This window comes from Spinacia oleracea, chromosome 6 (genome assembly GCF_020520425.1).
Source record: "Spinacia oleracea cultivar Varoflay chromosome 6, BTI_SOV_V1, whole genome shotgun sequence".
NCBI lineage: Eukaryota > Viridiplantae > Streptophyta > Magnoliopsida > Caryophyllales > Amaranthaceae > Spinacia > Spinacia oleracea.
In genome coordinates this window covers 19,631,220-19,690,823 of record NC_079492.1, presented here as the reverse complement: position 1 = coordinate 19,690,823, position 59,604 = coordinate 19,631,220, and the positions used below count along the sequence as shown (strand labels likewise).

Genomic DNA, 59,604 nt, shown 5'->3' with positions numbered 1-59,604 from the left:
TATTATTATTATTATTGATTTTGATTAATTAAACGGCTGGGAACGGTTGTGAACACCGTTGTAGACACCTAATTTGTGTCTCCCCATTGGGATGATGACGATACCATTATCCTAGCTTGTTAGGTAGTTGGAGCAACTCCGTGCGGAAATTCCAATTGCTAAAAGCATGTCCAAAATCCAAGAGCCAAAATCCAATCCCCGAGGCCGTTCCCATTCCGGAACTCGGTACAAAATACAAATTCCAAAGATCAACTTCAAAATCCAAATACAATCTCACCCAATGGGCTATCCCATTGGTTTTACAAGGCCTTTTCCACTCAAAATCATATAAGGTAAGTCAAATTCGGGCGCCGACCCATAAAACCGAGCAAGCCGGGCCTCGTCCCGTAAAACCGAAATTTAAAAACCCGAAACGGCTTGTTTTTAGACGCAAAATCAAGTCTTAATCCCCAAGCAAACACTACGTGCCAAACTTCGTACAAATAGTACGAAGGTACATCAATACAAGACAAAGCAAAGACGGAGTCCGCGTCCTTGTTTTGGCAGCATCCACGCCACGTCACCAGCGCCCAGCGCTGCCAGCTGCGTGCTACGCTGGCTATGGCTGGCGTTTAGCAGCAAATCCCTCTATAAATACCCCTAATTCTGAGCAGTTTAAGGGAGGCAAGATCGACACATAACGTCGTAATACAAAAATTGCACCTCAAAATTCAATACAAAAATCAATACAAAATCCTCCAAAAACACCATACAATCTTCAAGCTTTAAGCAATTGGAAGTTCTAATCGTAAAGCTTGCCTAAACCTAACTAGGTGAAGGAAATAATGCCCTTGGTCCAAGTATGCATTTAATGTTAAGTCTAATCAATGCGGTTCAGTATTAATTAACAAGTTAATAATTTAGTGAGATCAAGTGAGCTGAATGTCTAGGTAGAGTCCGCTTCAGTTCAAGTGGTATTAATGATATTAATCCACAGCTTACTCTTGACTGAACCCGTAGGGTCACACAAATAGTACGTAAACGGATCAAGTATTTAATGGCATTAAATACTCCATCTATGGATATTCGGAATCGACGGATCTTGGTTTCAGTGGGAGCTGAGATCGTCAAAAGCAAAAAATGAATACTCCGGAAACGATGATATTGCCGGAAACGGAAATATGGATCGTATCGGAAATATAAATATTATCCAAGTCGTATATTTTGCCGGAAACGGAAACATGGTACGTGTCGGAAAATATTATCGGAAATGGAAATATTACCGGAATCGGAAATATTATCGGAAACGGAAATATTGTCAGAATCGGAAATATTATCGGAATCGGAAAATAATTCCGAAAACGGAAATATTAAATATTTGTTCGAAACAGAAATTAATTCCGGAATCGGAAATGTTAAATATTGTTCGTATCGGAAATGAATTCCGGAATCGGGAATTTAATCGGATAGCGTATCGTACGAATTAGCATCGGACTGAAGGAAATAATGCCCTTGGTCCAAGTATGCATTTTATGTTAAGTCTAATAAATGCGGTTCAGTATTAATTAACAAGTTAATAATTCAGTGAGATCAAGTGAGCTGAATGCCTAGCTAGAGGCCGCTTCAGTTCAAGTGGAATTAATGATATTAATCCACAGCTTACTCTTGACTGAACCCGTAGGGTCACACAAATAGTACGTAAACGGATCAAGTATTTAATGGCATTAAATACTCCATCTATGGATATTCAGAATCGACGGATCTTGGTTTCAGTGGGAGCTGAGATCGTCACAGGCAAGAAATGAATACTCCGGAAACGATGATATTGCCGGAAACGGAAATATGGATCGTATCGGAAATATAAATATTATCCAAGTCGTAGATGTTGCCGGAAACGGAAACATGGTACGTATCGGGAAATATTATCGGAAATGGAAATATTGCCGGAATCGGAAATATTGCCGGAAACGGAAATATTGTCCAGAATCGGAAATATTATCGGAATCGGAAAATAATTCCGGAAACGGAAATATTAAATATTTGTTCGAAACGGAAATTAATTCCGGAATCGAAAATATTAAATATTGTTCGTATCGGAAATATATTCCGGAAACGGGAATTTAATCGGAAGCGTATCGTACGAATAAGCATCGGACGAGGCCTGCCGGACGAGGGCCCAGCACGAAGCCAGGCCATCGCCCAGCAAGCCAAGCGCGCCACACGAACAGCCAAGGCCACGCCAGGCCCAGCGCAAGGCCAGGCCCAGCAGGCCGTGGCAGCGCGCACAGCGCGCGCAGCGCGCGCAGCTGCGAGCAGTGGGCTGCGAGCATTGCTGCAGCTCGCGTGGGCTTGTAGCTCGCGTGGGCCGTGCGGCCGTGTGGGCTGTGCGCGGGCACGGCCTGCACGCTTGCGGGTCATGCTCGCGTAAGTGTTTGTGTTCGCATATGAAACCTAAAACGTGTAGAATTCGTTTAATGATTAAATTCCTAATTCTATTTGATAAATTAATTAAATAAGAGTTTTATTATAATTCTAATTTAATTAATTCGTATCCTAATAGGATTCCAATTCTCTTTCCATACCCCTATAAATATGTGGCCTGGGTTCACAATTTATAACGAGTTATTCAAGTATTCAAAGTGAGTTTTTTGAGAGAAAAAAATTCAGTCACACATCTTGCTCAAAAGTGCCGAAAATTTATAGTACCTTAGGGGCGATTCTAGTTGGTCAATCTTAAGGCGGATCCGGACTTGCTGTGGACTATCTACGGAGGGACGACACTTGGAGTCCTAAAGACTTGTTCTTGTTCGGTTTGGGCGCAGCTAGGGAAGGCACGCAACAAAGAGTATGCATCTAAACTATGCTAAATGATTATGTGTAAATAATATGTATTCCTGGCTTAATGGTTGTTTCCGCATGATTTATGAATTGTCATATGTATCATAACCTAACAGTGGTATCACGAGCCTCTTATTATTTTCATAATCTAAATTGCATGAACATGGTTAAATATTACAAATTTGCAAGAATTAAAAGGGGTGATTAATTTTCGTAATTGTTAATTAATTGCAAATTGCGTTTATTTAATTATACGTACGCAGTTTTTCGGCAGTTTCTTCGTTACTCATCCAAATCGAGTGATTTTTGTGTCAATTCCGCACGTAAAAGGCATTCTAAAATTTTGACAAAAATAGTAATTTTCTGCCGAACCCAGAATTCTCAAATTCGAAGCCTAACTATGACTTTTCGAAGGTTTTAGTTTTTCGAATGCAAAATTTCGTAAATTTAAGATGTTAAATTAAATATTTGCGATTCTTGTTGATAAATCTTGAATTTTTGATTGACCTACTGTATATGTTTAACAAGTTTGAATGCCTAGCCTTGTTAATTATGCAATCTAATTTGTAATTATGATTAATTAGTTGAAAATTAGAATAATTTAGAATTAATTTGATTTTCATAATTGATTATAATTTAATTAGAAACCTATGATTAAAAACCACCATAAAAATTGTAAATTTATGATAAATTTTAAATTTTTATGACCTAGGCTTGAATCCATGATAATCGGAAATCAATTGAATAATAAATTTTCGATTTTTCGCCCTAAAATTATGAAATTAATATTAATTTATTAATTTGTCATTAATTTTAAATATAAATTTTAAATTTTTATGCGATTCGTTCATATAACTTGCACGCACAAAGCAATGGACGCTTCGTGTTACCCTTAAGGGGTGTTGTATAGTGCGGGCATGCGACGACGAGCAAAGGAGCTCGTCGCCCGTGCGGCACGAATGCAATGAGCAAGGGCATGGTGCACGAGCACAAGGCAGCAGCCCTGCCTTGTGTCGTGGGCCACGAGCTATGGACGAATGAGGCATGGGCGAAGGCAAGGCACGACAGTCGCGTGTGGGCAGCAAGCGAGCTGCGCCACAACGCGCACTGCCTCGCGCAAGCGCGCGCAGCCTCGCGCGCAGCGAGCGCAAGCTCGCGTGCCACGAGCGCTGCGCCCAGCGTCGATCGCGCGCAGCGAGCAATTGCTCGCGCACAGCGAGCGATGGCTCACGTGCATCGAGCGCTGGAGCGCGCGCAGCAAGCGCTGGCGAGCGCGCACAGCGAGCGATGGCTCGCGTGCATCGAGCGCTGGCCCGCGCGCAGCGAGCGCCAACTTGTGCGATGGCTTGCGATGGGTAGATGCAGCAGCTATGCGACGAGCGCATGGGCTGCGCGCACATGGCCAGCGATGGCTGTGTGCGTGTGGCCCATGGGTGTGCGATGCGTAGGGTGTTTGCATTACGATCGTTTTGAATGTTTAATTTGAAATTTTCAGTTTACGTAATTTTAATTAATTTTAAAATTAATAACTTAAATTATTTTCTTGGATTTTAATTTTGAATATTGTAATTATAATAAATTTTATTTATTCTAATTATTTTACTAAAATTAAAATCATGAATTAATTTAAATACGACTGAAATCAAATTAAAATTTTTGGATTCAATTATAAATTTATATGGGCTTTAAATTTTAATTAAATTTGTATGTTTCCGGTTAGACTTGAAATACATTTTTATGTTTAAAATTAGTAAAGCATATGAATTTATTGGTTTAAGTGGGAGCGCTTTTTAGTCATAAACTCTTGATTAGGTCTACGAATCCTTAAGGTTAAAACAACTTGATTAGAATTAATAAGGACTGAATAATTGGTAGATTATTGGTGCCCTTGATTAATTGTTGCAAATGTTTACGTGATTCATAATGTGTTTTACTAACCAGCTATGTGGGCCATTCATAATAATGAATGGGTGAATGGTATATATTGTATATGTACTGTTTTGCAGGTTATGAAGTGACTAGTATGGCCCAAATAGGATAGAAAATATGGTCTGCGTACCATTAATTTGAATGTAATTGGTCTAAAGTACCAAAGTTGTTTTTCAATTCAAATATGGTCTGCGTACCATCAAATAGTTGTAATTAGTTTTAATTATAGCTTATCCTATTTGAAGAAAATGGTGCCTCCCACGGAGATTTTCGAGACGGACTTTGAAGTTAAAGTTTCAAGATGAAGTCGGGCCATACTAGATCACATTTATCTTATGCATGCTTTAAGTTATTTATTGCTTTAAATATGTCTTAATTATGCATAAGATTGTGGCTTGATTATGTTGCATGATTAAGGATTTTAGTTCACTTAAAATCTAACCAACATAGTAAGAGCCTTAAGTTCCAAACTTAAAAATTGAGTTAAAAGGTGCCATGCCAAAATATACACTTGCTTGGATATCCTTTACATCAATCTAGTAATAGTTTTCGCTCAGCGAGGTGTTACTTATTGGTCCTAAAGGGGTAAGGTACACAAATAATTGTGAGTACATGTTAGTTTTGGTGAAACTCAACGATATAAGTAAGGAGTCCTTTTATGTCGTGGCAAAATCGATAGGTTTACCTAATAAGTTCTTAGATGTACCTATCAACCAAGAATAGTTTCTAGACTATTAGCAAAAGGCTTTTGCTTACCTAAGATGTTTTAGGATTAAGTCGACAAACTGTGCTTAGTTCTTCAATGATTTTAGGATCTTGGAATCATTTTATTCACACCTGCCGGAACACATAACTTGAATAAAATGCTTAATAAACATTGAATTATGCATGTATGCTAGAATTTAAGTTTATTAAGAGAAACTGTGAATGGTTATTTATTTGTTTATTCTTTTCAATTGTAGTTTTTAATATGGCAAACAACAATTCATTCAACATTCGATCAATTCTCGAAAAGGAGAAGTTGAACGGGAAAAACTTCCTTGACTGGCAAAGGAACTTGCAAATAGTTCTTATGCAGGAAGAAAAGGAGTATGTCCTAGATGAGGCGATGCCCGAAGCCGCAGGCGACGGGGTCACTCAGGCAGCCCTCAATCGTTGGATTGATGCCAACAAGGATGTGAAATGTCTAATGCTCGCCACCATGAGTGCGGATCTGCAGAAAACGTTCATCAACTCAGATGCTTTCACAATCATCAGTGAGTTGAAGAACATGTTCCAAGATCTGGCTCGAGTCGAAAGATTCGAGACTCATAGGCAAATTCTTGAGACCAAGCTTAAGAAAGGCGAGCCCGTAAGTCCACATGTTCTCAAAATGATTGGACTCATTGAGAATATGAGTCGGCTGGATCAGCAATTTTCTCAGGAAATGGCTATAGACACCATCCTCCATTCTCTTCATAGCGGGTATGATCAGTTCAAACTGAACTACAGTATGAATAGTCTGGACAAAACGCTCACTGAGCTTCACGGTATGCTGAAGACCGCTGAAAAGACGCTCAAAAGTGATAAGCAGGATGTGCTTATGGTGCGTGGGGGCAAGTTCAAGAAATCTGGAAAGAAGAGGAATGCTAAGAAAGGTGGCAACAAGGCCAGCCCAACTAAGCAAACTGGCGCCAAATCTGTAAAGAGGAAGGTCAGTCAACCCACTTCTGAATCCGAATGCTTCTACTGCAAGAAGAAGGGGCATTGGAAGAGAGATTGCTTGAAGCTAAAGGAAGATCAGAAGAACGGAACAGTCGTTCCATCTTCAGGTATTTTCGTTATAGACTGTATACTTGCTAATTCAACTTCTTGGGTATTAGATACAGGTTGTGGCTCACACTTATGTTCCAATCCACAGGAACTAAGAAGAAGTAGAAAGTTAAGCAAGGGTGAAGTCGACCTACGAGTGGGAAATGGAGCACGGATTGCTGCATTAGCTGTAGGAACTTACTTTTTGTCGTTGCCCTCCGGGCTAGTTTTGGAACTGGAAGAATGTTTCCATGTTCCAAGTCTTACTAAAAACATCATTTCAGTTTCTTGCTTAGATGCTAAGGGATTTTCCTTTTTAATAAAAGACAATAGTTGTTCGTTTTATTTTAAAGAGATGTTTTATGGATCTGCTAGATTAGTCAATGGACTTTATTTATTAGATCACGACAAACAAGTATATAACATAAATACCAAAAAGGCCAAAAAGGATGATTCAGATCTCACCTATCTGTGGCATTGTCGATTAGGCCATATAAACTTGAAACGCTTAGAAAGACTTCAAAAGGAAGGAATTCTAGAACCATTTGACTTAGAGGATTATGGTAAATGCGAATCATGTTTACTTGGCAAAATGACAAAGCAACCTTTCTCTAAAGTTGGAGAAAGAGCAAATGAACTATTGGGTTTAATCCATACAGATGTATGTGGACCAATGAGTACAAATGCTAGAGGTGGTTTCAGCTACTTTATCACTTTCACTGATGACTTCAGTAGATATGGTTATGTCTACCTAATGAAGCATAAGTCTGAATCCTTTGACAAATTCAAGGAATTTCAGAGTGAAGTAGAGAATCAATTAGGCAAGAAGATTAAGGCACTGCGGTCTGATAGAGGCGGTGAATATCTGAGCTATGAATTTGATGACCATCTGAAAGAATGTGGAATTCTATCAGAATTGACTCCTCCTGGAACACCACAATGGAACGGTGTGTCGGAACGGAGGAACAGAACCTTGCTAGACATGGTCAGGTCAATGATGGGTCAGGCCGAACTTCCATTAGAATTTTGGGGACATGCACTAAATACAGCTGCACTCACTATAAATAGAGCTCCGTCTAAAGCTGTCGAAAAGACTCCATACGAATTATGGTTTGGAAAGCCTCCAAATGTGTCTTTTCTTAAGATTTGGGGATGTGAAGTATACGTCAAACGATTAATTTCAGACAAACTTCATCCAAAATCTGACAAATGTATCCTTGTGGGCTATCCAAAGGAAACAAAGGGGTATTACTTCTACAATACATCTGAGAACAAGGTGTTTGTTGCTCGAGATGGTGTCTTTTTGGAGAAAGATCACATTTCCAAAATGACAAGTGGGAGAAAAGTAGACCTCGAAGAAATTCGAGTCGAACAACAAACTCTAGAGAATGCTCAAGATGACATTCAGGATGAAACTCAGAGATCTTTAGAAGAATCTGGTGAGAATCATGGTCAATCTAGAAATGTTACCCCGCGTAGATCGCAAAGATATAGATCTCAACCGAAAAGGTACTTAGGTATTTTGACGAACGAGAGCTATGACGTTCTATTACTTGAAAGTGATGAACCTGCGACTTACAAACAAGCTATGACGAGCCCTAGCTCCAAGCAGTGGCAAGAAGCCATGCAATCTGAATTAGACTCCATGTCTGAAAACCAAGTATGGGATTTGGTCGATTTGCCAGATGGCTACCAAGCCATTGGAAGCAAATGGGTTTTCAAACTGAAAAAGGACAAGGATGGGAAACTTGAAGTTTTCAAAGCTAGATTGGTTGCAAAAGGTTACAGGCAAGTCCACGGTGTGGATTACGATGAAACCTTTTCACCAGTTGCAATGCTAAAGTCTATTCGGATAATGTTAGCAATCGCTGCATATTACGATTACGAAATATGGCAGATGGATGTCAAAACTGCTTTCTTAAACGGCGTTTTAACAGAAACTGTGTTTATGACACAGCCTGAAGGTTTTGAGGATCCAAAGAATGCTAAAAAGGTATGAAAGCTAAAGAAGTCAATCTACGGATTGAAGCAGGCATCCAGGAGCTGGAATATACGTTTTGATGAAGCAGTCAGTGACTTTGGTTTCATCAAGAACGCGGACGAATCTTGTGTATACAAGAAGGTCAGTGGGAGCAAAATTGCTTTCCTAGTATTATATGTCGACGACATATTACTTATCGGAAATGACATTCCTATGTTGAACTCTGTCAAGATTTGGCTTGGGAAATGTTTTTCGATGAAAGATCTAGGAGAAGCACAGTACATATGGGCATCAAGATTTACAGAGATAGATCTAAAAAGATGATTGGACTTAGTCAAAGCACTTATATCAATAAGGTGCTTGATAGGTTCAAGATGGCGGACTCCAAGCGAGGCTACCTACCCATGTCTCATGGAATGACTCTAAGCAAGACTCAGTGCCCAAAAACACTTGATGAGCGTAGACGAATGAATGGGATTCCATATGCATCATTGATTGGTTCAATAATGTATGCTATGATATGTACACGCCCGGATGTTGCGTATGCACTCAGTGCTACGAGCAGATACCAGTCAGACCCAGGAGAGGCGCATTGGACTGCTGCCAAGAACATTCTGAAGTACCTGAAAAGGCACAAAGATGACTTCCTGGTCTATGGTGGAGATGATGAATTAATTGTTAAAGGCTATACGGACGCAAGTTTCCAAACCGACAAAGATGATTTCAGATCACAGTCTGGGTTTGTCTTCTGCCTCAACGGAGGAGCAGTAAGCTGGAAAAGTGCTAAGCAAAGCACCATTGCGGATTCTACAACTGAAGCGGAGTACATTGCTGCACATGAAGCAGCAAAGGAAGCTATATGGCTAAGGAAGTTCATAGGTGAACTCGGTGTAGTCCCCTCCATTAAAGGACCAATAGCCCTGTATTGTGATAATAACGGAGCTATTGCACAGGCAAAGGAGCCTAGACACCACCAGAGAGTCAAGCATGTACTTCGTAGATTTCACCTTCTACGAGAGTTCGTTGAAAGAAAAGAAGTCGAGATAAGCAAAATTGGTACTGATGACAACATATCAGATCCATTAACTAAACCTCTGCCGCAGGCGAAGCACAACTCGCACACTGCAGCTATGGGAATCAAGCATATTGGAGAATGGCTTTGATGTCTCTGTTTAATGTTTTAAAGTTTTAGAGTTTAAATCTTTGTAAAACATTATTGGTTAATCATTCACAATAAATGAAAAGAATTCATTTTTCCATTTAATTTGTGGTTTATTAAATGATGAGTCCCTTCAATTTGACGATATATTCAAGATAGACTGTCAGGACCAGTCCTGTGACTAAGAAATGTCTATCAAGTGAACTTGAATGTCAAAAGTTGAAAATGGTCCCTGGTGGGAGTTTTCTATAAAGATGGACGCATAGAAAACATTAGACGACTAGAATGCAAGATGACTAGTAGTTCTGTTTCTTGAACTATGTGGACATGGCAATGTCGTAATCAATTGCATAGATACTTACTTTGGGAAGACTAGTATCGGACAGACCTATGAAACTTTACTGTAAGAGATGAAAATTTGTCATAAGTAAATTTCATTAAATTATTAGACACTAATCCTCAATACCTGAGTGATTTGAGATTACTTGTTTGAGAACTGCTTACTTTGACGTTGTCAACCGTCACACCGTAAAAGGAGGCTATAAAGGCAACGCTCAGGTAATCACCTATCAAACGAAGTCTAATCTCAAGATCACAAGATTGGGATTGTCCTCCCATAAATCGGGATGAGATGCTTAAAAGTTGTACAAGGCCACTCGGAGAGCTAGAAACTGTGAAATGCATGGCCGTGCTCGGATGAATCATAGGCTATGATTATCTGTTTATTTGATCAGTTGAACTCTGAAACCGAGGAACACCTCTGGACATAATAAGGATGACAACTCTTACCTTATGTTCAAGGGCAAGCATCGAGCGACAAAGGAATTAGGAAATGCACACTTGTCCCTAAGGACAAGTGGGAGACTGAAGGAAATAATGCCCTTGGTCCAAGTATGCATTCTATGTTAAGTCTAATAAATGCGGTTCAGTATTAATTAACAAGTTAATAATTCAGTGAGATCAAGTGAGCTGAATGCCTAGCTAGAGGCCGCTTCAGTTCAAGTGGAATTAATGATATTAATCCACAACTTACTCTTGACTGAACCCGTAGGGTCACACAAATAGTACGTAAACGGATCAAGTATTTAATGGCATTAAATACTCCATCTATGGATATTCGGAATCGACGGATCTTGGTTTCAGTGGGAGCTGAGATCGTCACAGGCAAGAAATGAATACTCCGGAAACGATGATATTGCCGGAAACGGAAATATGGATCGTATCGGAAATATAAATATTATCCAAGTCGTAGATGTTGCCGGAAACGGAAACATGGTACGTATCGGGAAATATTATCGGAAATGGAAATATTGCCGGAATCGGAAATATTGCCGGAAACGGAAATATTGTCAGAATCGGAAATATTATCGGAATCGGAAAATAATTCCGGAAACGGAAATATTAAATATTTGTTCGAAACGGAAATTAATTCCGGAATCGAAAATATTAAATATTGTTCGTATCGGAAATATATTCCGGAAACGGGAATTTAATCGGAAGCGTATCGTACGAATAAGCATCGGACGAGGCCTGCCGGACGAGGGCCCAGCACGAAGCCAGGCCATCGCCCAGCAAGCCAAGCGCGCCACACGAACAGCCAAGGCCACGCCAGGCCCAGCAGGCCGTGGCAGCGCGCACAGCGCGCGCAGCTGCGAGCAGTGGGCTGCGAGCATTGCTGCAGCTCGCGTGGGCTTGTAGCTCGCGTGGGCCGTGCGGCCGTGTGGGCTGTGCGCGGGCATGGCCTGCACGCTTGCGGGTCATGCTCGCGTAAGTGTTTGTGTTCGCATATGAAACCTAAAACGTGCAGAATTCGTTTAATGATTAAATTCCTAATTCTATTTGATAAATTAATTAAATAAGAGTTTTATTATAATTCTAATTTAATTAATTCGTATCCTAATAGGATTCCAATTCTCTTTCCATACCCCTATAAATATGTGGCCTGGGTTCACAATTTATAACGAGTTATTCAAGTATTCAAAGTGAGTTTTTTGAGAGAAAAAAATTCAGTCACGAATCTTGCTCAAAAGTGCCGAAAATTTATAGTACCTTAGGGGCGATTCTAGTTGGTCAATCTTAAGGCGGATCCGGACTTGCTGTGGACTATCTACGGAGGGACGACACTTGGAGTCCTAAAGACTTGTTCTTGTTCGGTTCGGGCGCAGCTAGGGAAGGCACGCAACAAAGAGTATGCATCTAAACTATGCTAAATGATTATGTGTAAATAATATGTATTCCTGGCTTAATGGTTGTTTCCGCATGATTTATGAATTGTCATATGTATCATAACCTAACACGGACGAGGCTTGCTAGACGAAGGCCCAGCACGAAGCCAGGCCGACGCCCAACAAGCACGCATCCAACACGTCAAGTGCTCGACCAGGCCCAGCGCAAGGCCAGGCCCAGCCAAGCCTTGGCGCGCGCGAGCTCAGCGATGGGCTGCGAGCAAAGTGGGCCTCGGCGTTGTGCGCTGTGCGTGGGCCGCAAGGCTTGCGCATGGGCGTGCGGTGCTTGGGCGCTGCGTGCATGCGTGCTACACGAATCCTAAAGCTATCGGGATTCGTCATATGATTAAATCCTAATCCTAATAGATAAAGTTTATTTAATAGAGTCCTAGCAGGATTCTAATTAAACTAAATTAGTGTTCTAATAGGATTATAAGTCCTTTTCCATAACTCTATAAATAGGTGCCTACTGCCTAGGGTCACAAATTTATACACAACATTGAAGTATTCAAAGGTAAGATTTTGAAGCAAAAATCAGCCAAACACTTGCAACCATTTAGCCGAAATTCCTAGGAATCTTAAGGGCGATTCTAGTTGGTCAAGCTTAAGGCGGATCTGGACGTGCTGTGGACTATCTACGGAGGGACGACACTTGGAGTCCTAAAGACTTGTTCTTGTTCGGTTCGGGCGCAGCTAGGGAAGGCACGCTACAAAGTGTATGCATCTAAATTATGCTAAATGATTATGTGTAAATAATATGTTTCATGGCATTAAGGTGTTCCGCATTATTTATGTTTTGTCATATGTATCATATCTTAACAGTGGTATCACGAGCCTCTTATTATTTACATAATCTAAATTGCATGACATGGTTAAATTTTACAAATTTGCAAAGAATTAAAAGGGGTGATTAATTTTCGTAATTGTTAATTAATTGCAAATTGCGTTTATTTAATTATATGTACGCAGTTTTTCGGCAGTTTATTCGTTACTCATCCAAATTGAGTGATTTTTGTGTCAATTCGGCCGAACCCAGAATTCCCAAATTCGAAGCCTAACTATGACTTTTCGGAGGTTTTAGTTTTTCGAACGCAAAAGTTTGTAAATTTAAGATGTTAAATTGAATATTTGCGATTCCTGTTGATAAATCTTGAGTTTTTGATTGACCTACAGTATATGTTTAACAAATTTGAATGCCTAGACTTGTTAATTATACAACCTAATTTGTAATTATGATTAATTTGTTGAAATTCGAATAATTTAGAATTGATTTGATTTTCATAATTAATTAATAATTTAATTAGGTATCCATGATTAAAAACCACCATAAAAATTGTTAATATGTTAAATTTTAAATTTTTATGACCTAGATTTGAGTCCATGTTAATCGGAAATTAATTGATTAATAAATTTTCGATTTTTCGCCCTAAAATTATGAAATTAATATGTTTTATTAATTTGTCATTAATTTTGAATTAAAAATTAAAATTTTTATAAAATTCGGTCATAAACGTTGCACGCACAAAGCAAAGGAAGCTATGTGTTACCCTTAAGGGGTGTTGTATAGTGCGGGCACGCGATGACGAGCAAGGGAGCTCGTCGCCTGTGCGGTACGTATGCAGCGAGCAACCAAGGCATGACGCGCGCACGAGGCAAGGGAGCCTGGGCGTGTGTGCTATGTGTTATGGGCGAAGGCGAAGGGCGATGGGAGTGGCACATGACGAGGCACGCGCGCGAGGGCGAGAGCTGGGTCACCCAGCGATCGCTACTCTGCGCACCAACGAGCGCTGCCTCGCCACGAGGGCTTGCTTGCGTCAAGCGAGCGAGCACTCCTTCGGTGGCTGCTGCGATGCATGCGGGAAAGCAGGCTGCGCGCAAGCGTGGCTTGGCTTGCTGCGTTTGCGCGTGGCTGCTGCTGCGATGTGCCATGGGTGTGCGATCGGTCGTGCACACGATGGGGCTTGGGCGCAAGCCCAAGTGCTCGTCGTGTTACGATTGAGTCATTTTGAATTTTAATTTGAAATTTTCAGTTCGGAAATAATTTTAATTAATTTTAAAATTAATAATTTAAATTGTTTTCTCGGATTTTAATTTTGAATATTATAATTATTATAAATTTTAATTTATACTAATTATTTTACTAAAATTAAACCTTGAATTAATTTAAATTCATTTAATTCAACTGAAAAATAAATTAAATAAATGGATTCGATTATAATTTAATATGAGCTTTAAATTTTAATTAAACTTGTATGTTTCCGGTTAGACTAGAAATACATTTTTATGTTTAAAATTAGTAAAGCATATAAAGTTATTGGTTTAAGTGGGAGCCTTTAGTCATAAACTCTTGATTAGGTCTACAAATCCTTTAAGGTTAAACAACTTGATTAGAATTAATAAGGACTGAATAATTGGGAGATTATTGGTGCCCTTGATTAATTGCTGCAAATATTTAAGTGATGCATAACGTGTTTTACTAACCAGCTATGTGGGCCATTCATGATAATGAATGGGTGAATGATATATATTGTATATGTACTGTTTTGCAGGTTATGAAGTGACTAGTATGGCCCAAATAGGATAGAAAATATGGTTTGCGTACCATTAATTTGAATGTAATTGGTCTAAAGTACCAAAATTTGTTTTTCAATTCAAATATGGTCTGCGTACCATCAAATAGTTGTAATTAGTTTAATTATAGCTTATCCTGTTTGAAGAAAATGGCGCCTCCCATGGTGAAATTCAAGACGGAGTTTCCAATCCATTTTCAAGACGGACTTTGAAGTTGAAGCTTCAAGATGAAGTCGGGCCATACTAGATCACATTTATCTTATTCATGCTTTAAGTTATTTATTGCTTTTAAATATGTCTTAATTATGCATGAGATTATGGCTTGATTATGTTGCATGATTAAGGATTTTAGTTCACTTAAAATCTAACCAACATACTAAGAGCCTTAAGTTCCAAAGTTTAAAAATTGAGTTAAAAGGTGCCATGCCAAAATAACACTTACTTGGATAACCTTTACATCAATCTAGTAATAGTTTTACGCTCAGCGAGGTGTTACTTATTGATCCTAAAGGGGTAAGGTACACAAATAATTGTGAGTACATGTTAGTTTTGGTGAAACTCAACGATATAAGTAAGGAGTCCTTTTATGTCGTGGCAAATTCGATAGGTTTTCCTAACAAGTTCTTAAACGTACCTATCAACCAAGAGTAGTTTCTAGACTATTAGCAAAAGGCTTTTGCTTACCTAAAATATTTTAGAATTGAGTCAAAATACATAATGTGATTAATTCTTCAATGATTTAAGGGTCTTGGAATCATTTTATTCACACCTGCCGGAACAAGAATTCGAATAAAATGCTAATGACTTGTTTTAATTTCATGATTGCTTTAATATTCAAGTTATTATTCATGATAAATGTTTAGACTTTGCATGCTTCAATGTATGTTTTAATTATTGTTTATAATTAAATATCTTGCACTGCGGTAAACCCTTTTAGAAAGGTAACAGTAAATTTCCTTGATTGGTAGTGAATCCAAGAACGATTCACGGAAATGAGAGAAAATAAGCAATTTAAATGTACGTTTCTTATAGCGACTTTTATGGTTGTTTTCGAGTATCAAAGTCGAATGGCAAACCGATTGGTGCTTGTGAATTCAAAATACAATGTAGTTTTGAGATCATAAAGCATTGAGTTTAAACGCTCAGCTTTACCAATGGTTAACAACCAAATATCCTTGTCCATTTAATTCTCGAATGAGTCTAGTCCCTAGACATTCGAATAGATCGATGCTTAGAGAACTTTAGAAGCTTCTGGTAAGATCATCTAGTTGAAAAGAATATTCAACATAAATAAAATGGTAAGAACTTTGATGGAGTGACATTGGACATGTCTAACAAAGTATAAAAGTCAACACTAGAGAAGTCAATTCTTAAGGCTATTAGAAAAGGTACAAGAAATAGGAAAACAAAGGAACAAATGAAAGTAATTTACAATTCCGTTTCTACCTATAAGTTTATGTTTAAAGAGCAGTGACCTAGCAATCAAACTTCCTTGGTATCATATACCGCTTGAGGTTCTTACTTCGGTAATAACTCAAACAATGGAAGCTAGGCTACACTAGTGACCTACAAGTGGGAAATGAAGCATGGCATTGCTACATTAGTTGTAGGGCCATCTAGTTTGTTTTAAGTCCTTTCAAAGGCTGGAACTTAATGGCTATTTTGTTCCACAATCAGCATACCTAAATTTCTGTTTTCAAACACAGAAAGACTCACATTCAGAAGAACAAAAACAATGTTTGTTTGTTTTATTTGAATGAAATGGTCATTTACGGGTTGAGTCAATATGCTTGATTAAAACAAACAACTCTTTAACAATACAAACTTTACTAGGTTCAAATCAACCCCTTGATTTGAGTTCCACTAATCTTTGGCATTGTTGCTTAGACCATATCAACAAGTTAACATTCATAAGCTCTGTTTTGATGGACTTTTGAAAGTTGATTGATTTCTAGATCAATTCAAGACAAGCTAGTCTTACTTGTTGAAAGTAACAAAAGATATGAACTATTGTTAGAACGCCTAGACAATAGAGTTCAAAGCTAAAGAAAGAGATTTTATGACTTTATTATTTCACCTAGATTTGAGTGAATATTGGTTTATTTACTCAAAGTGATATAAGTTTGAATCTGTTTGGCTAGTTCAAAGATTCAGAAGTATAAAATCCACATGGCAAGAAATCATTAAGATCTAGGCTAGATCATGACGATGATTACTTTAAGACCAAATATGATCATCAATGATTGTGTGTTGTAATTTCACAATCTAGCTCCATACGATATGGCATATCTAAGTTGGAATGATCGAAGTCAATTAGTACTTGATTCGATCAATGATGAATCATAAAGACTTTTCCTATAATTTCTAAAACAAAATCCTGAACTACCACCAAACTAATCCAAATTCGTCAAAGCTATTGAAACGTAATTTCAGAATATCTTTTCATAAATATATATATCTAAAGAGTTGCTAAACTCAGTGGGAGCTTAGTGTTTGTTATTCGACAAACTAAGGTCCATGTCTAGATTTATGTTTCATTGTGATTTATTCAAATGAGACACAAGGGTATTGTTTCTACCACGAATTTTTGAGAACATAATGTTTGTTTGCTCGAAATAATGTCCTTTTGGAGATTCGTTTCCAAAATGACAAGTGGGAGAAAATAGACCTCGAAAGTATTCGAGGCGAACAACAAACATAAACGGACATTCCGAAGGCTTTTCGAAGTTCTTCAGAAAATCCGAACACTTATTCTTTAAGGACTTTAGAAGTGGCTTTAAAGAATAGACATCTCTTAGAAGACTTTACAAGTGCTTCAAGGAGAACAGAATATTCAAAGGACTTTCAAGTGGCTATTGATATTCTATTGTTTGATGTTCTATACCCAAGTAGGCATAGAGTTCAAGTCACTGAAACTATGAGATTCTTCTATTAGACAGTGAAGAAACATATAGTTCAGGTCAATGAAACTATGAGATTCTTCTATTAGACAGTAAAGAAACCTACAACTTGCAGTCAAACTATTATGTTGATTAATGAGTTTGTGACTTGTAAGAAAGCTATGACGAAACCTAGATTCCCTAAAATGGTTAGAGGCCATATATAGACTTAATGTTTAATTGGTTAAAGGCCATAAAACATACTTAGTGTTTTGATGACAAAATTGAATTTTGTTGATTTGCAAGAATATTTTCACACCTATTGGTTGCAAGTTTGTTTTAAGGATAAAAACCATCAAACATGGAATTGTGTTCACACACAAAGCTAGATTAGTTGCTAAAGGTTACAAGCAAATTCACGGTGTGGATTGTGTTGAAACCTCATGCATAATCGTAATGCTCAAGTCTATAAATCAAGCAATGATTGCATATTGGTACATATGGCAATTAGATGACAAAACGTATTCCTTAATCAAATGTTGGAAGAAACTATGTACATGGTATGTCATAGGATTTGTGGATCCAAATAAATGCTTGAAAAGGAAAGCTAGCTTATCAAATCTAAGTACAGATTTAAGCAAGCAATTGGGAATTGGCCGGAATTGTATTTTAGTGAAGCTAATAAGTATTTTAGTTTCATAAAATGTACATGATTCTTATAGATATATAAGAAGTTTAGTGGGAGTACATAAAACTTAATTGGTCCTATGTGTATCACACACATATCTCTCTATTGTGAAATAACATTCAAATGCTAATGACTTAGATTTGAAATTATTCATCAATGATGGACCAAGGCGAAACTTAGTGCATACTGGGTATTAAGATCCATTTACAAAGATCTTAGAATATTGTTTTAGATTAAGTAATGTCATTTACTAAATCAAACACGAAAGACTCCATTGGAAATATTCGACCCATATGAATAAATCTAAGTAATGAATGTTTGAACTATGTATAAGCATTTACTAAGTTAAACATCAAAGGATCTAATGCGATTCTTCACCTATATTATATGTCAAAGAATTTAGCTGGATTCAATATCTACTGAAACTGAATGAGCTAAAGTTACATGAATAGAATTCAATTGGGAATTATTCTGCAAAAGAATTTATCATGTATGATATAATATGAGGATCGCCAAAAACGTATCGTATGGCTTTAGGCATGACGAACATATACCAATCTCTATTGATCTAAGTGAAGATCAACTAGATTGAGATCAAGAATACTTATGGTACTTGAAAAGGTAAATAGGAATAGTTGTTGATTCAAGGAAATAAAGATATGCTAATATTGATGCTACACGCATAAACACTGGTAAAGGATCAAGCAAGATCCCTTTGGAGTTAACCATTGACAAGGACGAGCTAAAGAGCATCGTGTTTTGAAATGGCAACATGGATTGGAGACCATGAGTTGTTGCGTGGGAAATTAAATATTAATTTCTATGTTCTAAGATACAGATGGAAAGTCTTCCACATATCCGTGAACTGCTTGGATAAGCAAATCCAAACAAAGCATCACTAGCAACCTATACAGTTGAAGTAAAAGTAATTATTGCCTAAGAAGCAATGAAACAGGGTTGTTTAAGTCAAAGAGTTCTTCACTGAACTTGGGTGGATCACATGTCTGCTAACTTGATGGTTCTTCATTGCAAAATGCGTAGAACCAATATCGAAGTAAGAAAGACTAGATCACATAATAAACAAACTCAAAAGATCTTATCATCATATCTCGAAGAACATTCGATGAAAAAGATATTAAGATTGGTAAAGCATGATAACTAAACCTATGCAACAAGTGAGAAACAACACTCACATTGTGGCACAGAAAATCAAGCATAGCTTTGAATTCCATTAATTGTTTTAAAGATGGGTTAGAGGCCCATGGTTGTAAAACATTGGGGTTGAACATTTATCATATATGAAATGTATTTTCATATTCCATTTAATCTTGGTTTAGTATTAAATGATGAGTCCCTTCAATTTGACGATATATTCAATATAGACTGTCAGGACCAGTCCTGTGACTAAGAAATGTCTATCAAGTGAACTTGAATGTCAAAAGTTGAAAATGGTCCCTGGTTGGAGTTTTCTATAAAGATGGACGCATAGAAAACGTTAGACGACTAGAATGCAAGATGACTAGTAGTTCTGTTTCTTGAACTATATGGACATGGCAATGTCGTAATCATTTGCATAGATACTTGCTTTGGGAAGACTAGTATCAGACAGACCTATGAAACTTTACTGTAAGAGATGAAAATCTGTCATAAGTAAATTTCATTAAAATTATTAGACACTAATCCTCAATACCTGAGTGATTTGAGATTACTTGTTTGAGAACTGCTTACTTTGACGTTGTCAACCGTCGCACCGTGAAAGGAGGCTATAAAGGCAACGCTCAGGTAATCACCTATCAAACGAAGTCTAAGATCGCAAGATTGGGATTGTCCTCCCATAAATCGGGATGAGATGCTTAAAAGTTGTACAAGGCCACTCAGAGAGCTAGAAACTGTAAAATGCATGGCCGTGCTTAGATGAATCATAGGCTATGATTATCTGTTTATCTGATCAGTTGAACTCTGAAACCGAGAAACACCTCTGGACATAATAAGGATGACAACTCTTACCTTATGTTCAAGAGCAAGCATCGAGCGACAAAGGAATTAGGAAATGCACACTTGTCCCTAAGGACAAGTGGGAGACTGAAGGAAATAATGCCCTTGGTCCAAGTATGCATTTAATGTTAAGTCTAATAAATGCGGTTCAGTATTAATTAACATGTTAATAATTCAGTGAGATCAAGTGAGCTGAATGCCTAGCTAGAGGCCGCTTCAGTTCAAGTGGAATTAATGATATTAATCCACAACTTACTCTTGACTGAACCCGTAGGGTCACACAAATAGTACGTAAACGGATCAAGTATTTAATGGCATTAAATACTCCATCTATGGATATTCGGAATCGACGGATCTTGGTTTCAGTGGGAGCTGAGATCGTCAAAAGCAAGAAATGAATACTCCGGAAACGATGATATTGCCGGACACGGAAATATGGATCGTATCGGAAATATAAATATTATCCAAGTCGTAGATGTTGCCGGAAACGGAAACATGGTACGTGTCGGAAAATATTATCGGAAATGGAAATCTTACCGGAATCGGAAATATTACCGGAAACGGAAATATTGTCAGAATCGGAAATATTATCGGAATCGGAAAATAATTCCGGAAACGGAAATATTAAATATTTGTTCGAAACGGAAATTAATTCCGGAATCGGAAATGTTAAATATTGTTCGTATCGGAAATGAATTCCGGAATCGGAAATTTAATCGGAAAGCGTATCGTACGAATTCGCATCGGACGAGGCTTGCTAGACGAAGGCCCAGCACGAAGCCAGGCCGACGCCCAGCAAGCACGCATCCAACACGCCAAGTGCTCGACCAGGCCTAGCGCAAGGCCAGGCCCAGCCAAGCCTTGGCGCGCGCGAGCTCAGCGATGGGCTGCGAGCAAAGTGGGCCTCGACGCTGTGCGCTGTGCGTGGGCCGCAAGGCTTGCGTATGGGCGTGCGGTGCTTGGGCGTTGCGTGCATGCGTGCTACACGAATCCTAAACCTATCAGGATTCGTCATATGATTAAATCCTAATCCTAATAGATAAAGTTTATTTAATAGAGTCCTAGAAGGATTCTAATTAAACTAAATTAGTATTCTAATAGGATTATAAGTCCTTTTCCATAACTCTATAAATAGGTGCCTAGGGTCACAAATTCATACACAACATTGAAGTATTCAAAGGTAAGATTTTGAAGCAAAAATCAGCCAAACACTTGCAACCATTTAGCCGAAATTCCTAGGAACCTTAAGGGCGATTCTAGTTGGTCAAGCTTAAGGCGATCCAGACGTGCTGTGGACTATCTACGGAGGGACGACACTTGGAGTCCTAAAGACTTGTTCTTGTTCGGTTCGGGCGCAGCTAGGGAAGGCACGCTACAAAGTGTATGCATCTAAATTATGCTAAATGATTATGTGTAAATAATATGTTTCCTGGCATTAAAGTTTTCCGCATGATTTATGTTTTGTCATATGTATCATATCCTAACACTAGGTAATTCCGAATCCCAACCTTAATCTATTCAATGTTGTTTTGATTTTCTATTTCAAAATGATTAGTAAGTTGGCATTTTTACTCTTAAAAATGTCACTTGCAACAATCATACATCTTTTCAAAATCCAAACTTTTCAAAGTACAAAAATGCAAACTTTCAAGATTCAAGGATGTTCAAAATTGCTTGTAATCATCTCTTTGAACTAGAATCATTTTCAAATATGGAGTAATCAAAGATGATGCCCTTCTAACTTTTAAAGGTTTAGTCTTTTGAGATTCAAGACTCCATTTTTCAATATACAAGTTCAAGTTTTCAAATTTCAAGATCCAACAATGTTTAGGGTTGCTCATGACTATTTCCCTAAACTAGGATCCTTCCAAAGTAAGAGCACATCAAAGATCTAACATTTTTAACATTAAAAGTCCCGATCTTTGAGATTCAAGTCTCTTAACTTCAATATTTCAAGTTCAAGTTCAATATTTCAAGTTCAAGTTCAAGTATTTCAAGTTCAATATTTCAAGATTCAAGCTTTCAAGTTCAAGTTCTATATGAAAAATCTAGGATACTTTGGGATGAACAACTTCTCCCAAGTTGAGATTTTTGGCGTTGAATTCGTGTCGAGCGCACTTATTTTTAAGTAGTCGTTTGGCGTTCGGATCTCATGTGCCCAAGTTCAAATTTCAATATTGCAATTTCGATTATGCACCTTTCAATTCCGCAATTTCAATTCCGCAATTTCAATTCCGCACCTTTCAATTCCGCACTTTCAATAACGCATTTCAATTCCGCACTTTCAATAACGCATTTCAATTCCGCACTTTCAATTACGCAACTTTACTTGCCTAGTCCTTATCACTACTACAATTCCCATAAATTCTCTACGCTATCCTCTCGACGCAGCACAAATTTGCTGATGGGATGTTTTAATTCGCGACAAATTTCGACGCGGATAAGGATCGAACTTGGTCTCGACTAGGACCAGCGTCGAGAAAACCCACTACGTATTCCAAATTTTCAGCAGCCAACCCATAAACCGCCAAACTTAAACCCTAATTAATTTCATTCACCTCGTGTCAGTTGTTCCCCATATCTGATCGAGTCACGATCCCACCGGCCTTCAACCTCCATTGAAATTGTCAATCTCTCGCGCGAAGGTATAGTCACGTCAACACTCCAGTGTGAAATCGCATCTCTCAGACACCTTAAAGCCTCTCAATTGCGGAATTTCACCAGGTATCTTCTTGTTCTTTTTCCATCGATTTTTAATGTTTGCTAATGGTGATGTAAATGCATTATTATCTGATTTATAATTGTTTTTTATGGATGATAATGATTCTGATTGAAATTTTGAAAAAAGGACCGAAATTAGTGATAATTTGATGAGAATTTGGGTTAATGTCGGTTTGAATCTCAATTTTGAGGCTGAATAAGAGATTAGTGTTACCAGTTAATATTTCGACTTGCTTATTTTCAGATTCTTATGGGTTTAATTTCGTGTTATATGTTGAGATTTTTTGGCATAAAGTTTTGGGGTAAATTTGTTAATTTGGGCTCTGTTTGGTTCATGTTATGTCTTCCCATGTTTGGTTTGGTGAAAGGTTGGTACAATATATATTAAAAAATGGCCTGCTTTATATTAAAGGAATTGATAAGGAAAAAAAATTAGTAAATGCCCTGCTTTATTAAAGGAACTGATAATTTAAGGAAAAAAAAATTTGGTAAATGCCCTGCTTTATAGTAAAGGAATCGCTAAGGGAAATTTTTTTTGGTAAAATTGATAAGGAAAAATAAAATATTGAAGGAATTTATATTAAAAGGAAGGAACGAAAAAAAAAATTAAAAAAAAATGAAAAAAGAACGCCCATATAATTTGGTTCATAGGAGGCACATAATTAGTAAATGCCCTGCTTCCCACTGCATTTTAAGAAACTGAAATCAAATCACTATTTTTTTGCACCTGTTGACAGACAAATTTTTTCTTGATGGAAAACTATAGTAATTTGCAATCTATTTAGTTAGTGAGTTGTGATTCTGGGAATCTCATACAGCAGGAGCTAAATTAGTCATGTTTCTGGTGTTATTTCTGCAGAGATTGGCAGTGAACTAAATTAATTAATTAGGATGTAGTCTATTATTATGCAGAAAATAAGGTTAATGCAATTGTTCGCAAATTGATAAAAAATGATGTATAAGTTTTAATACCTGTTTTCTAAATGGTATGACTTGCTATATATGCCTGGATTGCCGCCCTTGTACAAGTCATTTAAATGATACCATATCAGTAGGAATAGTTCCCTTCCGGCTTCTTGTTATTGTTATTTTTCATTGATAACTGTCATTTGTTGTAGCGGATTTTTAAACATTGAATCGAGCGTCTCGCTGTTAATATAAAGCTGTAGGACTTGTACTTTTGGAGGCAAATAGAGAGGCTGCTTAGTTCTTCACTCATTTGAGTGGATAAGCTTAAACTTACATGTTAGTTAACAGTGTAAGATGTTGGGTTAGACTTTTGTTTTCGCATGTATAAATGTGTAAAATTGTAATACCAAGAATGCTTGGTTGATGGAAGGTTCATACTCTTTTGAGTTTGGCAATGGATAGCTACTCTATGGTAACAAGTGAAGGAGACAAATTAGGATGTACTTGATTGTTTGTAGAAAGTAGGGTTAATACAATTGCCAGTTGATTCAAGTGCAGAATGAGTGCTAACGCCTGTTTCCTAAATAGTGTAACTTGCTGCATGCTCGAATTGCTGCCCTTTCACAAGTTTTAAAATGATACAGTATGGATAGGAATTGTTACCTTCCTACTTCTGCCTTTTTTTGATGGAAAACTATAGTATTTTGCAATCTATTTAGTTAGTGAGTTGTGATTCTGGGAATCTCATAGTATAAAGGGATTCGAATTACATATTATATTTATTTGTTATTTAATAGGATGATTGCATCGGGTTTAAGTGGTTACTCTATTGTTTTGATGTTTTTCTGCTTGCATTTGGGTTGGAAACTTTAAGTTGGTTAGTCTGTATGTGTGCTTGTATGTATGTCTCTGCTTGTAATGTTTTGATTTTCAATGAATTCAGTAGATATAGGTTACTTATTTTAATAATTCTATTCTCTAGAAAATGTATATTGTCAATTGGTTTGTCACTTCTAACTTTTTTTTCCCTGCAATGTCTGTCAACTGTTTTTCTCTGGCATATTATGGTTTTTGAAACTGTACAAATTTGCTTGTCACAAGTGGTCCTCCCTGTATTCTTGCTAATTGTAGCACTACTCTTATAAGTAGACTTACAATAAGACCATCTGGTGATTGGTGACTTTTGAGTCTAAGCATCACAATATTCAGTGTTATGTCTCCTGTGCTCCTGTTAGCATCAACTTTACAAATCTTCTTGATCTGATTGCCTCTTACTCTGTGATTTTATGGTATTTTTTTCTAGAATTACGACAAATGTAGAGTAGGTTGTTTAGAATTACCTTAGAATACAGAAGAAACGTACTGAATTCCTTGGTGTGTCTTAGTAAATATCACTCATAATATCTCCAGGTGTGCCTTAAGACGTGTTATTGTGGAAATTCTAGTTTTTGGGGGTCTTTAACAAGCAACAATTCACTGAACTTTTTAGAGTCATTAATATATGTAATACAACTGCTGACTGGACTTTGTAAGAACTGACTGTACTTTTAAAAGCAGAACAGTACGGACCTTTTAAAACAGAACAAGACACTTTTGACAGAACCTGGCTTTATGAGACAGAACCTGAACCTTATTATATCTTGGATTGTAGGGTTAGGGTCAGGGTTGGGCTACTGGTTAGGTTTGAAGTCTTGGTCACTAGTGCAGCTGTGTGGTTTGTGTTTAGTAGCAGTTTGTAAGTCTGTTGCTGCTGTTGTTGTTTAACTTGAAGGGGTAGAGGTTGTGAAAAATCTTAATGTTTATGTATATTGTACCCTTTACGCTTCTGTCTAAACTAACTAGGTATGTTACTCTATAGTCTTCATTTAACATGGTTTCTCTATATTGATGCATTTCACATGTCTGAACTAACTAGGTAGTGTTACTCTTTTATTATCTTTATTTCACGTGGTTTCTCTATAGTCTAACGATTTGTTTTCTACTAGGTGTTGATTAGTATAAAAAAATGAAAACTGAAAAATCTAAATTGTATTTAGCTAATAATGTTAAGATCTAGGTGGAACTAAACCAAAGACTTTGCTAGGTATTATTTAGAAGACTACCCTAATCACTAAGTATTAAAGCTAGTTCTTTGAGGTAGCAAGTTTTATAGCTAAATGATTGAAAACATATTTTTTTTTAAATAATGACGTTAAGTTTAACCATTAGTTTGAACTGAAAGTAGAGGCTCCAACGTGATTCTAGGTTGCTGACATGTTGTGGTAGGTGTATTTGTTTTATCTTTATCTGTTGCATTCAATATATATTACAATCTTAATATAGCCTTTGATTTGAGATATGAATTATTCCAGTCAATTACTAATTGAATCTGGCCATTTGGCACAAATTGAAGGGGATAACAAACAGATAGAAGACTCTAGTGAAGAGCAAAAGGCTTGCGTCAGGTTGAGTTGCACTCCCGTAGACGAACCAGGTGATTAACATAATCTTAGATTGATATTATGTTATTAACAATGCGTGACAAAGTAGTCTTATTATATTTCTCGTGAAATTGTGTGAAGTATCATGTTTAAATGTTATGCATTTCTATCCTTGTCGCATGTTCCTATTGTTGTATGTTGTTCAATAAAAGGCTGCTACCCTTCGTAGAATTCTAGGATTTTGGCTGCCAAGTTCTAGATTCTAGGATTTTGTGTGATAAGGTTACTTTGTGGATGTGCGTGGTCTAAGGGTTGTCTAGGCTCTTTTGTTCTTGTGTGTACGTACTTTTGTTCTCTTGTTTGTATGTGTGTTCCTTACTAAAAAATCCTTCGAATAAACAATGTTTTTTTAAGACATGGATACTAGTTGGATTGATTTACGCAATGGGGATCCTGCTTATTATAATGGTTGCATGAAATTCATTGAACTTGCAAAGGAGACTCTTATTCATGGAAAAACCCGATGCCCGTGTAATAAGTGCAAGTTAAATAAATGGCATTCCGTAGAAGATGTTGGAGGACATATTTTGTTAAACGGTTTCCTTAAGAAATATAGAAAATGGGTTTTCCATTGTAGAGTCGATGAAGGGAGAAATACCTTTGAAACCCCTAGTGATTTAGGAAATGCAGTAGGTCAAGATGACATGGGGGGGTTGCTAAGAGAAGCCTTTGGTGTTGACAATTCAGAGTCTGATAATGAATCCCAAGACATGCACGAAAATGAAGGTTTATTTGACATGCACGAAGAGTTTAATTTTCATTGTGAGGTAAATAATGAACTTCCATCAAGTAACTCAAGTGAAGAAGATGTTAAGTATAAACGACTAAGGGAAGCTGCCGATGAGGGGCTATACGAGGGATGCACTACTTTCTCAAAGTTATCCTTTATTTTACACTTGTTTCACCTTAAGTGTATGTTCCACTGGTCTGCAGAGTCATTTACTAAATTGCTTGAACTTCTAATAGACGCATTTCAAATTAAGGAGTTTCCATCGTCTTATTATGAGGGAAAGAAGACAGTGAACGATTTGGGGTTAGGATATGAGAAAATCGATGCATGTCCAAATAATTGCATTTTATATTGGGGTGTATTTGCAGAAAAAGATGAGTGTCATGTTTGCCATACATCAAGGTGGAAAACGGTGAAAGAAAAGGAGAATAATAAAGGTGAGCAAGGAAAAGAAATATGTAAGAAGGGCGAGCCAGCTAAAGTAATGCGATATTTTCCTCTTATACCTAGGCTAAAGAGACTTTGCATGTCATCTAAAACAGCTGAGGATATGAGATGGCATTTTGTCCATGGAGATGATAAGATCTTAAGGCACCCGTCGGATGGTGAGGCTTGGAAAAGTTTTGATAAAAGATATGTAGAATTCACCGAAGATCCTCGTAGTGTTAGATTAGGTCTAGCGAGTGATGGTTTCAATCCATATCGTCTAATGAATACCAATTATAGTACATGGCCGGTGATTTTGATTCCTTATCATTTGCCACCGTGGTTGTGTATGAAGCCGTCATCATTCATTTTGTCCTTGCTTATTCCCGGTAAACATAGTCCTGGGATAGATATTGATGTGTATTTGCAACCATTAGTCCACGAGTTAAAGTTATTGTGGGAAGGTGTAGATGCCTATGATGCGCATAGTGGAAATAAATTTAAGTTGCGAGCAGGCTTACATTCCACTATAAACGACTTTCCGGCATATGCTATGTTGTCCGGTTGGAGTACAAGAGGTTACAAAGCTTGCCCTACATGTGCCCATGATACTAATTCATATTGGTTTGGCGGAAAAATGTGCTACCCAGGGCATCGAAAATGGTTGCCAATTGATCATCCTTATGGTTCTCAAGGTAATTTATTTGACGGGACAAATGAATATGGTATTGCTCCGGTCCCTGCAAGTGGGACAGACATTTTGGAAGAATTAGATAAGGTTAAGTATGTTTATGGACAGTCAAAAGAAAAATCTAAGAAAAATTCTAAGAAAAGAAAGAGACAACAAGGTGAAACTTCTCATGATGAGCCGGATGATGGTGATGGTGGTGAAGAGGAAGCCAATAGAGTTATTTGGAAAAAGAAAAGTCTATTCTTTGAGTTGGAATATTGGAAACATAATCCGCTAAGACATAATTTAGATGTTATGCACATTGAAAAGAACGTGTGTGACAATGTGATAGCAACTCTTTTAGATATGGATAAAAGTAGAGATGATAAGCAAGCAAGACAGGCTCTCAAAGAAAAAAAAATATAAAATCTCATCTTTTTCCAAAATCTCATCCTAATCGTGTTAATGACTATTTGCCTCCCGCTAAATACACCATGTCTACAGAAGAGAAAGAACGCTTTTTAATGGTCATAGAAAAGCTTAAAGTTCCCGATGGATACGGGTCTAATTTGCAAAGATGCGTGAATATGAAGCAACGTAAACTTATAAATTTGAAAAGCCATGACAATCATATTCTAATGCAAGATATTCTTCCTGTTGCTTTAAGAGCATCGAATGCCACAAAAGTTATTGACTTGATTGAGGAGTTGTCCGACTTTTTCAAGAAGATTTGTTCGACCACTATTCATTCTGATGACTTAGATAATATTCAGTCAAAACTTATTTTGACTCTTCGTGAGATGGAGAAAGAGTTTTTACCAATATTCTTCACAATCATGGTTCATCTACTAATTCATCTAGTGGATGAGGTCAAACTTGGCGGGCCTGTTCAATATCGATGGATGTATCCCATTGAAAGGTCAATATCTCAAGCCTTAATTTTATATTATTTTATCATTTCAATTAAAATATATATTCACTATATTTATCTTTTTATTTTACATTCACTTTCTTCATTCTATAAAAGGTACTTGGCATTTTTGAAATCCCATGTAAGCAATAAAGCCCATCTTGAAGGGTCAATTGCGGAAGGATACCTTTTATGGTAGACGATTACATTCTGCTCTAGATATTTAGAAAGTGTCCAGACCATATTCACCCGGCCGAAAAGAAATGAAGATGGTGTTCTAGACAACAACACCTATTTATATCATTCGGGTTGCCGTGTGGTAGGAAAGCAAGAAAACGCTCATCTTGATGACAAAAGTTTAAGACAAGCCCATCGCTATGTTTTGCTTCATTCAGATGAGATGAAACCTATTCTTGAGTAAGTAGTGTCATGAGTTAAATTAGAGTTTACCAACTATTAATTTTCTAGTAACACATTTTTTTTTTAATGTTTAAAGTGCTTTTATATGCCAAAAACGACAAGAGGGTCAATTTGGAGAAAGCCAATTCAACGAAATTATTGAAACTGGGTGGATAATCAATGAGTTCCTTGAGTGGTTGCGGAATCAGGTTATATGTCGTAACCTTTTGGATGTTTTTGTTTTGTGTTTTTCTTTTAAATTCGTGTTTAACAATTTTTTTTAAAATTTTAGGCCTATAACGTAGAGGATAGTACAACAGAAGGAAAGTTGAGAAAAGCCTTGGCCTATGGTTTAAGTAATCATAGTAAAAGATTCAAAAGCGTCATTATCAATGGCTATAAATTTGATACTGTGGATTGCGAGCGATTTCGAAAGACACAAAATTCTGGAGTTTATGTAGAAGCAGATGGGGAAGAGTATTATGGAAGACTCCAAGAAATATTCGAATTAGATTACTATGGTTCCTTCAAGGTTATATTGTTTCGTTGTGATTGGGTTGATATACATAGGGGTTTGAAAACATACCCAAATGGTAGTGCTCGTGTAAATTTCTCGAAGTTGATGCACACTGGCCAAAATTTGCATGATGATCCATTTGTTTTCTCATCTCAGGCAAAACAATGTTTTTACGTTGAGGATGAGATACAAAAAGGATGGTTGCATGTTATTAAGACTAAGCTTAGAGACGTTTTTGATATAGGCGATGATAAGCCTTAAATCTTTGCTTTTGTTCCGACGTTATATGTATTGATGTCAGTTGAAAGGATTTCTTTCTTTATACGGTATTTTGATAATTATTTTGTTTCTAGAAACATCTTTAGTGTATGTATGTCATTGGTAGAAATATCTTTCGAGAAATATCTTCAGTGAATATCTTCTTTGGTAAGTTCTTTCTTTCTAGATATTACTTTGGTAGTTTTATTCTTTCCTAAACTTGATTTGATGCTGTGATTACCCTAGCTAGAGCATTGCAAAATAGAAACATGTTTATCTTTGTAAAACTAAGTGTCATATACCCTTTATTATAAAGCTAATTGTCATGTATTGTAATTAACTGAATATATTCATACCCTACACTAAGTAGCTAAGTTTATACTTCCGGGAGTTTCTGACTTTGAAGCAGATGTTATTGCTTGATGGTTTTTGAATCGTGATTAGTGTATGAATTTGTTGTTGCGTTAGTACACAACCAGTCTTTAGTCTACTAGTGTGTTTTGTTGCGTTGATAATTCAAAGGCAGAGTGATGAGTTTACATGCTACTGTCTGTGTTTTGTTAGTCTGGAAATTATGCTGACTGTATATATCCTATGAGGCTTCCAACTGTGTTGTCTGGATGGAGAAAGAAAGTGTGACTGTATCATTATATATCATACTAAACAGAGACATTCACCTAAACGAAAGCATACAAATATCATTAATGGAGTGTTAACAGTTTTCTAGATTGATGTACTGTTTTTGGATTCGTTCTTGTTCAAGGGTCCTAGAGTAAACCTGGTTTGCATTCAGGATTCAATTCAGTTTGTCCATGGCCAGTAAGATTGCGGCCTAGCTGCATTTGCTGATATGCCAGGAGTTCAATTGGTTTAAAGATCTATAACAGTCTGAGGAAACCGCCCATATACAGTCACACCATTGGCCATAGCTTGATACTTTATTTGATTCGGGTTTTGCTGAGCAGTTGCATAAAATTCTGACACAGTTGAGTGAGAGTCGGCAGACTTTGCTGTTTAGTGCAACTATGCCAAGTGCTTTGGCAGAGTTTGCTAAGGCTGGTCTGCGAGATCCTCAGCTTGTGCGCCTAGATGTGGATAGAAAAATTAGTTCAGACTGTAAATTTGTCTTTTTCACGTTGAGGCCGGAAGAGAAATAGGCAGCCTTGATCCTAATGAGCATTACTTTTGATTATTTACCATCTTATACATTTCCTTCTTTGCATGTTGGCATACATCTAGGATTATGTTTTGTTAAATGACATTACTTTTGATTATTTACCATCTTATACATTTCCTTCTTTGCATTTTGGCATACATACTTCTGTATACTTACACACCTGTTGGTATTCTTGTCTTTCAGGGACGAGATGAGTTATCGTAGCAAACAAACTAGGATTGCAGCTCTATATGGGTCTCTTAATGCATCTGAAGTTCCTCCAAAAAAGGCTCAAAGGGAAGTAGCATCACAGTCAGCACCACAGTTAGCATCACAGTCAGCACATCCACACAAGAATCACCCCACTATCCTAGTCCCCTCGCCCTCACTCCAAAATACAAGGCTGGTATCATCACAGTCAGTCTATCCACCAAAGAATCACCCCACGATTCCAGTGCCCTCCCCCTCACTCACAAATACAAGGCCGATATCATCACAGTCAGTCCATCCACCAAAAAAATCACCCCACGATTCCATTGCCCTCCCCGTCACTCAAAAATACAAGGCCGGTGTCATCACAATCAGTCCATCCACCAAACAATCACCCCACGATTCCAGTGCCCACGCCCTCACTCCAAAATACAAGTGGAACTAATGACAGATGGGGGCCATTTAATCCTCCAATGACCACTAGCACTCAACATGGGCCTTCGTCTTCCACTACCACTAGCAACCCTATTTGGAAAAATCCACTCACTGTACCAACAACTAGTGAACCGAAGGTTGCTTCGAAAGGGCCATCAAGGTACAACCCTACTCTAGACAAGACTTTTGAGTCACCTAATATCTCAACTGAAAATCCCCCAAAAGTCCCACATTCTAGGCTACCAGAACCACCCAAGCACCCTTCCACTTTTTCCCTTACATCTCACCTACCATCTGGACTTGCTAAACAGTCTACATATTCGACATCTACAGCTTTCGATGCTAGTGTATTAGAAGAAACACATGATACTCGTACTGGGAATTCACCAACAGCACCTAAGGATAAATATATAAACAATATAAGTGATAGAAAAGCAACAGAGACATCCAAAGAATCATGTGATGGAAAAGAAAAAGAGGTCTTCAAAAGATCTAAGCCTCGACACCATGAGTCGCTCCCTGAATGGCTAAGTGCAGTTGAGTATGATAACAAGGAGCAGGTTTTGACCATAGGTACATTCACTTCCTCCTATTTTAATGAATCATTTCTTTTCATACGGTATAGTTTCCTAAGATTAAAAAGTTCGACTTGTTGATGTCCCTGCTGGTTGAAGAGAATAAGAACATAAAGAACTTGAGTCCCACCCCTCCCTATCCTGTTGTATGGATAACTCTGGTGAACTTACAGGGCATGTGTTGAAAACTGCATGCTTTCTCTATCTATTCAGGTTCTTAACAATTGACCACAAGTATCATCATATTTGGTTGTATATGACGGAAGTTCTTTGGTATACCAGATCTTTCACCTTGTCATGTTTATAATGGTATCCAGGTCTATAGTTATACTTTATCTTGGTATACCTGTTGAAATCATTTTTGATTCTAATTAGACTTTCGAGAATCATCCCAATACGTATCTGAGAATGAGTCATGGAAAAGTTAGGGAGGATAGATTTCAAGTACTTAGTTTTGAGTCTTTTGACACCAGAAATTTGAGTCCATCTGTGACACTTAAGCACTACAATATGTTTTTCAGTTATTTCAGTTTTGCCAAGTTGTACCTATTACACAGTTAGGGAGGGGACTATTAGAAATATGCAAGACATGCATATTGCATAGTATCTGTAAAATACTGGAGTGAAGACAATAAAAGAAATCTGATTTTAAAAATCTCCATCAGATGAAGGCATGCATACTCTACATGAATCAGGCTAATTACTTGACTGCTTGGAAAACAGCAAGGTTTAAAATGTCAGTAGTTTCCTTACTTGAGTCTAACTACACTTTGGGCATTAGAAAATTCACAAAACCAAAAAAACCCACTGATATCATATGTCTGCTGTTAACAGCAAGCTAAGCATAGTTCTTGATTGTAAATATGAAAACAGATATAGAACACAAAATCCATTAAACCGTCACACAAAGAATTCAAAGAATATATATGCATACATTCTGCTAGGAAAACAAGAGTTTTACGCCTATGATCCGGTGGATTCAGACATTTGACACTGCCCTGCATTCCTGTTAGCTTAATTTGTTGTCAACCTAACATATCAAACCAATTCACAACTGTCTTGGTTGAGATGCAAACATTAAGATCAGTCCGAATAATGAACAGTTTACTGACAGTAAAATGTGAGAACAACACTTTGTTAATTGTAAAAAGTATGTATTTACTGTCACTTTCAAAGATCACAGTAATTCTGCTTCTGTTAATTGTAAAAAGTGTGCATTTTCGAGAATAATTGGCATGCCTGGTTTTCCCTGTAATAATGATGATTTTCGAGAATGATTTTACTCTTTCATGTTGCCTTTTCCCAGATGCTGCCGGTAATCAACAACTAGTTAGCGGGTCTATTCAACCATTAGACGTCTGGAACAATGGAAACATCAAATACGTTGTGCACTTTGATGAACTATACCAACCGATTAGGAAAGGTGGGCATATTTTAGTCAGATTCCTTGGAAGTATTGCAAAGCAAAAACGCTACTGCCCAATTTCTGAAAAGACTTGGGGTGAACTAGACAACTGTTTTAAAACTGACATCATCAAATTGATTAGGGTATGTTTCTTCTCTCTTGCTAATTTTTTTAAGATTGAAATTGTGTTAACGCATATAGTCATTCATGGATTCGTATTTTTTAAGGATCGCTTTGTGATTCCTGATGATATCAAGTATGACGATCTAGCTCTCCAACGTGTTGATAGAGTGTGGAGGCAATATAAATATGAAATTAAAAAAAAGTACTACACACAGAGTGTGAAAACTGTAGAAGAAATTAAAAAAGATGTGGCACCTGGAGTTTCCAAGCAAGACTGGGTGAATTTGGTCAACTATTGGGAATCATCCAAACGGAAAGTAAGTTTTTAATATATGAACTTGATATCTAGATCGATTAAAGTTATATTCAGCCCCCCTGTACACGTATTGAAAAAGATGTTTAATTACTTAGCAGCAATTGTCTGAGTACGGAAAAGAGGCACGAGCATCTCTGAGTCAATTGCATACTAATGGAAGTGGAAGCTTTGCGAATACACGTGCTGATTATGTATAAAACCATTAATATCCAACTAAACTACAACTTATAACCGTGATATGTCTGTATAATATTGCATATAACTTGTTTCTATGTGTTGCTACTTGTAGGAAGATGAACATGGAGAAGTTATGAGCCTAATAGAACTTTGGAAAGCTTGTTACAAGAAGAAGGATGGAACCTTTATCGAAGGCACATTCACTGAAGACTTTTTGGTAAAGTTCTGATGGTTATTCTTAGCTTTTACTTTCTTTTGTATAATTATATTCTCCCATTTATTGTTCGTATATGTTGTGCAGGAAGATGTTATGGCAAAGGCTGAAGCTTAAAAGCTTATATATCCTCCTGGCTCCAAGTCAATTAAGGAGATCGAGAATGAGGCTTTTGAGGCTACACTATATAATGGAGAAGTTCCTGAAAGACCACAAGGTTATGGATTGGGTGTTTGTAAAGGCGACATTTATGGGGTGCATGGTGCACTTAGAAAAGCAGGGTTTGGTAAAGGAAAAAGGAGGGTAATAGAAGTGGATAGCATCAATGTCGAGGTATCAAGGTTGAACCAAGAGAATAAGGAACTTCATAAGAAAAATGAAGAGATAAAAGACAAGTGCGATGAGAATGCAAATCTGATTAGGACAATGACATCGCTGTTTTCTCAAGTTTTAGAATCCATTCGCAATGGAGATGCTTCAACACAACTTATAGACGCTGCACAAACCGCCTTGCGTATGGCTAACCCTCCGGTATTTTTAAACCCTTTCACTTAGCATTTTCTACTGTTTTCTTTGACTTCTTTTGAGGCTACACTGTTTTATTAAGCCAACTACTCTGTTTTCTTTGACTTCTTTTGAGGCTACAATGTTCTGTTTTGTTTCGTTTTGTTTTATTTCCGTTGTTTTCATGTGTCCAGGTGTCTTTCTGTATGTTCATGTAACTATAATACGCGCTAAATTTAGAAAAGGAAGATGTATTTGTTTAAATCAACTCTTTATTGAACTTAGATTAGGTGATTCTGTTTCTGTATGTTCTAATAAGAGGAATGCAGAAGGGGACTTACATGACTAGGTGAATCTGAGAATATTGTCACCCCTAATACAAAAAAAATATTGTCTTAAAATCTGAAAAGGAAAAAGTTCCAGATATTGCCTTTCATATCTTTCAGTCTAAATCCACACCATAGTATATCTTGTTTATAAATAGAAATACAAGAGTACAAGACACAGACACATCAAATCCAGCTTGAATATTTTATTATAGCGTCCATATCCAGGAAAGATATGTGACAGATAAATAAAAAGTTCAAAAATGAAAGATAAATTTCTCGCAGCTACTGCTTTTCTCTCATAAACACACCAAATCCAGCTTGAATATTTTATTATAGCATCCATATCCAGGAAATATATGTGACACTCAGGTTCCAATAAATAAAAAGTATATAAAATGAAAAATTTCTCGTGGCCACTGCTTTTCTCTCATAAACCCACTAGTTTTCTGTAGTCTGTACATCAGTAGTACTGCGCTGCTCATGGAATCAGCCTCCAGAATTTGGAACTTCAGTCTTTGTTCAGCCTTCTTTCTAACCATAGAGACATTCTTGGCTAAACTTAGTTGAGTCATTATGGCAGCCTAAGACAATCTCAAGTACCACAGATATAATGCGTGAGGGAGTGTTTATGCTTTTTTGTCTTTTCTGGCTGAAATGGTGGTGGGTGTTGGTATGAAGCTTCTTCTTTCAGCATACTCTCTGTAAGAATCTTCTGCTAGCTCCTGCTTACACAAAAAAGCAGCTTCAGGAGAAGCCTATCATTTCCGAAAAGTGTTGGCAGGGAAGGTGGAATATTTTTCCTTCACGTGAATTGTGAAAACTCTGCGTAAAGAATTCAATGCACATCGTAATTTATTAGATTTTTTTTACTGTGTAAATAAACTCTGTTAAACTTGTTGAGCAATTTAATAACTCCAGTTCTATTTTGCAAATACTTTACTGACTGATTCAGAGAGAATATAAGGCTATCGTTCACTATATTTTGTAACTACAATTTCACCAAGTATACATATGGCTAGATTGATATGAAACGGAACTGCCAAAACCACTTTTAGTTGTTTTAGGTTTTCCGCTTTGCTTTTGTCAAAAGTCCCTGATATTTGTTTTATTAAGCTATATTCCCGAACAGCATTGTTTTGGTTTTTTTGATAAAAAAATGAAAAAGGTGAAAATGATAATAGTCCCGGACGTAGCCTTAATTGGTGGTTTTATTTTCCCAGTTCATTGATATCTATTGCCTCTACTAAATTTTCAAGTGAGCATTAATTAGCGGGTTCTTTTGGTTTGAAGGTTGCTATTCACTAAATTAAGCTTCTGAACAACTGTAGTTGTTGCCTCTGCTTATTGCTTGTTGCTGTCTTGCTGCCTCTACATCTCAAAATTATGGCAGGGATGGATGAATGAAGTATTTGTTACATATTAATAGGTGTTGTTTGTTGTATACAGAGAGTCAATGTTCTTGTTAAAATGTTATGGATAACTTAATTAATTATGTTACAGGAGCTGACTTTTGTATACTAACCGTTTGTATATTTTTTTTCTTAAGGTCCAGGATGCATTCAGAGATAATGGTGGTGGAAGAAAAGAATCAAGTGGTGATGCATAGCTCCTTCAACTATGAAGCTGATATTCTTGAACTTTGTATTGAGTGGCCTTTGTTTTGAAGATGATATTTTAGAATAATAAGTTGGATGACATTTTTTCTGCTGCTTGGTTGCTGTTTTGGTTGCGTGTTTATGTCTTGTTTGGCCTGCTGCTGCACTGCTGTTTCTGCAGGTGTTTGGTGCTGTTTTGAGCTGCACAGGTGCTGCTTCTTGCTGTTGTAGGGTGTGGGTTGTGCTCCTGATGTGTGCAGGTTGTTCTGCAGGGAGTCCAGGTGGTGCAGTCAGGTCTACGGGAGTGTGGTGTTCGATTGCTGCTGTGTGCAATCTTATGTTGCGTACCCTTTTATTGCGTTTGTTGTGTTTGGTTGTTAGGGAGTGGTCTGTACTCCTAACGTTTTCTGCTGTTTCGTTGTTTAGATACTTTTGGTATTAAATTTTTGTTTTGGAGATATATAGCTAGCTAGCTAGCTAATTTAATAGTTTGGCGACATGTGTAAACTTAATTTGATGATATGATATGACGGTTTGGAGCGAGCTAATACGTATTATTACATATATATATTGATTAATATATAATTTTAAAGGTAGTTAATTGCATCTGTCTGGTTTGGTTTTAATTAATTAGTTTCAGGTTGATTTTGCTTTGGGATAAAATGAACGATTAAAAAAAAAATATTAAATTAAATTCTCGACGCTATATAGTGTCAAAATATGATTCGCGCAAAAAATTGTTTGTAAACCCGCAAAAAATATTACTACGCAGATTACCGTCGAGAAATTTATAGCTACACCAACCTTCGAGAAACTCGACGCTGAAAGGCGCCAAAAAGGTTTTGTAGACGTCAACCACCGTCGAGATTATCGATGCTCCAGGGCGTCGAGAATGTCTCAACGGCCAAATTCTCGACGCTCCCTTGGCGCGTCGAGAAAAATTTGGCCGTTGAGAAATAGCCAAAAAAGCGTCGAAAAATTACGCGTTTTGTAGTAGTGTATAGGCAATGTGCACCTACTCCCTAGTCCATTTCTAGGGGGTCTTGTATTTACTAATTCCGCACTTATTTACTATTGTGATGTTGCTTTATTTGCTTTATTGCTTTCATCACCGCACATGCTAAATACAACAAAATGCAAGGTTACATCACGCTTAACAAAGATAATTTCTTGGACAAACCGATCTTAGGTTCCCTTAAATTAAATTTAAAGCAAAGTGACCACCATACAAAGTAGAAATTCTATTTGTCCTAAATTCAAACCCACATAGTCTAAACTAGGGTATTTTCGAAAATGTTGTGCCATGTACTTGAATAATTTCTAAAGCTCGCGGAATAAGCACCTCGTTCCCGTGCCCGGATCTCACCCATCCGTTTCGAAGATTCAAAGCCTTATCCAAATCGAGTCACTCTTAGTCTTTCCAAACGGGACCCTAAATAATGTTTGGTGGCGACTCCTTCAAGATCCAAAAATACAAAGGTTTCTAAAAACCGCCCCTTGTAGGGAAAAAGCAATTCGAACAAAAAAAAAAACCCCTACAATTCTGGCGACTTCACTGGGGATTTTCTAATTTCAATTTCGAAAATGCGAGCAGATTTCGAGCAGCAAGCCACTGATCTGCTTAAGTACTGGATGCTAGGACTGGCGCCAGGCGCAGCCACCTGCGCCAAACGCCGCTGCCTGCATCCAAGACAGTGGCTCACAGTGGCATGTTGCCCACTTTTGCTCAAATTTTCGTGTTGGGAGTTAGTCTTTTTTTGAATCTTGAAGGACGCTCCCAAACCTCGAGAACGAATGCCGAAAAACGAGCTTTTCAAATACAACATTCAAGTACGATTTCAATTTTCAATATCTAGGCATTTCATGCATTTTTCGAAAACCATATTTGTGCAAAATGAATTTCTACCTTTCCCAAAAGGATGTGTTCTACATTCGGGCAGCCCCGGGGGCAACGAGATGGTGACTCTCCATACGGTTCCCGACCAAAGTGTGTGACCATTCCCGATGTCAAGTATGGAGGCCGTCTGCTGACACACACGTCCCTTAGGCGGATATGCAAGTTGTCGACGGATCTGTCTCTTTGTCAAGTACCTTTTGACACCCAAAGCCGACCACTTGCATCATACAAAACTTAGACCGACCTTAGGTTGAGAACTTTGCATGTCGCATTCATATCCATGATTAGTGTGACAACGTGCTACTTGTTCATTGTGTGGGCGTCTTTGCACGCGTGAATGGCTAACCTCAAGTTCTAGCTTTGCCAAAACCAATTAGCCTCCAACTAGGAAACCAAACCCCTAGGAGCATCATTCAAACCTCATGCATCTAAATCGCCGATTTAAGGTCTTTTTGCCACTCCATTCGATTCAAAACCCTTAAACACGCCTCACGCACAAATGCCAAATTCAAAAATCAATCCAACGACGTCATAATGCCGGATTTTCGAGTCCAAATTCCAAGTTCCAAATTCAAAATGCAGTCCAACGGCGTCATAATGCCGGATTTTCCACTCCAAATTTCAAAACTTCAAGTTTAAAATGCAATCCGACGGCGTCATAATGTCGGATTTTCTAGTCAAAATTCTGAGTTTCAAAATCAAAGCCCAAATCCAAAAGCGTCATAATGCCGGATTTTCTATTTCAAATTCAAGTTCAAATCCAACGGTGTCATAATGCCGGATTTTCTAGTCCAAATTTCAAATTTCAAATTCAATCCAACGGCGACATAATGCCGAATTTTCTAGTTCAAATTTCGAGTTTCAAGTTTCAAGTCAAGATTCAATCCAACGGCGCCATAATGCCGAATTTTCTAGTCAAAACTTCTATTTCCAAGTTCAAAATTCAAATCCAACGGCGTCATAATGCCGGATTTTCTAGTCCAAATTTCAAATTCAATCCAACGGAGTCATAATGCCGGATTTTCTAGTCCAAATTTCTAGTTTCAAGTTTCAAGTTTCAAGTTAAGATTCAATCCAACGGTGTCCTAATGTCGGATTTTCTAGTCAAAATTTCAAATTCCAAGTTTAAAACTCAAATCCAACGGCGTCATGCCGGATTTTCTAGTTCAAACATTCAAGTCTTCAAACCTTAAATTCGAGTTTCCGATTCCAATCTCAAAACCTCAAGTTCAAATGTCCAAACTCATGACCGGTGTAATGCCAACTTTTCAACTCAATCTTTCAAACCTCAAATTCCATGTTCAATCTTTCGAACTTCAAGTCCTATACTCAAAGTTTCAAGTTCCAAATCCATGTCGTCGTAATGCCGACTTTTCCATTCCATATTTCAAACCTCAAGTTCAAAGTTCTAAAATCCAACCTTTCAAATCTCAAGTCCTATATTCGAAGCTTCCAATTCCAAATCCATGATGACATGATTTTCAAACACTTCAAAATTCCAAGTCCACGGCGGCATGATGCCGGACTTTCAAAGTTCCAAATTCAATGTCTCAAATCCATGACGGCATAATGCCGGATTTTCCAAATTCAAGGCCTCATATTGTATATACAAGAGTGCGTCCTTTCCATTTCAAAATTCCAACCTCGAATCAAATTCAAGTTTCAAATTCAAGCTACAAAAAATCCTTGTCTTCCAAATACAAAATTCAAAACATTTCCAACGGGTTGAAAATCTCCTGAAATAATACAAACCCCTTTTCAAATACTACCAACGGGTTGAAAATCCCCTGAAAAATACAAGTCCAATTTTCCAATGGGATGAAAATCCCCTGAAATAATACAAATTCAAATTCCGCATTCTATTCCCGGGTTGAAACTCCCCTGAAATATTCCAAATCAATCGGGTTGAAATTCCCTTGAAATATTCCAAATCCAATGGGTTGAAATTCCCCTAAAATATTGACGGGTTGAAATTTGAAATAATACAAAATTCAATCTCCTAACACAAGTCCAATTTCCAAAATGGGTTGAAATTCCCCTAAAATAGCTCAATTTCCAATAGGTCGAAATATTCTTTTCGATATTGCAAGTTCTAGTACAAGGAGCCAACTTCGACAAAAGAATAAAGGCTCCTCTCAAATATTTCCAACGGGTCGCAAATCCTGAATACAAATACAAAATCCAAAATCCTGAATCTTCGGAGTGGCACTTAGAGTCAAGTCTAGGTCTCATTCATTGCATGCATGCATATCATATCATGTGTCGGGAAGTTCAAGTTCTAAAGTTCTAAATCATGTGGTGTGTCCTAACTAGGGGTCCAAGGATCCTGTGGGTTCGCCGAAGAGGAGAGAGGTTGAAAAGAAATCCATCAGCCCTAGCCTCACTCATAGCCGACATCGAACGAGCAGCCAGTTCGCCTTCTTCAAATCAAACTCCTAGTCCCTTTCAAGAATCAGTCCAAATGTCTACCATCGATCAACTCACCCAACTCATAGCAGCTGTCGCCAGCCTCAGCACCAATGTGGAGAGCATAAGCAACCGACTGGGTATTATGGAGCAGGCCGCACCCACCAATGACTTAACCAAGAAGATCGAGAGTCTGGTCAATAAGGTCACCAATCAAGAGAACCAGTTTGACACCTCAACGGAAGACAACCTCAAGGGGAAGGCGAATCTGCCAGACAAATTCTCCGCCAATGACATTCCAAAGTTCAAGTCAACCGACAATCCTAAGTATCACCTCAAGAACTTCAGAGCTACGATGGCCATTAAGGGGGTCGAACTCGAGCTATATCCCGTGGTATTTCCTATGTCTCTGGAACCTGTCTACCAGAAATGGTATTACTCACTCAAGGAACATCAAACATGTACATGGGAAGCAGTTTCTCGAGCATTCATGGAGCAGTATCAGCCCAACATTCAACTTCAAACTACTCTAAGGGAGCTAGAGGTCCTTAGGCAGGGGCCTCAAGAAGGCTTCACTAATTACCTTAACCGGTTGAGAGAAATGGCATCCCAAATGGTGACCCGACTCTCCGAGAGAGAATTGATCAAGATCTTTATTGCTGGACTTCTTACGAAATACAATACTCACATGAAGTACTTAGGCTTGGAAAGCTTCAAGAGAACCTATGACATCGGGGTTGATATAGAGAATGACCTGATGAAAGCACCAACAGCCCCGGCTCCACAAGCTGAAAAGTGGAAGGGTAAGAAACCTGAAACAACACACAAGGTCCACGAGGTCAACGCCCTAGAGGCTCATCAAGGTCCAAAGCCAAACAATTTCAAGAACAACACCAATCAGCGCAACTTTCAGGGCAGACCACAAAGGGTCTTTACAAACCTCGGAATGTCTTACAGCGAGGCATTCGATCGGCTGGTCGAAAAGCAAGTCATCACACCAATCGGTCCTACACCCGATCCTTCAGTCGACAAAAGATCCAAGAGCTGGGATCCCGCAGCCCATTGCAAATACCATCAAGGTAAGGGCCATGACATTGAAGATTGCTACAAGCTCAAACATTTGATCCAGAATATGGTCGACAACAAGACCTTACCCCTACCTCTAGGAGCCAAACAAACTCCCTCAGTGCAAGCCATCTCCTATGATTGTGAAGACGAAGAAGAGGATTTTCCATGCAACCTAATCTCTACAATATACAAACCAGGTTACGAGCTAATGGTTCCAAGCTTCTGCCATCTCATTCCAAATGTTCAAAACTGGGTGATCCTCGAACCTAGGGTAACCATCGATATTCAAGAAAACATCTGTCCCCTTGCCACCCTGAAGGCTTTGGGCTTCTCCTATTATGATCTCATGCTAACCACCCAGCAAACTGTCAAGCTCCAAGGCATTGCATACAAGTTCCTGGGAGTCCTCGATTTGGTCTTTTCCTTTGACACCTACTACAACAGTGCTGAATTTCTAGTCATCGATGTGCCTGCCAACTTCGATCTACTATATGGAGAACCTTGGTTCGAGGAGCTATTAGACGGCCCTGCCTGTCTCACCCTCAAAGGTTCAAGCTTCCATGACACTTCCATCAAGCAAAAGCCGGCTCTGCGCTAGGAAAAAGATGAATGCATTCAAGAATACTACCACAGGTGGGCAATCTCCGCCCGTACAATCAAGCCTGAGCTGCCAGAGGGAAAAATGGTGAGAATGTTCCTCTTAGGGCTCAACACTTCATGCAAAGGCTGCTTCGCTGCATTTCCCTACAACACGTGGGACCAAGTCTGGGATCAAGTCTCGAAGATATGTGCATGTAGCCCCGCCTTTGATAATTATGACGATAGCGTGGATGTTTATGAATACCCCGAGAACTATCTTTACGATTAGTGTATTTGTCCAAGTCCAGAGTATGTCTTACAATTTTCGAGTCTAGCAACGAGTCTAAGAGTCTAAGACTAGAGTCTTGCATCAATCAAGAGCCTCTAAAGGTCTCGCCCGCATCAATCAATGACGCTTGATATCGCCCGCATCCGGGAACAGTCCTCATCGAGTTTCGGATACATTACCACACCAAAGCCAAAAGGGCCAAGCTCCCATCAACTATAGTACCCGTTCCTGGTTTGCTCGAAGGAACGACGACAAGATTTAGTATGCGCCTGTGTGCTGCTTGGTCCGTTGCCCGCACACTAGAACACACCGCATCCGGTCATCGATTCCCAAGCTCCCCTACAATACCTACGAGGTTTGTTCGAAGGACGACGTCAACTAGATTTTAGTCCGCGCTCGTAGGCTGCTCGGTCCACTGCCCGCAAGAACAGACCTATCCGGTCGACAAGTCCCCACCTGACAATGTCCTCCGCAGGTGTCCTAAGCTTAAGTGGCTGGGGCTAGTTGATTCGGCAGGTGAGTTGTTACACACTCCTTAGCGGATTTCGACTTCCATGACCACCGTCTTGCTGTCTTAATCGACCAACACCCTTTGTGGGATCTAGGTTAGCGCGTAGTTGGGCACCGTATCCCGGCTTTCGGTTCATCCCGCATCGCCAGTTCTGCTTACCAAAAAATGGCCCACTTGGAGCTCTCGATTCTGCGGCGCGGCTCAACAAAGCAGCCGCGCCATCCTACCTATTTAAAGTTTGAGAATAGGTCGAGGGCATTGCGCCCCCGAGGCCTCTAATCATTGGCTTTACCTGATAGAACTCGCGTACGAGCTCCAGCTATCCTGAAGGAAACTTCGGAGGGAACCGGCTACTAGACGGTTCGATTAGTCTTTCGCCCCTATACCCAAGTCAGACGAACGATTTGCACGTCAGTATCGCTTCGGGCCTGCACCAGAGTTTCCGCTGGGCTCGCCCCGCTCAGGCATAGTTCACCATCTTTCGGGTCCCGACAGGTATGCTCACACTCGAACCCTTCTCAGAAGATCAAGGTCGGTTGGCGGTGCACCCGCTAGGGGATCCCGCCAATTAGCTTCCTTGCGCCGTACGGGTTTACTCGCCCGTTGACTCGCACACATGTCAGACTCCTTGGTCCGTGTTTCAAGACGGGCCGAATGGGGGGCCCGCAGGCCGACGCCTGGAGCGCCTAGGTGCCGAAGCACGCCGTGACGGCGCGCGCTGCCTACCACAATCGAGAGGACGACGCTCCCGGCAAGCTTCAAGTCAAAACAATCGATGTAATGATTGCTGATTTCAATAACACTTCAATTTCTACTTACTCTTCGAGCTCTAATTCAAAAACACAATCCTAATCCAAACAACGTTGCTTCACAAGAAACCGACCTTGAAATTCTAAAATCTATTGAAAACAATGAAAACAGGACGCCCATAATTGAGGAAACAGAAAAAATTAACCTTTCTAACAACAGTGATTCAAAACTAGTTCAGATTGGTTTAACTCTTTCTCAAGCAGAGCGGGATGATCTTATCAAGCTACTTTCAGAGTACATAGACGTCTTCGCATGGTCCTATCATAATATGCCAGGGGTTGATCCAAGCATCGGTCAACATACAATTTCCCTCATTCCAGGTTCAAATCCCATCAAGAAGAAACTCTGTCGCATGAAACCATCTAGCGGCCCTAATCTCCGATGTGTTGACAAGCACGAAGCTCAAAGAGTCATGGACAACATACATGCCGGAGTCTGTGGCACCTACATGAATGGGAAGATGTTGGTCCTCAAGATCATCAAGGCTCGATACTACTGGACTACCCTCGAACGGGATTGCTACTTCTTTGTCAAGAAATGTCCTACTTGTCAAAAGTGTGCGAATCTAAAGCACATTCCCCCATCGTTGCTATACTCTCAATCATCGCAGTGGCCATTCTTAGCCTGGGGTATCGACGTCATTGGCAAAATCACTCCAACGGGCACCGGGAGTCATGAGTTCATACTGGTTGCCATCGATTACTTCACCAAATGGGTCGAGGCCAGGTCATTCAAAGTGTTGGGTTCCAAGCAAGTGGCACAGTTCATACAAGAAAACATCATATGCAGATACGGAGTTCCACATGAGTTCATTAGTGACCAGGGAACCCATTTTCAAGGAGAGTGTGAAGACCTATTCACCGAGTACAAAATTCAACATTATCGCTCTTCGCCTTATTGCCCACAAACCAATGGGGCAGTCGAAGCAGCCAACAAGAATGTCAAAGCCATCATCATGAAAATGACAACCAATTACAAAGACTGGCCCCAAAAGCTGCACTTCGCATTGTGGGGGTATCGAACTTCAATTCGCACTTCAACTGGTGCAACTTCGTTTTCATTGGTATATGGAATGGAAGCAGTACAAGCTATCGAGCTAGAGATACCTTCTCTAAGGATAGTCCTCGAAAGCAAAATCTCAGAAGCTGCATGGGTACAAGCAAGGTATGATGAGCTAATCATGCTTGAGGAGCATCGGCTTCAAGCCGCTCACCACGTACAAGTCTATCAGCGTCGAGTGGCCAGACATTTCAACAAGAGGGTCAGAACCCGAAACATCAAAGAAGGCGAGCTTGTCCTGAAAGCCCTTTCGCAAAAGCATCATGGACCCAAGGGTTAAATTCAAACCCAACTGGGCAAGCCCATACATTGTCAAGAAGATCCTCTCCGGGGGAGCAGTCGAACTAACAGACATCGATGGAACAGAATTCAGATCTCTGACAAACCTCGATCAAATCAAGAAGTTCTATGCCTAAGTTCCATGTTCAAATTCAAAAATCCAATTCAAAGTCCTGTAAGTTCGTTAGAACTACGTCCGGCCTGATTCCTTAACGGGACACGTAGGCAACCTCATTTCGAGGCCAGGCCACTTTAATACAGAAAAATCAAAATTTCCTCAATTAAGGGCATCCTAAAAATCAAATCAAAATTTAAAATTCAATTGTTGTTGTCTTTATTCCAAATGTGCCAATTCAAAGCAAATCATGTTCAAGCGGAATTTAACACAATAACTCTTTATTTGGCTCTAAGGCCTTAAAAGCTAATTCAAATACAAGGTCAGGATCAAGTGAAGCAAAGTTCAAAGCCTTTTCACTAAAACATTTTCTAAACACATCTTCCAAACACATTCCAAAACACAACTCCTTCTAGTACAATTCAAACACACTTAGCCTACAAAGATCCAGGGTCGGGCGACTATGCTCTTTAGTCTTGGCAACTTGAGTACTATCCCCTGGCTCCTCCTGCGATCAATCATCAATCTTCCCCTTGCCCAAGCGGCGGGAAAAGGAACTTGCTAGCCTTCCAAGACGGGAGGATGACGAACCTCCTTTGGACTCCAAACGGTTAAACACCGGATGGGCCACACTCTCGTCACCTTCCTCATAGTCAGTTGATGCAGGGCGTCTAGCTCTAGAACCTCGGACTCTAGCTGGTCTAGAGAGAGAAATGTCCCTCTAGTTTAGGCCTCTCATCCATACAATGTACCCCGCAGACAGAGTATCAGGCTCGGGCGGGTATTGAACACTCAAGAATGGTTTGGCGACCTAATACCGCCTCCAGACTTCAAGTCGATTTGCATTCAGCGCAACAGGTTTCGGGTTCTCTTCAGTACAGTCCGGGATCTCCTGTTTCAAGCCGAACTGTCTCATTACTCGAGCAGGCGAGTAGAAGACCAACATTGTGAGGCTTGTGAAGGAAATAATGCCCTTGGTCCAAGTATGCATTCAATGATAAGTCTAATAAATGCGGTTCAGTATTAATTAATTATACAAGTTAATAATTCAGTGAGATCAAGTGAACTGTATGCCTAGCTAGAGGCCGCTTCAGTTCAAGTGGAATTAATAATATTAATCCAGAGCTTACTCTTGACTGAACCCGTAGGGTCACACAAATAGTACGTGAACGGATCAAGTATTTAAATGAATTAAATGCTCCATTTATGGATATTCAGAATCGACGGATCTCGGTTCCAGTGGGAGCTGAAATCGTCAAAGGCAAATTATGAATATTCCGGAAACGGTGATATTGCCGGAAACGGAAATATGGATCGTATCGGAAATATAAATATTATCCAAGTCGTAGATGTTGCCGGAAACGGAAACATGATACGTATCGGAAAATATTATCGGAAATGGAAATATTGTCGGAATCGTAAATAATGCCGGAAACGGAAATGTTGTCAGAATCGGAAATATTATCGGAATCGGAAAATAATTCTGGAATTGGAAATATTAAATATTTGTTCGAAAGGGAAATTAATTCCGGAATCGGAAATATTAAATATTGTTCGAATCGGAAATGAATTCCGGGAATTGGAAAATTAATCGGCAGCCTGCCAACAATCGCAAGGCCCAGCCAGCGCAAGGCCAGGCCCAAGCGAAGCCAGCAGGCTGGCACGCCCACTCGTGGGCTGCAGCGGTGTGGGCTGAGCTTCTCCGCGCACGCGCATGGCCAGCGCCCCTTGTGGGCCGTGCGTGTGTGTGTGTTGAAGTTCGTGCATGCATCGAATCCTTAAGCAATTAGGATTAGATTAAAAGATTAATTTCCTAAAGTTACTAGAGTTAGTTGTTTAATTAAACAATAACTTTATTAGTTTTAATTAATGTCTAATTCTAATAGGATTGGATTAATTGAAACCTAGTAGACTTCTAATTCCATTATTCCAACCCTATAAATATGTGATGGCCTTCACAATTTATGAACACATAATTTCAAGTATTCACATAGTTTTAAGGATTAAAACTAACATTAATTTGCCACAAATTATTCGAATAACTTAAAACCTTAGGTGCAATTCTAGTTAATTAAATCTAAGGCGGATCAGAACGTGCTGTGGACTTTATACGGAGGGACGACACTTGGAGTCCTAAACTTGTTCTTGTTCGGTTCGGGAGCAGCTAGGGAAGGCACGCTTCACATGTATGTATCCTAAATTATGCTAATTGTTATGTGGCAATTAATTTGGATTCCTGACTTTATGGTTTTTCCGCATGAAATATATATGCTTTATATGTATCATAACCTAACTGTGGTATTAGAGCTTCTAATTAATTCCATAATAATTGGTTAACATGGTTAAATTTTATAAATTTGCAATGAATTAAAGGGGTGATTAATTTTGTTTTTTTTTAATTAATTGCAAATTCGTGCGATTATTTAATTATATCTGCGCAGAATATTCGGCAGTTTAGTCAATAATGGTCGGAATCGTATAATTTTATAGTGAATTTCGCATGTAAACGGAGTTTTAAAATTTTGATTAAAATCAAAGATATGATGCCGAACCCAGGATACCCAAATTCGAAGCCTAACTATGACATTTCAGAGGTTTTAGTTTTTGGAACGCAAAATTTGTAATTTTTAAGATGTTAAATTAAATATTTGCGATTCTTGTTTGTAAATCTTGAATTTTTTATTGACCTACTGTATATGTTTAACAAATTTAATGCCTAAGCTTGTTAATTATACAACCTAATTTGTAATTGTAATTAATTTGTTGAAATTCGAATAATTTAGAATTTGATTTGATTTTCATAATTAATTGACAATTTAATTAGGTATCCATGATTAAAAACCACCATAAAATTTGTTAAATTTGGTAAATTTTCAAATTTTATGACCTAGATTTGAATCCATGATAATCGGAAATTAACATAAATAATAAATTTTCGATTTTTGGCCCTAAATTTATAAAATTAATATGATTTATTAATTTGTCTATAAATTTAAATTTAAATTTTTTAATTCTTTATGTAATCCGCTCATGAATCTTGCACGCACAAAGCAATGGACGCTACGTGTTACCCTTAAGGGGTGTTGTATAGTGCGGGCATGCGACGAGGAGCAAGGGAGCTCGTCGCCCATGCGGTACGAATGTATCGAGCAAGACGAGTGGCACGCGAGCACAAGGCAGTAGCCCTGCCTTGCGTCGAGTGCTGCGATGAGCATGGGCGGATGGGCGAAGAAGCAGGGCAAGTGAGCAAGGCAGGCGCGCGCGCGGGCAGCGAGGGATGCCTCGCAGTAGTGTTGGGGGTGTTTTTGACCGCAAGGGTGTTCTTTCCCTACAAGGGGGGCGGTTTTTAGAAACCATTGAATTTTTGTACCTCGAAGGAGTCGCCACCAAACTTTGTTTAAAGTCTTGTTTGGAAAGACCGCAAATGACTCTATTTTAGGATAAGGCTTGAATCTTTGAAGCGGATGGGTGAGATCCGGGCACGGGAACGAGAGCTTATTCCGCGAGCTTTAGAAATTATTCAAGTACGTGACATAGAATTTTCGAAAAAAAAACCCTAGATTAGACTATGTGGGTTTGCACTTTAGAGCAAATAGAATCTCTACTTTGTATGGTGGTCACTTTGCTTTAAAGGTTAATTTAAAGGAACATAAGATCGGTTTGTCCCAGAAATTATCTTTGTTAAGCGTGATTGTAACCTTATATTTTGTTGTATTTAGCATGTATAGTGATGAAAGCAATAAAGCAAATAAAGCAACTTCACAATAGTAAGTAAGTGCGGAATTAGTAAATACAAGACCCCCTAGAGATGGACTAGGGAGTAGGTCCACATTGCCTAGAAGGACTAGGCAAGTAAAGATGCGGAATTGAAAGTGCGGAATTGAAATTGCATAATTGAAAGTGCGGTATTGAAATTGCGGAATTGAAAGGTGCATAATTGAAATTGCAATATTGAAAGGTGCATAATTGAAATTGCATAATTGAAACTTGTACTTGGGCACATGAGATTCGAAAGCCAAGCGGCTCCTTAAAAATAAGTGCGCCCGACACGAATTCAAAGCCAAAAATCTCAACTTGGGAGAAGTTGCTCATCCCAAAGTATCCTAGATTTGCATATAGAACTTGAACTTGAAAGTTTGAATCTTGAAATATTGAACTTGAAATACTTGAACTTGAACTTGAAATATTGAACTTGTACTTGAAATATTGGAACTTAAGAGACTTGAATCTCAAAGATCGGGCCTTTTAATGTTGAAAAGGTTAGATCTTTGATATGCTCTTACTTTGAAAGGATCCTAGTTTTGGGAAGTTGTCATGAGCAACCCTAAACATTGTGGGATCCTGAAATTTGAAAACTTGAACTTGTATATTGAAAAATGGAGTCTTGAATCTCAAAAGATTAAACCTTTAAAAGTTAAAAAGGTGTCATCTTTGATTACTTCATGTTAGAAGGTGATTCTAGTTCAAAGAAGTGATTGTAGACAACTTTGAACATCCTTGAATCTTGAAAGTTTGCATTTTTATATTTTGAAAAGTTTGGATTTTGAAAAGATGTATGATTGTTGCAAGTGACATTTTTAGTAATAAAAATGCCAACTTGCTAATCATTTTTGAAGTAGGAAAATCAATATAACATAATTGAATATGGTGGGATTCAGAATTACCTATTTAGGTTTAGGCAAGAATTCCTTTTAGAGCTCCCAATTGCTTAGGACTTAAAGTTTTGTATGTGTTTTTGAGGGGTTTTTGATTTGTATTATGAGACGAAATTTCTGTATTACGACGTTGTCTTTTGTAATCCCCCCCCCCCCTAAAATGCTGGGAATTAGGGGTTTTTATAGGAAAAATGGGTGCAAAACGCCAGCCATCGCCAGCGCAGCACGCAGCAGGCAGCGCTGGGCGCTGGTGACGTGGCATGAATGCTGCCAATAAGGACGGAAAAGATGTCGTCCTTGATTTGTTTTGTTATGGATGTACCTTCGTACGAATAGTACGAGTTGGCCTGTAGTGTTTGCTTGGAGGTTAAGGCTCGAATTTTGCGTCTAAAAACAAGCCGTTTCGGATTTTGAGCTTCGGTTTTACGGGGAGAGGCCCGGCTTGCTCGGTTTTGTGGGTCGGCGCCCGAATTTGACTTGCCTTATATGATTTTGAGTGGAAAATGCCTATTAAAACCAATGGGATGGTCTACTAGATGAGATTGTACTTGGATTTTGAAATTGGTTTTTGAAAATTGTACTTTGTACCGTGTTCTGAAAGGGGAACGACCTCGAGGATTGGATTTTGGATCTTGAATTTTGGAGATGTTCTTAGCAATTGGGATTTTCGCACGGAGTTGCTCCAACCGCCTAGTAAGGATAATGGTATCGTCATCATCCTAGAGGGGAGACACAAATTAGGTGTCTACAGAAGCCCCCAATTTGACAGAGCGTTCGGTTAGGAAAGCGCAAGTCAAAGTATTTCGAAAGGGACGGAGAATGATCAAGATGTTCTGCAATCAAGACCATTCTTTGTACGCCGGTACTTGCACAAAACAAGCGTTAGAAAAAAGGATAGAGTCTACCTCCGTGCGGTTGTGTTGACTCCGATTTGTACTTGTACTGCTCTTCCGCCTTTGGTTCGGGACGGAGCTTGGCATCGAAAATTTTGAATCTTGAATTTTTTGAACCTTGAATTTTTGAATCTTGAATTTTTGAATTTTGAACACCCGGAGTTGATCCGTTGGGGATGTGCTTTGCTGGGGATAAGAGCTTTTACTGGCCCTTAAAATTTTGAAATTTCGGCTGACTTTCTTGGAGCTTGGGTCTGTTGGGAGTCGAACGCCCGAGTCATTGTATTTTTTGAACTTTGTATTCTTGAGATATTCATCTGTTTGTACTTGGAGATACAGGTGTATACCCGTATTTTCGATGGATGGCCTGATGCGACGTTTGATGCTTGGTGTGGAAGACCGTAGTAGTAAAGGACGTGCAATCAGCACGGGAGACCGCGCGCGGCAGATTCTCCGGATGCAGCAGGCAACGCAGGGCGCTGGGCTCCGCGTCCGACGCGGGGCTGTGCTATAAAAGCACCCCTTGCCGTGCCATTTTGAGGCACATTTCCTTGAATTTCTTTGCTTTTTCTCTCAAAAGGTCGATTAAGCTCTTCCCTTGATCTTGTTCTTGCCTTGTCCATGTAAGTTATTCACGTTTTGCTTATGAAATAACTCTAGGATTGCATGTAGTTTTGATTTTCTCGTACTTTGAAATGATGCTTGCATGATAGTAGGCTTGTAGGAAACTGTTTCATAGCGACTCGAACTTGAACTGTTGGAACTTGTAGATTTGAATTCTTTTGAAAATTTTCTTGAATCTTGTACCTGGTATTTGTAGATAGTAGTCTCATGGGTGACCTTGCAGGGTCTCAGGAGAGAATAGGCTAGGATGCTTAGATGTTGTTTGTAGAGTTTTGGAATGCTGGCTTCGGCATGGATAGCCTAGGCGTTGATGTTGAACTTGTATACCTGCTTCGGCGTGAATTGCCTAAGCGTTGGTGTTGAACTTGCATACCTGCTTCGGCTTGGGTAGCCTAGGCGTTGGTGTAGAACTTGTATACCTGCTTTGGCGTGGGTAGCCTAGGCGTTGGTGTAGAACTTGTATACCTGCTTCGGCGTGGGTAGCCTAGGCGTTGGTGTAGAACTTGTATTTTGAACTAGAGGTCCCTGGCTGAATTGGCACTACCACTGGGGATTTTTGAAATTTTGACTTTGTACATGCTAGTATAGGATAGCCTCTTGAACTTTGATTCTTGCAGGGGCTAGTATAGGGTAGCCCCCAGTTTTAGAATTTTGACATTTTGTACTCTTCTTGATTTAGTATGCCTCGTCACACTCGGAGGAAGCTCGCCGAATCTTCGGTGGTTCGAGCTGCTAAGGAGGATGCTTCGGATGATGAAGCGGCTGCGGTAAACGCGCCGGGTGGGGGTATGATTCCCCGGAGAGCACCTACCTTCGTTGGTACTGGGTGGAGCCCTTCCGACCTGGTGTTTCGGCCGGAGTTTCACTTGTCTCAGCGGCCTCGCGCTGGCTTGGTGAGTCTTGTACTTATGTTTTGAACTTGTATTTTGTACTTGTATTGGTTCTGAGCTGACTCGTTCATCTGTAGGCCGATGGAGAGTCGTTTCGCACTTTCTGGTCCTTGGTGGAGGTTCAGAAGGCCTTTAAAGCCATCCATGCTGAAGAGGAGGCTATGGAGATCTGGTCACAAACGGGCCTGGCTGATTTCTGGCGTACCATGGGAGGTACTTCGAAGAGAACGGGGATCAAACCCCGGCTATGGGCTTTGCTGGAGCAGTGGTGGGATACCACCAACACCTTTCATATGGCATGGGGGGAGATCACCATTACCTCCTTTGAATTTTCCATGATTACGGGTCTTCCTTTTTCTGAGAGGAATGTGACCTTTGATCCGGAGCTGACGTAGCGCTCGACCGTTGCCAGGGACTTGCTCGGCCCTGTTTTTTATTTGTCAGACGACGACACTCACGCTTCTGTTACGGTGATTATGGATGCTATCCGTAGTGTGGGAGTGTCCGCGGAGCAGAGGGTTAGGCTATTCCTCTTAGCTTTGGTGAGTAGAGTGGTGGACCCGAGCAGGAACAGTCGGGTGCACATTAGGTTCTTGTCCGTTCTGCAGGACTTGAGAGCTGTTTTGAGCTACAACTGGGGTGGTTTGGCACATAGTCACCTCTTGTACGAGATGAAGTGGGCCTCCCGGACTGCGCCGGAGAGTGAGCCGAGCATGGCTGCTCTGTGGAGTGTGTTGGAGGTATTTGCGACTCCTTGTACTTTGTGCCTTGTACTTGTATGCTTGTATCTTGAACTTGACTGATGCTTTGCTTGTTTTTTGAAAGATTCGGATATACGAGCACTTTCAGACTTTGGCGCCGGATCGTACTAAAGATGCGGCTTACCCGTATGCTGCCTCTTGGATAGGAGCGGTGCGCAGGAGGGTGACTCTGGCTGCCTCCCGCAAAGCTTGGAGAGTGCTAACTGCCGATGAGGCAATATTTTGCTCTTCCTGTATTTGTATTTGTATAGTTGCCTGAGTTGTTTGCTTTACAGGTGGTGTGGCGTCCTTTTGTCAACGCGCCTGTACCTGCCTCGGCTGCTCGTGTCCATTTCCTGGCTGGACGGCGGGTCTTGCTCCCAGGGGTATATCGCCACATGTGGTATCTGGGGGAGCGAGTGTCCCTTCAGTATAGTCCGGGGGATAGGCTTGTCCCCAAGGACCCACCGGAGTCTATGCTGGCGCCGGATGAAGATCTTGCCCGGCTCTATGTGAATGCAAGGGGCGATGATGTTTGCCGCTCTTGGAGGGATTTTGTACACAGGAAGGGCAGCTATGACGACTTCCTGAGGAGGCTGGCTCCACCAGTACGCTTCGTACTGCCGGTGAGCTTTTGAACCTTGTATCTAGTATTCTTGTATTCTTGTATTCTTGTATTCTTGTATTCTTGTATTCTTGTATGTTGGCTTGATTGTATGATTGTATGTAGGAGGAGGTTGATCCTAAGGACATTCCCTATGCTGATAGGATCCTCCGCTATGAGAACTCGGACGGGGAACAGGTGGAGGAGACCATTCATGTAGCTTCTCCTCCGCACCGGAGATCATATGATGATGTACCTGAGCATTATGCCGCTGTGAGTACTGTTGCATTTTCTTGAAACTGATTGTAATCTTGTATCTGGGAATTGATCTTGAATTTTGTAAGCAAGCGCCTCGGGCGAGAGTGCGTCGCTGGATGCTCTTGATTGATTCCTGGAAGAGGCAGTGTGTCAAGCTGACTAGGAAGCTTTCTGGCCGGGACAGAGAGGTGCTTTTCTTGATTTTGAAATTTGTATTCTTGAAATTCGAACTTGGATGTTGATTCTTGAATTTGTATTTTGTATAGGAGCGCAGTCGAGATCGCAGAGGATCAGTTGACAGGGAGCCCCAGGCGGAGACATCCTTGAGGCAGGAGGGATCGAGCTTGGAGCTGGGATAGGGGTCCGGTGCTGGTGCTCCTCAGAGGTATTCTGATGCTAATTGGGGAGCTTCCCCTTTTGTACATGCTGATCCTACCAGGCATTCATTTGGAGGTGCAAGCAGTTCGAGGCCCTTTGTTCCTCCTCCCAGTTATTACTTCGGAGGGAGTGGTCCTCAGCCTTCGGGTGCGGATTCATGGGCTTACTATGCGGAGATGGAGAGGATGCGTCAGGCTCAGATGTTTGCGCCGTATCAGTTCATGGCGATGCCGCTGCCTTATCAGTATCCTTCTCCTCAGCAGGGAGTTCATCCCTCTCCTGGCACTCTTCGTATTTCGGAGCAGGATCCTAGTACCCCTGGGACGGAGCTGGATCGGGATTCGGAGCGCCTTAGGAGGCGGAACAGGGACAAGGAGCTTGTGATTGACGTCATAGCTGATGATGACTCAGGCTGGCCCTGCATGGTAGCGAGTTCCAGCTTGCCTGGGTTGATTTTGTATAGGCTGGATTGTATTGGATTTGTACGGTTTGGAACTTAAATTTTGTATGGTTGTATGGTTTTGAACTTGAATTGGTTTGGAAAGTTTTGAAGATTGGCTTTTGTATGTTTGAATGTTTGAACTTGTATGCGTTGTGTGTGCATTGGAAATTTGTAGCTATATGCATGCATGATAATTTTGCTAAAAATTTTGAAAAAATTTGCCCATTTTTTCGGGTGTATGTACCCACTATAAGCCCCCAATTTGACTGAGGTTTTATGGTTAGGAAAAGCACAAGTCAAAGTATATTCAACTTTTTCTATGCATATCCAGACTCGACTTAGGACGCCGATCTAGGACTAGAATGCTTGAATTTTGAATAATTGAACCGAAATCTGCCGGAAGCGTTGATTCGGATTGCTTGAAACTGCGCGGCTTGCAGCTTTGGAATCTTGAATAATGGAGGTTGTACTCTGCTGTCCAAAACACTAAAGCGTGTGTACTCGGAGTCATAGAAAAGGACGGTGGCCTCGTCCTTTGGTGCAGGCCCCTGCGCCTGGCACAGGGCATGGCGCCTGGCGCCTGCTTGCTGTTGTGCGAGCCAATTCTTGTATAAATAGGGAGTATTTCGGATCATTTCTTGCATCAATCCTTCCCTGCTATTCCTTGTATAATACTTCCTCACAAAATAGAAGAGAAAATATGGCTGTGTCCTTTGAAAATGCCTTGAACTCGTGGCTTGGTTCGCTAGGCAAATTGGAGAAGAGGGAACTTGATGGCATGCATCTTGTGGTGCTCGCCTCCTTCCGGTTTGTAAAGATGGATATGCACTTCATTCTTGCTGCTTTGGAGGCTTGGGATCCGAATCATCATGTCTTCCACTTTGGGAATAATGAGGTATGTCCCCTCCCTGAAGAGTTTAGTGCCATATTGGGGTAGCCCATTATGCCGGAGCCATGCATGCCCAGTGTTGAAGAACACTTTTTCTTGGGTTTTGAAAGATATTTGGGCTTGAAGCCCCCACTTTTTAGTGCTGTTGTACATGGCAGAGGGGTGGATTTGTCCCTCTTTGTCACCTACTTTGCTGGGCTTGATGTTCCCAAAGTATTCCGCCTGAGAGCCTTGAGTTTTTGTATATTTGCTCGCTTCCTCTTTTCGAAACAGGGGTTTGGCAATGGCGATGCCTCCCTAATAGAGATTCTAGAGCAGTTTGCTAATGGTCGGGACCCAATGCCGCTCGTGGTTGGCGAAACATTGATGGGCCTTGATATGCTGAAGTCGGACCCCTCATCTCCGCCGTCGGGAAGTCCGGTATTACTCCAAGTAAGGATCTGGAGCCTTTGTATGTTGAATTTGTACTTGTATTTGAATTTTGAATGTTGAATTTTGAAATGTATTTCTTGTATACTCCCCAAGGTTTGGCTTATGGAGAGGCTCATGCTGGTGGCACCACCGGAGAACATGGAGAGCTATAATAGGAAAGGGTTCACTGTGCGGCCCATGATGTATGGTCGGCTTTCATTGGACGAGTGGCGATGCGTGTTAGGTTATGATACATATGACATTACATAGATCATGCGGAAACAACCATTAACCCAGGACAACATATTATTTACACATAATCATATAGCATAATTTAGATGCATACTCTTTGTTGCGTGCCCTCCCTAGCTGCGCCCGAACCGAACAAGAACAAGTCTTTTAGGACTCCAAGTGTCGTCCCTCCGTAGATAGTCCACAGCACGTCCGGATCCGCCTTAAGATTGACCAACTAGAATCGCCCTTAAGGTACTAGAAAATTTCGGCACTTTATGAGCAAGATGTGTTTTAATTTTCTCTCAAAAACTCACTTTTGAATACTTTGAAACTTGTTTATAAATTATGACCCCTAGGCCTTTATTTATAGAGTTATGGAAAAGGAATCGTAATCCTAGTAGGATACGAATTAATTGAAATTAGAATCCTACATGAATTCTATTTAATTAATTTATCCAATTAGGAATAGAAATTTAATCATACACTGACTCTTGTAGATTCAGGAATCACGCATGAGCACAAACTCACACACACACGGCAGCCACAAGGGCTGCCCATGCGCGTGCGAGCAGCAGCCCACGCAGCACGGCCCACGCATCCGTGGCCCTTGGCGCGCGCTGGGCCTGCCTTGCGGTAGGCCTGGGCGCTGCCTTGGCTGGGCTTGTGGCGCGCATGCTTGCTGGGCGATGGCCCCGGCTTCGTGCTGGACCTTCGTCCGGCAAGCCTCGTCCGATGCTAATTCGTACGATACGCTTCCGATTAAATTTCCAGTTCCGGAATTTATTTCCGATACGAACAATATTTAATATTTCCGATTCCGGAATTAATTTCCGTTTCGAACAAATATTTAATATTTCCGTTTCCGGAATTATTTTCCGATTCCGGTAATATTTCCGATTCTGACAATATTTCCGTTTCCGGCAATATTTCCGATTCTGGTAATATTTCCATTTCCAATAATATTTTCCGATACGTACCATGTTTCCGTTTCCGGCAACATCTACGACTTGGATAATATTCATATTTCCGATACGATCCATATTTCCGTTTCCGGCAATATCATCGTTTCCGGAGTATTCATTTCTTGCCTGTGACGATCTTAGCTCCCACTGAAACCAAGATCCGTCGGTTCCGAATATTCATAGATGGAGTATTTAATGCCATTAAATACTTGATCCGTTTACGTACTATTTGTGTGACCCTACGGGTTCAGTCAAGAGTAAGCTGTGGATTAATATCATTAATTCCACTTGAACTGAAGCGGCCTCTAGCTAGGCATTCAGCTCACTTGATCTCACTGAATTATTAACTTGTTAATTAATACTGAACCGCATTTATTAGACTTAACATGGAATGCATACTTGGACCAAGGGCATTATTTCCTTCAGTCTCCCACTTGTCCTTAGGGACAAGTGTGCATTTCCTAATTCCTTTGTCGCTCGATGCTTGCTCTTGAACATAAGGTAAGAGTTGTCATCCTTATTATGTCCAGAGGTGTTCCTCGGTTTCAGAGTTCAACTGATCAAATAAACAGATAATCATAGCCTATGATTCATCCGAGCACGGCCATGCATTTCACAGTTTCTAGCTCTCCGAGTGGCCTTGTACAACTTTTAAGCATCTCATCCCGATTTATGGGAGGACAATCCCAATCTTGCGATCTTGAGATTAGACTTCGTTTGATAGGTGATTACCTGAGCGTTGCCTTTATAGCCTCCTTTTACGGTGCGACGGTTGGTCAACGTCAAAGCAACCAGTTCTCAAACAAGTAATCTCAAATCACTCAGGTATTGAGGATTTAGTGTCTAATAATTTAATGAAATTTACTTATGACAGACTTTCATCTCTTACAGTAAAGTTTCATAGGTCTCGTCCGATACTAGTCTTCCCAAAGTAAGTATCTATGCAAATGATTATGACATTGCCATGTCCACATAGTTCAAGAAACAGAACTACTAGTCATCTTGCATTCTAATCGTCTAACGTTTTCTATGCGTCCAATTTTATAGAAAACTCCGATTAGGGACCATTTTCAACCTTTGACATTCAAGTTCACTTGATAGACATTTCTTAGTCACAGGACTGGTCCTGACAGTCTATCTTGAATATATCGTCAAATTTGAAGGGACTCATCATTTAATACTAAACCAAGATTAAATGGAATATGAAAATACATTTCATATATGATAAACGTTCAACCCCAATGTTTTATAACCATGGGCCTCAAACCCATCTTCTAAAACAATTCATGGAATTCAAAGCTATGCTTGATTTCCAGTGCTACAATGTGAGTGTTGCTTCTCACTTGTTGCATAGGTTTAGTTATCATGCTTTGCCAATCTTAATATCCTTTTCATCGAATGTTCTTCGAGATATGATGATAAGATCTTTTCGAGTTTGTTTATTATGTGATCTAGTCTTTCTTACTTTGATGGTGGTTTTACTCACTTTGCAATGAAGAACCATCAAGTTAGCAGAC

At 39.5% G+C, this 59,604-nt stretch overlaps 2 protein-coding genes across 6 annotated transcripts; both read left to right on the top strand.

Annotated features, from left to right (window-relative positions):
- The first annotated feature begins 22,138 nt into the window (after positions 1-22,138).
- On the top strand, positions 22,139-37,206 carry LOC110802570 (uncharacterized). 5 transcript variants are annotated; one of them, XM_056833425.1, is made up of 9 exons: positions 22,140-22,759; positions 26,072-26,138; positions 31,416-32,429; positions 33,738-33,979; positions 34,064-34,276; positions 34,371-34,466; positions 34,565-34,669; positions 34,754-35,197; positions 37,046-37,206. In XM_056833425.1, the coding sequence occupies exons 3-8, from the start codon at positions 31,895-31,897 to the stop codon at positions 34,781-34,783; spliced, it is 1,221 nt and encodes a 406-aa protein (XP_056689403.1). In that variant the 5' UTR covers positions 22,140-22,759; positions 26,072-26,138; positions 31,416-31,894; the 3' UTR covers positions 34,784-35,197; positions 37,046-37,206. The 5 variants fall into 5 exon arrangements, with proteins under 5 accessions (XP_056689405.1, XP_056689403.1, XP_056689401.1 ...); XM_056833423.1 differs by having other exon boundaries at positions 26,058-26,138; XM_056833426.1 differs by having other exon boundaries at positions 22,143-22,759; positions 26,058-26,138; positions 34,374-34,466.
- On the top strand, positions 26,502-28,397 carry LOC110802572 (uncharacterized). The gene has a single exon (XM_022008002.2). It carries the CDS (start codon positions 26,502-26,504, stop codon positions 28,395-28,397), a length of 1,896 nt encoding a protein of 631 aa, XP_021863694.2.
- Positions 37,207-59,604: the final 22,398 nt, after the last annotated feature.

What these genes read in the sequence shown, in the direction of transcription:
- LOC110802572 (XM_022008002.2), top strand. Translation starts at nt 26,502, where the DNA reads ATGGATACTAGTTGGATTGATTTACGCAATGGGGATCCTGCTTATTAT.
- LOC110802570 (XM_056833425.1), top strand. Translation starts at nt 31,895, where the DNA reads ATGACCACTAGCACTCAACATGGGCCTTCGTCTTCCACTACCACTAGC. An exon ending in GGAGCAGGTTTTGACCATAG is followed by an intron (nt 32,430 to 33,737) that starts GTACATTCACTT and finishes GCCTTTTCCCAG; the next exon opens with ATGCTGCCGGTAATCAACAA. An exon ending in CGAATACACGTGCTGATTAT is followed by an intron (nt 34,467 to 34,564) that starts GTATAAAACCAT and finishes TGCTACTTGTAG; the next exon opens with GAAGATGAACATGGAGAAGT.